This window comes from Rhamphochromis longiceps, linkage group LG13 (assembly GCF_057381845.1).
Source record: "Rhamphochromis longiceps isolate RC_006_pf linkage group LG13, R_longiceps_female_GT1.1, whole genome shotgun sequence".
NCBI classification, from domain to species: Eukaryota; Metazoa; Chordata; class Actinopteri; order Cichliformes; family Cichlidae; genus Rhamphochromis; species Rhamphochromis longiceps.
Genome location: NC_140569.1, coordinates 27,650,857 through 27,722,945, shown reverse-complemented (window position 1 = coordinate 27,722,945; position 72,089 = coordinate 27,650,857). Strand labels below are relative to the sequence as shown.

General features: G+C 39.6%; 1 protein-coding gene across 1 annotated transcript; it reads left to right on the top strand.

The window, feature by feature from the left end:
- Positions 1-42,712: 42,712 nt before the first annotated feature.
- LOC146656024 (gamma-aminobutyric acid receptor subunit pi) lies at positions 42,713-65,271 on the top strand. The gene is made up of 8 exons (XM_085427323.1): positions 42,713-42,989; positions 49,020-49,087; positions 52,703-52,920; positions 54,980-55,062; positions 62,670-62,807; positions 62,940-63,092; positions 64,504-64,694; positions 64,906-65,271. The coding sequence occupies exons 1-8, from the start codon at positions 42,713-42,715 to the stop codon at positions 65,269-65,271; spliced, it is 1,494 nt and encodes a 497-aa protein (XP_085283449.1).
- Positions 65,272-72,089: the final 6,818 nt, after the last annotated feature.

Genomic DNA, 72,089 nt, shown 5'->3' with positions numbered 1-72,089 from the left:
ATCTCAAAAGTTTAGTTCTGGGAAGGAAGTTTTATGAGTTTTTATAGTTAGATTTCAGTATTTCCACTCACCTCACATTTTATTAGGTACCCCTTGCTAGTGCTGGCTCGGACCCTCGTTAACCTTCAGTCACTAGTTGCTGGAGATTTGTTGGCTGCACATCCATGACATGACTCCCCCATCCCACCATGTCCCAAAGGTGCTCTATTGCATTGCATCTAGCAAATTTGGAGGTGATTTTAGGGCAGCGAACTCACTGTCATGTTCGAGAAACCAGTTTGAGATGATTTGAGCTTTGATATATGTGATACTCAGGTAGGCTGTGTCATATCAACAATGCTCAGCTGGACGTAAGGGCTTTAAAGTGTGCTAAGAAAATATCCCCCACACCATAACACCACCAGTAGCATATCAGAGCAGGCATTAGCAGCATTTTAGCTGTCCTTAGCTGACAGGAGTTGCACCTGGTGTGGTCTTCTGCTGCTTCAAAGTTTGATACAGTATGTTCTGCATTCAGAGAAGCTTTTCTGATTGTTGTTATTAAGTTACTTTTGCCTTCCTATGAACTTAAAGCAATCTGACCATTGTTCTGTGACCTCTGACATCAGCAAGGCTTTTTTGCTCATAAAACTGCCACACACGAGATATTTTCTCTTTTTCAGACCGTTCTCTGTACAACCTGGATCAGCATGTCTACTTGTTAAATGCACTGAGTTGATTCCATGTGATTAGTTGATCAGCTATTTGCATCAGTTGGATGGGTGTACATAATAAAGTAGTTGTTGAACGTATATTGAACAGCACTTTGTATTTTTTGAGTGTATAGCATGTTTTTGGTGAAGACCTCTATCATTAACGGTTGGATATCTCTCCACTTGTTCTGTTTATGGACTAAAGATGGTGTTACTCAGTCACTGGCTGGAAACCAAACTTAGCCTAACTGTTTATGAATACCTAATTGCTTATGCCCATGTATACGATTGGTGTACTACATTTTGGTTTCGTACTTATTCAAATATTCTTTTTCATTTTTTTTTAATGATGATCATACAAGTTTAAACCACACATTATTTATCACGTTTTTGTTCAACATCAACTTCCATTTTTAATGACTTCATCGTCTCTTCCCACTCTTCCTCATCATCCACACCTCTGTCATCACTGCTGTATTTCCAAGCCTGCACATTTCTCTCCATAGTGTGTGTTTAAGCAGCAATGTTGCTAGCTCAGCCTAATAATAATGCAGATTTAAGGACACAAGAGACCTCTACTGTATGATGAGAAGTAGAAGTCAAAACTTCTAAACCTGCAGATGAAAGGGGGGAGGAGAAGCTTCCACCTGGATAAAGTCCAAAGTCCCTAATGTTTCTCTGCGACATTGCCTTTCTGCATTTGAAATAGACAGAGGAGAAAATGAGACTGAGGGAATATCTTTAAGGAGGTCAGAAGTCCCTTTTTATGTAATGAAAGATGTTAGTTAAATTGTGGTAGGCACCTTAAATAACCTACAGTGACAACATCACTAAGACACTTTGATGAGAGATGAAACTGTTCCACCACACAGTGAAATGTTTTATCACTCTGCTCCATCACTCAGACATTAGCGATTCTTTTAGAGCTATTTTTGTTTTAATGTACTTGTGGAATCTGATTTTAAAAAGTGAGGCTCTGAAAAACATGGAGCTGGAGTCTGTGTGAGGACAGCACACTCTTTATTAGACTTTTGTTTCTAGAGTCGTAACGTAAGAGCTTGACGTGCCCAGCACATTGGATTCATGTTGGAGCAGTTTTACATACATTTGACTTTAAATGTTCTCTTTTTTGCACCTAATCTTATGTATCATCTTGAAAGCTGTTGTTGTAGAGATAAAGCAGAAGTCCTTGATCTCTAGGGTACTGCCTATTGGCAACTTAAGGTGCTCTTAAGCTGCCAAATTCATGAAGATTTTTGACCTTTTTGTATTTCTTAGCAAATATATGTATGGTTATTGCAGGTTGAGATGTATATCTGTCTGAACCTGTGATGAACTTTGCAGTTTGGGCATTTTGTCCTGCTTTTTTCAGCAGCGACTCATACTGAAATGAAAAATGTGCCTGGCTATAACCTTCTCTGCAGCTTCTGTGAACTTGTCTTCTAAAAACTTGGTTTGTTTTCTTCTGGTACATTGCTATTCCTGCATGAACCCCAACTTGCTCTGTCATATGAAATTGCAAAGCAGGTGCTGTACCCAGGTGCTTAAGCAGGTCTGAGATTTATAAAACACATGTGCTTAAGCTACAAATGGGATTCTTGGAAAATGCATAAGCATGTATTTTATTTTTAATGTGTCTTAATAAATAGCTAGAGGAGCAAGTGTGATTGTATATTGGAAATTATTACAAATTTCCTACAACCCTGGTTTCAAAAATGTTGGGACACTGTGCAAAATGTATATAAAACATTGACTTTTATTGATTTCTATGTGTAATTAGCATTGACAGGTGTAATGAATTGAGTTATTTGGATACATGTCAACACATAAAACAGCCAGTGACAAAAAAGGAGCATAAACACAGCATGACTTTTTAATTTTATAACCCTGTACGGTACACATACTCTCCATCATTTTTTAGGGGAATGAAATCAAGTTATTTTTTCAGAATTTTTATACTGGTTACTGCACTGTGTAAAATAAAATGGAGAATAAGGAAATATATATCCATGTAACTTAACATAGCCCACGACTTTATTTTTACTGTGTATATTGGTCTTTTTATAGGAAAAGAGTCTGAATCGTCATAGTAAAAAGGTACATGGCTACATTGTTTATTGTCTTTGGACTTAGCAACCCCCTTGATAACCAGTAACCAGTCAAGTTTTATAATAGTTACTTCAAATGCTTAGTGTCTTTGCCCCAGAAACGGTTTTCAAAGCTCATAAAGAGGTCACAATCCTGCTGTTCTTGACCAAAGTTAAACAAGACATTACAGCTTCCCTGTCAACAGCTTGTCCCACCAGAGCACTAAAGAAATACCGTGCTAATTAATGTTGTAGATGCAGTAATGAGTAGAAATGCCTGTCACCACACAGTTAAAGTTGTACATTCATGACCCTGACCTTAACCCTAACCCAGTCCACTGATGCAGTGAACAACCAGTAAAATGTATTTTATTAAATGAATTGTTGGTAAGTTTCCTCAATAATGTGAAGAGCACTGCAAGAATTAAAAAGTGGGATTTCCTATATAGAGCAGTGCGCTATGAAAAGTTTGACATGTGACAGTAAAAATCAGTCGTATCAGTTCTTCTCACTGTCTCCTACTAAAGCACAGAAGTGATTTTAATACGCTTGCTGCTGTGCTTAGCTTTTTGTATAGTTGTCATGCTCACTACATTTCAGAAAGCTTTTAGATCATCAAGTACACTTCAATACATCCTAAATCAACTTATTGAGCTTTCAGTCATTATAGTCCCAACCTAGAAACTGCCGTCTGCTGCGCTGCCTTCCTCTTTTTTGAAGAACTTTCTGTGGGTGTCTTGAAGTGTGATACACATACAATAAACACAATAAACACAAAGCCTGCTCACATCCTAATAATGGCACTGTACCAAAATTGGCTATTCACATAGAGAGTGCTTGCAGAACGGTCCACAGTGAATAAGAGTGAGTAATCAGTTTGCCGTTTAAAGATATCTGATAGGATAGATTACCTTGTTGGCGTAGATTTTTAATTCTCAACCAACACCATCACGTGCTTCACACACTTATAGTTAAGTTTTGTGAGCCAGCTTTCTTGTTTTGATGCACGTGTAGCATTTGCTCCATCCACAGTGAACAAGAAAGTGACGACTAGTTAGTGCAACATTATTTATACCAGTTAGTGACTCTTTTATACTCTTGCAACTTTGATATTTATTGCAATTTAGTGCAACAACGAGGTGAAGCAAAATGTAAAATTAGAAGAAGCAACACTGCCATGATTCACTAAATCACAGCTTTGAAGGATATAAATGTGAATAACTGGAGGAAGAGGAGAATTCGGTATAGACTAACAGCTTGGAGGCCACAAAGGTTGACATGCTATTGACTCATTCACTATGCCTGGAATAAGTACCTTGAAGAGCAACAAAGGAGAGAAAACCCTTGAATTAGATAAAGTGACTCAGTTCTGCCTGACTTGTCTTCTTTATTTGCTGCTGCCCTTTTCAAGTCGGCTCAAAATCAAATTGCAAACAGTCGGAGTCAGAGATGAAAGACAGGCATCACTTTGGGAAGCTGTTACCCATCATCCCACGTTAGGGTATCCTTTTTGTAGTGACTGAGTTAAGGCCGATGTCAGACCAGTCTGACGGACAAACAGGCTGAAGAATTGCCATAACTGATTTGAGATGTGGGGCCAGGTCTACCTAACTTAAGACATCAAGAACTCATTGTCTTGTCTCTTAAAATAACAGGTAGGGAGATCTTTAGTACTTAAAGTGGCAGCCCTGTATGTTCACAGTTCCACATCTGTATGTGTTTTGGTACGAGGTTTTGTACTGTGTTGTTGCTGTGAAATAAGACTACAAACAGCCTGTCTGACAGTGTTGTGTCATTTGTTTACATTTGCCCAAAGATAAAAAAGTTATCCCCAGACAGTGACAGATGAGTCCAAATACACCTGCTGAGAAAACCAAAACAAATCATTCTGCAGTCTTATCATTTTCTGTCTGACCCAATACTTCTCCTCACTGAGTAAGTGTGTGTGTAGAGCCACAGACAAAGTAAATCTCAGAAACATTTCATGATACACAAGTATAAACATTTGACATGACTGCTGTCGAAAATCTGACATTCATTTATTGTAATTCTTAAATCTGTTCTGGTAATAGGGAATGATCCTCATATTGTTAGATGATTAGAAATGATGTCATTACATTAAACCACAGTCATTTCTACAGCAAAAAAGCTATTTTGTAACATTTTTAAATCTTTTATATAATAATGTGATTATCCTTTTATTGTAAGCTGAAATATTCAAAACCTCCAAGGCACTCTCTTTTCATATATATTTAAAATGCCTTTATTCTCATGACATAACTATATTTAACCTATAAGTCCAACGTGTTCATCCGAAGCCTTCATCAGGGACAAGACAGGCGTCCATGAACATATTGAATTCTTTTCTATAGGTGTTTCACCAATAGAGGTAAATCCACCTTCAACTTCCACACAGGATGTGAGGGTTTTTTTTTTTGTTTTTTTTTTTACCAGTAAAGGGTCTTTATAAACAGGGGTGCACATAAGTGGTCATTCGCTGTCAAAATAAAAGACGCGTACCAGATAAGAAGTTGCAACGTTTGCGTACATATAGAGTGGGATTTTCACGGCATATTCTGCACCACAACTCTGTGCATTCATCATTTGTTTGAAGCCAGCTCACCTCCTGCAACCTCTTTTCCGAGAATACGCACTTCTTTTGCGGTTCGGACTCCTTCTGACATTTCTTTGAAGGTGGAGGAACACCAAGTAATTGCTTAAAGGAGCTTCTTCGACACCTTTAAGAGTTCTAAACAAATGTCTGTCCTCCTCCAGAAAAGCTTATGTACGCAAAAGTGTGTTGCAACTTCTTATCTGGTGCGTGTCTTTTATTTTGACAGCAAATGCGCACCTTATGTGCACCCCTGTTTATAAAGGTCATTTCTACTGTAGGCCCTTTACCTTACAAGGTCATCACCTGTTGTTGTTGTTTGGTTATTTAAAGAAATGAAATGTGAATGAATTGAATTAAAACGCCACCAGCAAGAGGACTCGTCCACAAACCTGGACAAATTCAGTCAAAATCAGACAAGAAAATGATTTCATTTACTGACCTATAATTTATAAATCCAAATTTCTTCCCTTTGGCTAAAGCTCTTTTGTATTTCTTTGTAGTCAGGGCTGGACTGGTAATCTGGCATTTTCAAGATGTAACGACGCACTTTGGGGCAATGAGCCGTCTTGAAGGGCTTCTGTACAAGCACTTACAGCGGCCCATTTTAATTACTGACACTGGATTACCCAAATCAGACCTCTTAACTCAACCGCCCGCACCTTTTGGAAAAAGTTTAGTGAGGAAGAAGTGGCTAAAAGGTGGAGCTGAAAAGCTGAGCGAAAACAATAAAAAACAAACTAATAATAGAATCCTCTCAAATTAGCTGACACGTTAACTGTCGGTGCTGCTGCACCAACAGTAGCACCAGCATCCAGAGGTGGGAAGTAAGTACAAATGCTTTGTTACTGTACTTAAGTAGAATTTTCAGCTATCTGTACTTTACTTATTTTTTATGTTTCTTCACGACATAACGTTTCAACAACATTTCTATCATCTCAACAAACATCAGCACACACACAAACCCATCGTGTGTAGTTACAGCTGCTGTGTTACTCAGGCAGAGAAACAAAAGAGAGGTAACTGCACTCAGAGATGGAGAAAGACAGGACAGGAAAGGAAGAAGAGAGGTTAAATTTAAAGGTAATGACTGCTCAGTGATACCTGATAAACTGCAGATTTAAATGTGTGATGTCATAATTTATATAAATACATTTTTGTGTCGTATTAATATAGCAGAAGGTCCAGTTACCTGTGCATAAAAATGGATGGTAGAATTGTCCTTCAGGGAGCTACTTTTTACTTTGAGTGCATTTCAGAGCCTGTACTTTTTCACTTTTACTTGAGTAAAGAAATTGATCAACACTTTTACTGGATTTTTTTTAACACACGTATCTGTACTTGTATCCTTTCCAAAGAGTACATCAAATGGAAGCGCTTCTTAAAACAACTTGAAGTGATCCTCTTTTGAAACAGTCCTATTTTTATAGAGTTCACTGCAAACAGGTTTCAAATAGGTATTCCTGGTTGGCTGAATAGCTTTCCAGGGTACAGTAAAGTACTCTAAGGTACAGGCTGAACTGCTGTCAGGTGAGTGGGTATAATTTTGTATTTCAGTCTTCTATTATGTGGAAATTACTCTCCCACTAAGTCCACAAACTCTAATGGGCAGTAACTTAGTTTGATTTGCAGTAATGTATATATTGTTTATTGCTGTGTAACAGTACACTGGTCCAAAACCGAGACACTCATATATCTACGTATTATTTTTCTTTTAGCATAAATAAAAACTGAAATGATTTGACTTTATTATTATTGAATGGTGTTTCATAACTACCACATATAGAAAAAAAATCATTACATTAAAATAATTGGTAAATTAAGATAATGTTTAACCTACTAATATATGGGAGAGAGAGAGAGATAGACCAGAACAGAATGTGATAATTTAGCCCTTAAGCCATGACACATGCATAACATATAACTATAAAATATGAAAACCAGCTCGATGGCTATCCCTCCCTGAGCCCTGTTTTACCAGAGATCTCTTACCTTGAAAAGAAGTTCTTCTTTCCTACCCTCCCTTCATAATGCTTGCTCATAGGGGATCATTAGGTTTTTTCTGTAATATTGTACTGCACTGGTGCTCTGTAAATAAATACAACCAAGACATCAAAAATATATCTGCAGACAGTAACAGACGAATCCAGCTACTCTACACCTGGTGACAAAACAAAAACAAGTGATTCTACTATTTAATCTTTTACTTTATGACCCTATTGTGTATATTTCTGTGTATTTATTGTTCATCTGCGATAGAACTTGGATAAATGGCAGTCTGTCAGAATCAGAAACCAAAAAACATTGAATGCTGAACGGGAATAGTAGGGGATAGGTGTAAAAAGCACCTTTACAGTTCTGGACTGGAAATAGGGGGAAAGTTAACAGAATTTTTCTGTCATTTTTTTGTTCTTTAATAGAAAAAATGTTTTAATCATAAATATACTTTGATTGGTATGCAATTATGTTTTTCAACAAATTGATGCATTCTCATGAACTTCGAGTTAATCCATTAAAAATACACAGGAGCAGCACCGGTTTGTCCCGTCATCTTGAATACAGATGGACTGCCATTCTGTGTGTGTGTGGCTAGAGATAGTCTGCATATGAAGTACACCTCATGTTACACATGAAAATGTGCATAAACATAATTACACACAATATTATTCTATTTTTTTCATATTTATATCCTGTTCATAGCCTGTACATAGCTTGTGCTCACAGCCTGTACATACTTATAGTTATAGCATATTCATAACATACTTCATACCGTGTACATATTACATACCGTAATCGACCCATTTCTGTAATATACTTACATATCTATATTATTGCTAATATATATTGTAATATATCTATATCACTAAAGCACTTCTGGATGGATGCAAACTGCATTTCGTTGCCCTGTACCTGTGACATGTGCAATGACAATAAAGTTGAATTCTATTCTATTCTATGCTATTACTCATTGTCAGCAAATTAGATATGTTTTCACACAGCTGACAATAAGCTGGTTAAACAACAACAGCTGGTTATAAGCTATTATTATGCCAGCTAATGGCTGAGAAGCAGCTTGAATATATTTTCACATCATATGAGACTTTATTCGATAAGAGTTCAACAATACTCGATCCACTTCCAAGAAGGTTTCACGAACAGCAGCTAACAGTTGCTAACAGCAACAAAAACAGCAGCTCTTACCAACAGAAAAGTTCACGGGTATCAGACAGAAGTGAGCTTCACTGACTCGTTGACTCGTATTGAACTTTCACAAAGTTTTACAGCTTCCTCCTGAATAAATAAATGTGAACAGATAAAAACGTTGGACAACGCGCTTTTAGTCATTTTAAAGCAAAAATCGAACTTGTTTTAATCATCACAATGACAATCAAATCTCAGTTTAATATTGCAAGATAGTTTAACTGCGTGCAAAGACAAGAAAGAAGATTTAAGTTCTAAAAATATATGTATGCCCACTTCAGAGCACATGCATTTTTACATCAACAGACCAGACTTATGTATGAGTCATAATGGAAAGAAGTGAGAGAGAATTTTAAACTTCACTGCATTTCTGTCAGCTTCAGTCGTGTCATCGAGAGCAGAGACAGGAAGTCGGCCATACTGTGTCTTCACCATTCTTTCTGCATTTATGACCAAAATGGCTGAATAAGTACACATGTCCTCAGTGTCACTATGTGCGCAGAGAATAGGAGAAACCTAGTCCTCAATAATGTATCTCTGGATTCCCAGTTTCATATATTCATGTAGTATTCCCTTACTGTGTATGCATTATACATGTTTCACTGTAAAGCCTGTTGGGATTGAGGCATTTCTTACCTGCTTTAGAACTGTGTACCCTCTGCTATGCAATCCCTTACCTAAAAATGTAATGTTACCATCAACAGGATTTACTGTAGTTCAAGCTTGGACCAAAGTAAAGACACTTTTAACACCATAGCCACAGAAGTTTGCTTTCAACTTTACATTAAATATTTCCTTAGACCAACTTGCCATCTATGGCACGTTGGGTCTCGGTTTTTTCTGGTCTCTGAAGGGTTTCTGTGCGCTTTTATCTTAAAAGAGAGAGAGAGGGAGTGCAGGAGGATATAAGAAATGAGAGGACATTGGAAATTGCTTTATTACTTTTCACCCAAGCTCAGTGCCAGACTTGGAGGTGAGGTGAAATCATTAACAGGAGGCCATTATGCTCCCAAGAGAATATCCCTAAGGCAGACCAGCACAGTTATTCACTACTGTGTGATTTAGAAATACATCAGGAAAGAGTGTCTTACATTTCAGTGTTTGAGGGAATCTATTAAAGGTAACCAAGTGGCACAGAGAAACCACCGTTACCTGGGTGATAAAAATCATGTGAGTAAAGAGAAAATATGTATTTTTGGAACCTCAGACTTTAAACACTTGGAACAGGAAAAAGGGGCCACACATGTGCCCCTCTGTGCTGCCTGCCAGCTGGAAAGCAAAGCTCCAGAAGTCACTGATCCTGCACAAGTCCTGCCCTGCATCCTCGTTGAAATGCATAAAACTGTTTGGTCTTCAAAGCACAGCACAATCTATATTTCCTGACTGCTATCATTACTTGCATCCCATTAAACGGCATGTTATTCTCCATTGTGTGCCCCTTTTCCAGATAAACTCCACTTGGCATCTTCACTCCTCCAGCAGCCATGGCTCTCTCTGTATCTGGAGGAACCGTGTTCACTGTACTCCTCATTAGCAGGTAAGAAAGGACAACCACTGGGATCTACAGCCGCAAAGTCATCAGCCATGTCAGATTCTAATTTCTAACAACACCAAAGCTTTGTAGTCAATGAGCTCAGGAGGAGATACTTAGTCGCATCATTTTTGTGTAAACCATCAATACTCAATAACAACTCTTCATGCATCAGGCAAAAAGCATTGAAACTCCATGCCTACACTGATGACACTACTGAGCAGAATCGATGAGGCAGCATCCAGCACCACATGGATGCAATTGGTGTTAAAATCCCTGCAGAGGTCGTATGGTGAGAATGATGGGATGCTTTGGTGCACATTTGTATGCTGTTGGGAACCAAAGCCTCTGCTCTTCTTGCAGTTTATTCTCAAACTATAGAGTGCACTATGCACATTCTAGATAAGACAAACCCTCTGGCTCATACTGAAAACAGCTATAAGATATGCTCTGTATAGTGCAGCACTTCTTTTCACAAAAAGCTATGGGATTTTTGTGTTGTGGCAGGTTCCTGCCACCTAAGGGCCTCATTTATTAAACACTTCTAAAATATACATTTATATTAAAAATATAAGTCTGCTCAAAAGTCATAAATGGTGCACACAAAATAAAATAAATCAGCTTTATACTATAAGAACACGAAGGCACTTTTCACTTTAGAAATCCCAGTATACCTGGAAGTGAAGTCCAGCTTTCTACATAACCTATCTAACCATAAAGAGCCAATGACAAGCCTATGTCATAGACTGTATATAAAAGATTGACTTGACTATGCTGAAATCACTGACTGGATTTGGATCGTTAGCATACTATGTTTATTTATTTGTGTATTTGTAAGAGTAGTCAAAGTGCTAAGTTATACGCTAATGCTAGTGTAAGCTAATGCTAGCAAACAAACTTCTTTTTAATAAGGTACTATGAGCTCTGCACATGCACATACAGATACCTGCTAATTCATTTCAAGTAACACACTAGAACAATAGTAGAATTTCACTCACCAAAATGATCCAACATCATCAGAACGCAGGTTGAGAGGTCCAGTTCAATAACTCAACAGAAGTGAGGCCTAGCAGACAGCTGCTGGCTACATGTCAGTCTCCACCCTGTTTTTATGAAGAGGGAAATTACCAACTGATACTAAAATAACTCTTCCAGGTTGTAAATATGTCGGTTTAGTGGTGTGCAGATCGGATTCTTCTGCCTGTCATAGTGGTACAAAATACGGCTGTATAAATGGCTCGCTCACTCGTGGAGTCATGTGTGGAGCTATTTCAGCTCCACAAACAGCCAAGACATGGTTTGCAAGGCCACAAATCTTGTGAAAAACAAACAAAAGTCAATTATAACACAGAATTTGGTGATGACTTGAGGAGGAGAGGGACAGGTACTGCTAGGGTGAGATTAGCATACACTATGGTGATGCACACTACTTTTTAGTATGATTTTCCAAACACATTAAGTTTTTCTACAAAGTATCGGTATCGGATCAGTATTGCTGATTCAAAGCTGAAATGTACTTGGTATTGGATGAGAAAAGAAATCAGTGGTATCACACATCACTAGTTTCTTAGTTTAAGTTTGGCCTTTTAAGATGGCATTTCCACAGTGGCTTCATTTTAAGCCTTGGTGGGTGCCGGCTGATATGCGCAGAAATGAGCTTATCAATGGTTCTTATAATCATTGCTTTTTCTGGCAGTATCTGCGCATTAATCATGCAGCGTTATGCACAGTTGGCATTGCAACATTTACACATTCACAGCAATGAGGCTGATTGATTCACAATTTGACCAAATGATCTCTATAGTTAATGGTAGCCTGCTGGAATCTGCAAGTAAAAGTCTTGAGAGACTCTCAGAATAAGAATAAGCCCGTTCGGTTTACATGAAAAGGAGGAACCTATATTCATCTATACACTTCGATATTGATACAGTCGATGTCAAAGAAAGAGTTTCTTGAATCCACTTCGCTCATCCTGCATTTCAACAGCTGGACTGTGGACCCCCTCTACTCTCCTCTCTGGGGGTTGTGAATGGGATGGTGAGACACCACTGGAAACTGGAAACTGTGCTACTGTTGGCTTAAGACAAAAAGAATAGGAAAGAGTGAAGACGTGTTAGGAGGCAGCGGGAGAAAAGGAAAAGCAGATGTGGAAATGAGAGTAGTGATTTTTAATGTAGTATAGTAGTAATATAACTGGTAAACGGAGAGAGGAGGCTGGTATTATGGCAAAAAGGAAAGTAGAAATAATGTGTGCAGGGGATGTGGAAAAGGAAGCAAGGCCAGGAGCACTCGAGGTGGATCGAAGCTGTTCTACCATGGTGTAGATAAAAAGAGAAATGGAGTAGGAGGGATCTTGCAGAAAGAGTATATAAACAGTGTTGTGGAGGTGGAGAGTGTCAGACAGGATCACGAGTTTGAAGCTGGAAATCGAAGGGGTGATGTTAAATGCTGGCAGTATGTATGCCCAACAGGTTGGATGTCAGTTAGAAGAGAAAGAGGAATTTTGGAGGAAGTTAGGTGAAGTGTAGAGAGTGTCCCCAGGGGGGAAAGAGTGGCAATTGGAGGTGATTTCAATGGACATGTAGGTGAAAGGAACAGAGGTGACGATGACTGAGCGGCAGTATGGCTTCATGCCAGAGAAAGAGCGCTACAGATGTGATCTTTTTTTTGAAAATGTTGATGGAGAAGTACAGGGGAGGTCAGGAGGAGCTTCAATGTATATGATAGGGTGCCAAAAGAGGATCTGTGATCATGTATATATGAGTCAGGAGTGGCTGAGAAGTATATGAGGTTGGCGTAGGACATGTATGATGACAGTGATGAGGTGTGCAGTACCAGTGACAGATGGCTTTAAGGTGGGGCTGGGATTACATCAGGGATCAGCTTTGAGCATCTTCTTGTTTGCAGTGGTGATGGACAGGCTGGCAGATGAGGTCTGGCAGGAGTCTCTAAGGACTAAGGTGTAAGCAGATGATGTGATCTGTAATGCAAGTAGGGAGCAGGTGGGAGAAAGCCTGGAGAGGTGGAGGTATGCAGTGGAAAGAATAATGAAAATCAGAATGCATGCGAGGCAGGTGGAAAAGGAAACGTAGAAGCAGAAATATTGAAGGTTAATGAGTTTAAATAACTGGGGTTAACCATCCAGAGCAATGTTGTTGGACATGAGAGGTGAAGAAAAGTGTGCAGGGTGGAGCGGGTGGAAACAAGTGTCAGGGGTGATTTGTGACAGAAGGATAGTGGCAAGAGTGAAATGGATTTAGATGAAGGATGGTAGTAAGTCCTGCTATGATGGTTTGTAGATAGTGGCACTGACAAAAACACAGGAGGCAGAACTGAAGGTGGCAGAGGTGAAGGGAGGAAGAAAGTGACAAGATGTTTTACCAGGAGTGACTAAAATGGACAGGATTAGAAATGAGTATATCAGAGGGGCAGCTCAGGTTGAGCAGCTTGGAGACAAAGTTGGAGCCCTGAGATGGTTTGGACATGTGCAGAGGAGGGATAGTGCATATATTGGACACAGGATGCTGAAGAGGAAGGCCTCAGAGATGATTCACTGATGTAAAGAGGATGCTAGGGATAAGGTGAGATGGAGCAAGGTGATCAGCTCTGAAGACCCTTAAAGGGAGCAGAAATTCAACAGGTGGGACAACCCTAAGTACAGTTGCAGTGGCTCAGTGTGGGGAAAAGAATCCCAACTCCAAAATTCCTAGCGTGAGCTCCAGTAGACTTTATAGTGTACAGGCTGTGATCAGCTGACCTGCTGCTCTTTGTGGATTTACAAAACTTAATGAACAACATGTCAACAATTTCACAAGCTGTCTTGGCTGGCTTCCATTTCCTACACTAGTAGTATACTGTATATTGTCTCATACTAGACCTACAGCTGGTATAAAGGTTGAATTCAGTGAATTAATCTATCCGTAAGTACTAAAGCCACTATGCACCAGTCCGACGCAGTGCTTTATTATATATTCGTCACAGTACAGCAATCTAATCTCTTTATTCCATCCAACTACTGTATATTTTCTTGGAACATTTAAATAACACAATTATTAAATAATTATTAAATAATATTAAATAACACACTGGAAATACAGCAGCTGGATCTTAGACTAACAACACACTGTGCGACAAACTGCACTCAAACAGTCTGTGTGTTTGTGTTTGCTGATAGAAACGCTACATTTGATATTACCTGATGGTTAAAAAAACTTCCTTTATGCTCACACCTCTTCTGTAGTGCTAGCTAAATGCTAAATGGCCTGTATTTGTATAGCGCTTTACTTAGTCCCTAAGGACCCCAAAGCGCTTTACATATTCAGTCATCCACACATTCACACACTGGTGATGGCAAGCTACATTGTAGCCACAGCCACCTTGGGGCATACTGACAGAGGCGAGGCTGCTGGACACTGGTGCCACCGGACCCTCTGACCACCACCAGTAGGGAACGGGTTAAGTGTCTTGCCCAAGGACACAACGACCAAGACTGTCGGAGCCGGGGCTCGAACCGGCAACCTTACGATTACAAGATGAACTGCCGACTCTTGAGCCACGATCGCCAAGTACTGAAGCAACAACTTACAGACACCTGCACTCGTTCCTGCTTACTTTAACCGCTGAGTACTATAAATGATACAGATGAGTCAGAAGTAATAAGCCTGTATTAAAAATGTGAGGGGTAGAAAGTGCAGATATTTATGGAGTAATATATGGAGTAAAAGTAAAAAGTTGTCAGAAAAATAAATACTCAAGTAAAGTCCAGATACCTGAAAATTCTACTTTAGTACAGTAACAAAGTGTTTTTACTCACTTTCAGATCAGGTTTTATTTATTTTTTACGTTAACATAGCTAAACAAAGACAGTGACCATGTAAAATTAATGTGGTATCATGGCCACTGTGAACATGTAAACATGTGAACCAAAGTACAGTCTCAACTTGGCTAACACTGAGTATACCAGAAGAAGGCAGCTGCTGTAGCCTGACCTCTAGTGCAGAGCTTTGATGTTGAAACACACTATAAAAAGAGTCAGCCATCACTGACACCCATCCGAAACAATGAGAACGAGCTTAGCAAGCAGCTTTGTCCTGCTTTGGCTTGTGTTTGTGTTTGCAGAGGTGTTTCAGTGGAACAATGTGCATCCCAAAATGAAACGATGGGCTGAAATTTCAGGCGTTTGATTTGTGTTTTGCAGCATTGTGTTTGCAAGGCATATATGTAGGCCAGTCGGCTCAGAGTACCAAAATGACGAACGATTCTTGTGTGTTAGTGTGGCTCTTGCTTTTAGAGGGAAAGTGCTGTGGGTCTGTTAGGTTGTTGCAGTTCCATCTCTTCTTTTTGATCATTTGGCAGACCTTTGCATTACTCGAGTGACAAATCCAACCTCTTTTTTTGTTTTTAACTGCATTCATCTTGTGCTTCAGAGGCAAAGTTGTGTGAGTAATTTAACGATGAATAAAATTAATTTTGTTAAGAAAAGTACAAAATAAATACATCAGATAATATAAATTTACTTGATTATTATTTATTATTAAAACAATCAAAGATGTTCGCATGTCAGCTTATCTGCTAGCAATGGGTGCTTATGGGTGGGATGGTATGCCGATCAACTGATTGTCTCGTTGTCGCAAAAACCTGATCCAACTTTCAGGATCTAAACAAGATCCAGTCCAAATTTTAGATTGATGTTTTCCTAGTATGGACAACATGGAAGCTCAGCGTCCCATCAGCAAATCCTTTTAGTGCTCAGCTCTCACGCTTTAATAGACAAAGCAAAACCTCTTAAGACCCACAACTGACGGCAAACCTTTATTACAGGTAACAAGCTGAAGCAGTTTGAGTCATGTAGGTCACACCGTCAGTTGGAATGATCTGTTTAGAGTCTGGAACATTTGGTGTTTTGCTTGTTGTTGAGGATGTGGTACACCACCAATGTAGCTGAGCCATAAGAGACATGCTTATTAATGCTTTACTGTCAGTCATGCCTCCTTTCATGTCCGTGTGGCACTTGGTGAAAATCCCGGCAGCACTGGAGCATCGTTTTTCTCCTGAAGTAAAAAGAACAAAAGGAGGAATTGAAGAGGAGAGACTGAAGATCACAGCTGATCACAGCTGAGTAGAAATAAATACAGTCATCTGTAGCTTTGTTTGGCAAATTTACTGACTGTTAGTTAACTGTTGCAATGCTGCAGACAGCACATACATATGTAGAAGATGATCAGCATGCTACGTATAACATAGCCACCCCAGTTGAGAACAATTGTTTTCTTTTAAATTGCAGTTATTAGAGGGCTTAAGTTAAGTTAAGCACAAGAAACAAAACATTATCTTTTTAAGTTAAGCTTCTGAAGTGGTTTACCCAACAGAATGCCAAGCTCTTTAACTGAAACGAGTTTTTAAATGCAGAAATCTAGATTTTGTTGTTATCAACAAATTTTTAAATTACCTGTTTTAAAAAACACCCTAGGAAAAACTGTAAAGCTAATCATGATGTTTTGATTAAGATGTCAAATTACAGTGATAGTTTTAGTGGTTGAGGTTGATTCATTTTTGTCTTCTCAGGCAAACCTGAGAGCTTAAAATGGTATGAGCACAATGGTATAAAACAAGTGTTCATTTCGTTATATAATGAATGAAAAAACTATAATTCTTAGTTTTAAACAGATTTTAAGACAGATTTCTGACTTCTTGTTTTGTTTATAAGTAAAATACATAAAATTGTTAACCACTGTAAATAACAATGGGCGAAGCGTGACGTGCATAGAATAGTCAGGTCAGCTATGACTGAGCAGTTGCTATTCATGTGGAAGGGTTTAGTCTAATAAGGACTGCAATCCACGGTAAAGCCAGTCCTTTATTCGATGAAGCAGCTTTAGATTAAAGGTTATATTTTTGATTTTGTAACCAGACGTAAATGTATTCCTCTGCAAGTCATTCAGCAACCCACATGTGCAAACACGAGCTCCAGCATCAAAGCGGCCAGGCTTGATTTCTCATTTAATCTGTTTCAATAGAGGCTTAATAATTTAAAGTAGCACCATAATACTGCATATAGGCACCAATGGTTTCTGTGCAATGGTTACAGAAAGGATGGCTAGAATTTTACTGAAACCTATTACAAGCAGATTAAAGGCTTACACTATGCTTTTCTTGATTTAACTGGAGAGACATGACTTACTCCTGTATAGAAATCCATTCTATGTCAGCTTTATTGATTATTACTTGAGAGATTAGTGTGTCCCTATGCTTGGATAATTACAGCACTGGACTGTCTCAAGGAAGACGCCACAAAAAGATACAGTGGTGAAGAAGTAATTGGCTTAAAGGAACATTGTATCATATATTTTGTTTTTCATTCACTGGAGAAACAAAGTATCATCCATTGAAAGGACTATATCATGTCTACTGTAAGAGGAGCTTTTGAGGTTGTGGATTAGAAGAAAAGAGAATTGCAAAGGTAGGACTTGAGATTATCTCAGATCCAGGGACTGGACCTCAACAAGTGGGAAGAGTGATCTGTAGCTGTGCTGCCTCTGACAAGTTGATGCTCGAGGCTGCTCACTGATGTCACTTCATTGATGTCAAGAGTTACCAAAATATAACACCACTGATGTTTCAGAGCTGATGCCACGGCCGATTAGAGCTTGACTGAAAGACAACAAACACATATGGGCAGACCTTAGCTTTTATACCAAGTGTCTTAAAACTACAAGCAGAATGCTTAAACCTGAGCTGTTTCCTTGTTTTGTAATCAAAGAATTGGTAAAAGCAGAATCTGTCTGCAATTAGTGCAAACATTTCTTGTCCACAAATAAAAGGTGGCAGGTTTTCAAATAATAGGCTCATTTGTTAAATGGTGAGATTGCATGGCTTTGAAATATGCTCACTGATGTGAATTCTTTGCTCTATTTCAACTATGTAAGTAAGGGTGTACTCACACTAGGTAATCTGTACCACGCCTGAGCACATTTGACCCCCAAGGGCCATTCGCTTTTACTAGTGCGATCTCAGCGTACCGTACAGTTAGGAAAAGCTTGTCTACTTGGACAGGCCAGCCCAGGCGTGGTGGTTCAGTTGTACTCGAGCGTAGTACACAGTGTGTGACAGATAACCATGCCCAAGCAAGGAGCTCATGCACTTCCTCGACAGCTGCCTACAAGAAAATCACTGTGTTAAGTAATTAACAAATCTATAAAGCATGTGAGAGGACAGCATGTTGCCGTTTCCAAAAGTGGCCCTATTTAAGCAACAAAATTCATAAAATGAACCCCATTGTGCCCTCCAGAGAGCTTTTCAGAAGTAAGTGTGTGTGTGTGTGTGTGTGTGTGTGTGTGTGTGTGTGTGTGTGTGTGTGTGTGTGCGTGACAGTGAGAGAGAGGAGTTGAAACCCTGAGACAAACTGAAGCATATTCAGGACTGGATCGTTAAGCACAGCGTTAGTGCAGGTCAGCAGGGAAGTGGAGAGGAGGGACAGTCATGGCAACTATTATTTTTGTGTGTGTGCATGTATATGTGTGTGTGTGTATGTGTGTGTGTGTGTGTGTGTGTTTGAGAGGGAGACAAAGAGGGGGAGAAACAGATTAACAAAGAAGGTGCTAACAGAGAATATACAGGGAATATTAAAAAAAACTCAGCTTCCTCTGAGTTAACTAATGAGGCTATTGAGTTCCACAAATATCACAAAATCCACTTTTCCTTTTCTTTTTTTAATAACAACAGCTGTTAGTAATTGTCTTGCCATGCAGAAGATGTTCTTTGAAATCCGTCATTTATCATTTTCTGCAGAAAAGCTGAACTTTAAACCAGTCTCTAAGTTTAACTATAGGTCCTCTATCTTAAACAAGATATTCTCTCTGTGCCATTTCCATTTTCAGAGTGCTTTGTCATAAGCTGTTTTCATATACTCACTACAACCCTTAACTCAGATATCAGCAGAGTGGCTGCATATGAGAATGCAACTATGTCAGGTGTTTCAGTCACACCTGACACTAAACTGACTTTAACCTACCTAGTACAAAGGGCTGATGTCCGTTTGGGCTCATGTGAGACCTGAGCAGGTAACTTTGTGGATGATTCACGTATCCTACCTTCTTCATGCTATATACCTCTCGCCTAAACCAGAGTATTTCCAGGGATGAGAACAGGACAGTTTCCTGTGCTACGTGTGACAAAGGGCAGCTTTAAAAACAACACCTGATCTTTATTGTTCCAACATTATTCCAGAGCTAATATGCGAAACGGCAGACACCATCAGTACTGTTTTCTACTTCCTTTCATACATTTTGCTAATTTTTGCTTTTTAAAAAAAAAAAAAAATTATCACTTCAGGCTCAAGAATACTGTTTAAACCCCTCAGCAGCACATATGTACTTGCCTGCACTGTAGCAGACATCGGGGAGTGATGTACAAAAATTAATGAAACCACCTCTACTATGACTAAGGATATGAAAAGCTGCTTTGTGCTTTTGGTTGTTTCTACCACTGGTGCTTTCTCCAAGAAACAAAAATGTTTTGATGAGCGATTTCAACTCTGCTCAGAATATTAATGCTACGCTGTGTGTTTTATTTTAGTTAATATATCCTCCTGGTAAAGCTCCAGATTCATTTAAAAGATGCAGTATGATGAAGTTTAATAAAATTGCTGTGGTGGTTCTCGTGCATATAGAAAATCCAAATCGCCAGAGAGGCTTTTAACTGTAAATCATTAAACTCCATACATTTAGTTAGATCACTTATACCTGCCAGAAGCAACGATCTCTTTGCACAAATGACCCCTATACAATGTTTAGTGGACATAATTGGTGGCAACGCACAACCACAACAATTTAAAACATTAAAATGTCAAAATAGATATACACTGAATAGCCAATGGCCACCAGGCACATCTGTTTAACTACTCATTAAGCTAAATATCTGATGAGCCAGGTACATGGCAGCAGCTCGGTGTATTTATGTGTGTGGACATGGTCAAGGTGACCTGCTGAAGTTCAACCTTAGCATTAAAATGGGGGAGATATGATTTAAGTGACTTTGAACATGGTATGGTTGTTGGTCCCAAACAGTCTGGTCTGAGTATTTCAGAAACTGCTGATCTGCTTAGATTTTCGTGCATAACCCTCTCCAGGCTTCATGGACAATGGCTCAAAAGTGAGAAAATATCCAGTGAGCTGCAACTTTCTGGGTGAAAATGATGCCACAGATCAGAGAACAATGGTCAGACTGCTTCATGCTAATAGAAAGGCTACAGTTAGAACAGGTTCACCAAAATTGGACATGAGAAGACTGGAAAAAAAACTTTACCTGGTCTGATTTCTGCTGCAACACTGGATGATCAGAATTTAGCATAAAGAACACAAAAGCATGAATCCAAACTGCCCTGTATCAGTGGCTCAGGTTTTTGATGGTTCATTTGTTTTGGCATATTTTGGGTTCCTTTGTACCAACTGAACATATTTGAAACACTGCAGATGCCTGAGTATTGTTGGTGACTATAACCATTCCCTTTTGGCCATCTTGTGATGACTGCTTCTAACGGGATAAAATATTGCATGTGTCTATAGGGAAAATAACATATTATCTAAAGTTTCTAAAAGTTGAAAAGTTACTGCATTTTCCAAGAGTCTATCGCATAAAAGAAGCATATTCCCTGCCTTGAGAGGGATAGTACTCTAGCTGATAGCTTATCCCATCGCACAACAGCTCGAAACTGAAGATCACAGAGGTTTTTTTTGGATCTCCCTCACCAACAAAATTTCTCCTCCTTTTTAAAAGCCTTTTGAAAATTGAATGCTTTTGTGGGTGTCTCATACAAAATAGGTTTATAGGTCTTATTTTCTGATGATCCTAGGATAACATTGAGAAGTAGCAATGTAATTGAATCATTTGAGGGCTCAGAAGGTTCAAAAGATTTTTCTGGGTTTTTACAAGCTGGCAGAAGAACACATTACTCATAAAATATAACAAAATAATCAATTATTCACCAGCAACACTAAAAAAAATCAAATAAATATTGAGTAAATATTAATGTAATAAATACTTTAAAAACCACCCTTTAAACTAGTGTTGCATATTTTGTGAAAGCTAAAATGCAGACACAGAGTACACTCAGTATTTACCACAGTGTTGCTGCCTCCATGTGAATTAGGAAGGCAAGAGATCGCCTGATGGTCAGATATAGTTGATTAACTGATCATCAGCAAATGTGAACACCAGTGAGAAAAACTGAACAAGTATGGCTTGTTTGGAATGGCCTCTTCTCTCTAAAAAGAACATGGCAGCACCACTTAGGTTTAGCCAGTTGCATCTGCACAAACTCTAAGACATCTGGAACAATTTCCTTTGGACAGATGAGACTGCAGTGGAGATGTTTGGCCATAATGCATAGCACCACATCTAACCATATAGAGCATAGCATTACAAACACCTAATACCAATTGTCAAACACGGTGGTGGAAGGGTGATGATTTCGGCTTGTTTTGCAGCAACAGGGCCTGGTCACTTTGCTGAGTCGACCATCAACTCCTTTGTATCCCAAAGTATTTTAGAGTTAAATGTGAGGCCATCTCTCCAACAGCTTGGGACAAAACTGGGTGATGCAGCAGGACAGTGATCCTAAGCACAGCAGCAAATCTACAACAGAACCACTTAAAATGAAAAATGACCCATACGAAGTTCAAACTTCAGTGCACTTGAAATGTTGGGGGCCCTAGAAGAGCTGTGCATAACAAATGCCAGCCAATATCAGTGAATGAATGAGTGGGCCAAAATTCCTGTGAGAGACTGATAATCATACAGAAAATAATTACTCTGATCTACTTCAAAGTTATTGTTGATTAAAGTGGGTCTACATGATACCGGTTGGGATTCACGTGCTGCTTTTGCATTCTGCCTTAGATTTTGTTAAGTAAATAATGACACAGGGCAATATGTCTTTAACGACTGTGAGAAAACACCCAGGAACTGTCAGCTATAGATAGGGACTTTACTTTTTTGGTTTTATGCTCCTGAGAAAGCAGTCCAAAATGAACAATAAAAAAAAAAAGAAAAAGATTTGAATGTGATGTTTAAAAATGAATTATAAAGTCAGTCTGCAGCTTCCACTGAATTTTTGCAGTATTAGTGGGGACTTTCTAGTTTTTCAGCATATTCTTATATCCTAATTTCACAAACAATTTTCATTAGCCGAAATATCTAAAACGAACTGTGTAATAACTGCCTAGCACTAATCACCGAACACACAAAGTTAGCATCGAACTACTGTACATAATAGAGCATTTAGCTGCTTAAGAGCCAGATATTTCCCTTGGGTGTTGGCAGAGGACGATATTAAAGCGAAAACAATCCTTTTGCCTTCAAAAAGTCTTTAGAAATGTGACCGCAAATGAATGCCACTCTTTGTTATTCACTGTAATTATTATTATTTAGCTTTGAAACAAATTGCAATTGGTTTATGCTCACAACAAAAATCAATTATAAATAAATCTTAAAATAATTTAGTGAGAGAAATACAGCGGCTATATTTTCTGAACTGCAGAGGGTGAGCTGCCCTTGATGGAAAAGAAACTGCTCCAGCGTGCGGTGGAATAGCCAGCACAGGGTTGAATATTCATTTTTTTCTGGGTGTTTTAATGAATGATCTGCAGGGTCTTTGAGTGCATTTAGAATCCTTAATATTGTTGCTGCTCTCTAGAAACTAACATAAATGGTATTGTTCAGTTTTTTATCAAAATTTGTTGAGCTTCTTTTTGTTTATTTGTTTATTTGTTTGTTTGTTTGTTTTTTACCAGCGTAGAGATCTTGACAGGGTCACTGTGATATTGATTTCTAGGATGCCTTTGCCTCCCTTCTTCCCCTAATAATTATATTGTTAGTGTTAATACTGTTAACATTTAGCATACAATGTATGTTTGAAGTCTGGCTCAACAGTGGTGCTATGGCTCTCTGCCCCATCCTGCATGAATCCTCAGCAAATCCCATACTAATTCATTTTATGGTTATAGTAAGTTGGAAATAAGTTGGTTCTCAGGCCAGGCAACAGACGCAATCTCTCCTCCCCAATAGGACATGCATGGAGCAACTTTCCCAGGAGGCACCTTGGAGGAATCGTATGTCCAAGCCATCTCAACTGGCCCCTTTCAATGTGGAAGAGTAAACTCATTTCTGCCGATTTTAACTGCACTCTCATTATTCAATCATTACCCAGAGTTTATGACCATAGCTGAGGTGGGTACAGACTGATCCGTAAACTGGCAGCTTTGCTTTTATGCTCTGCTCTTTTCACCACAGCAAGTTAGTACAGAATCTGCAGCATTGCTGACGCTGAGGTTGACTGAAAGTTTTGCTCCATGGCCTCCCCAAACTCCTCCTACACCCTACTTTTTTGCTGCAGCAACTACCAGAGCAACACTCCTGGCCTGGCAGTATCTGGTCATCTCTGGAGTCCTACAGGCTAACCAAGCCCAGTATAACTGTTCAGCACGATGGATCCCTTCACCTCGGATGTCCACTCAGTGTTTTGGGAATCATCACCATGACAGGCACCAACCACCTTGGAGCCACAGCTTGGTTCAGCTGCCTCAAGGATGGAGATGTGGAACATTGTCCATTCGAATTTGATGTCACCAGCCTCTATTGTATTCTTTCGAAGTTCTGCATGTTCTCACAGACGTTCAATTCAATTCAATTTTATTTATATAGCGCCAAATCACGACAAAAGTCACCTCAAGGTGCTTTATATTGTACAGTAGTGTTGAAATCTCCCAATTCTTTGAATCTTTGGGCTGAAGGAAGGACAATACTCGGTGTATAAATGCTCAATCAACAATCATTTATTTCCATACAATTCAACAATAAGAGCATTACAACGTCCGGACGGGAGAGATGCTACCAGAGGGTCAGGCACATGTCTCAAAATGGTGACGGGTTGCTCAGCTTTTTATAGTCTCTAGTGGCCCCCAGCTAGTCGTAAAAGCCAAAACATCACATTTTTTCTCTGTTACAGTGCCTAAGTTATGACCTCGGCAGTTGTTTCTCTGCTTTCTGTAAGGTGGGGGTGTGGAATGTGGTCTATCTATCCCTTTAGACAGGAAGAAACCTCCGGCAGAACCAGGCTCAGGGAGGGGCGGGGCCACCTGCTGCGACCGGTTGGGGTGAGAGAAGGAAGACAGGATAAAGACATGCTGTGGAAGAGAGACAGAGATTAATAACAAGTGTGATTCAATGGAGAGAGGTCTATTAAAACATAGTGAGTGAGAAAGGTGACTGGAAAGGAGAATCCCCGGCAGCCTACATCTATTGCAGCATAACTAAGGGAGGATTCAGGGTCACCTGGTCCAGCCCTAACTATATGCTTTAGCAAAAAGGAAAGTTTTAAGCCTAATCTTAAAAGTAGAGATAGCGTCTGTCTCCCGAATCCAAACTGGAAGCTGGTTCCACAGAAGAGGGGCCTGAAAACTGAAGGCTCTCCCTCTCTTTCTACTTTTAAATACCCTAGGAACAACAAGTAGTTCTGCAGAGCGAGAGCGAAGTGCTCTAATAGGGTGATATGGTACAAGGTCATTAAGATAAGATGGGGCCTGATTATTTAAGACCTTGTATGTGAGGAGCAGGATTTTGAATTCAATTCTGGACTTAACAGGACGCCAATGAAGGGAAGCCAAAACAGGAGAAATCTGCTCTCTCTTTCTAGTCCCTGTCAGGACTCTTGCTGCAGCATTTTGGATTAACTGAAGGCTTTTCAGCAAGTTTTTTGGACATCCTGATAATAATGAATTGCAGTAGTCCAGTCTGGAAGTAATAAATGCATGAACTAGTTTGGCCTCTGCCACACTTCCGGTGAGCCCTCACCATATGCTTGGGTGCAAAAAGCCTGTCCAGCATCCCCTGCCATACTTACACAACCCCTGTTCGCAGCTTGACTTTTAAGCAGCTTTTAATTTGAGAGTTAGCCATTGTGATGGGGGAGATTTAAATAGCTATGTGTGATAGAGCTTCAATTATTTTTCTTTTTGTCTTGATATGAGTAACGTTTTGCTCTGAAATACAATCAAAAACTTAATATACTAAATATACTTTTACTTGTGGTTTATTCTTTCATAGTTTTGATGCCCTACACACAAACAGAAACTCCTATTAGAGAATGATTGATTGATTGATCTGAACATACATTCTTACATTAGATTAATTATTTGCCCTTCTATGAGACTGGATAAAAATATGAACTAGACTTCTCTATCCCTAGTTTGTGCATTGTTAACTGTACAGTGATGTTACTGTTTTACTGCAAAACCACTAATAATATCTTATAAATTTGCATGACTCCCCCTGACTTATATAAGCTGACACTTTTGGTAGGAATTCATTAGCATGCTTATTACTCTCTTTCATCTGGTGTTAAAAAGAAAACACAACTAATTATACTGGTGATAGGATTTTTCAGGATGGTGTAATTTCCCACCTTTTTTCTTTTTTCTTTTTTAAACTCAGTAATGGCGTAACTCTGAAATGTCCAAGAAAATTTTCAGAGAATAATTAAAGACTACCCATGGAGGGAGAAAATGTATCTGTGATTAGTTCCCATAATGAAAATCCAACTCGCTGAATGCAGTCTTGGCAGGATGGTGCCTAAAATTTCTGTCAGCAACACATTTCAGTCCATTTGATCCAATTTAATTTAGCCTCTTAGCAGCAGCAAAGATTTCACATCATTACATTTCACATTCTGCTCGCAGTTCAGCCTTTTGGAAGAATGTCATTTGTCTTCATGGCTAGTAGTTTTAAAAACACCTTTATGAAATTGCGTTTAGTTCAATTCAAAGTTAGTTCAGCTGGCTTTTAAAACTTATAACAGTACATTGTGATGCAAAAAGTACTCTATTTGCACGTACTTTATGTTTCTTGATGTTGTTACCTGCTGATTTCTTAGAGAAACCTATTAATCTTTTTCTCAGTAGGGAAGCTAAAAAATATGTAGAAGCATATGAAACTCTTCCCTTCAACAGATGGTTAATAGATGAAATCAAAAAGACAAGACTGCATATTTGGTTTTCTAATGTAAGTTCAAAACAGACTTTAAAGTGCCTTCTCCCATCTAGTTGACATTTCAAACAGTATGTTCACAGAATGCTCTTCCAAATCGGTAAATACAGAAATCAGAAAGACTTGATACATCATATTTAATTTCGAACCTGCAATCATTTGACTCATCCTCAAGTCATAAGCATACCAAGTAAACACTAATCCTCTGTGTGCATATGCTGCACAATGGCTTCTTCCTGCCTACTATGAAGGGATAATAAAAGCACAGGTAAAGATGTTCCAGGTTTACTTTCTTTCATAGTAAACCTATCAAAACTATGTTCACATACATAAATACTTGCTAAGCTGTTGTGCAGAACTGGAAAGTATTTCCCTTGCTCTTTTTCCTTGCATACGTCAAGCAAGGCACCTGTCATTCAGAAGGTAGAGCAGGTTGTCAACTAACTGGAAGGTTCTTGGTCTGTATTGAGCAAGATGGTGAACCCTGAGTTGCTCTTGATACAGTGTAAGATAGAAAGCACTTAGATATACACAAATGTGCTTGTGTGAATGGGTGAAAAAGGCTTTTAGTATAAAGTTCTTTGAAAAGTGCTTTAGAACAACTAGTTCATTAACCAAGTTGTGAAAAACAGGAAGCTCAGCTTGGTTTCAGTCTGTTGTGCTGTCTCTTGGTTAGAAATCCAGAAATTTATATTCTTGTATTCTAACACAGTGACAATCCAAGAGGGAAAGAAAATGGTGTCAATCCCACAGTTTCATTGAGCAGACAAAGCACTTCTGGTGAGTCACTATGTTGCTAGTATGGTTCTGACCAATCAGAACATGAACACAGGACCTCTGAAGTTGTCTGTGTAGGTTCTTAATCATCCAAGTCATGGTAGTCTAAGGAGCTTGGAAAGAAAGCATCAGGACTTCTTTAAGTTTCTTGAAGAAATTTTATCACTCATCTGAGAAGCTTCTTCAATTCTAAAACCAAATGGTGGAGAGTCACTCTAGTTGGTGAGTGGATGTTAAATACCTGAGACTCCACCATTTCCTTTTGTCTTTTATGTTCTTCAAGCTGGTCTGCAGTAGGGCTGCCACGATTAGTCAACTAGTCCCAATTTCGTCAACTATCGAAATCATCGATGGCTAATTTAATAGTCGACGCGTTGTTTGAAGCTTTGTAAGATCCTGAAAGATGCAGCAATAAGTAGGATTTCGAATAGGATTTGAGAGTGTAATAATGGAGTGAAACAGAAGATGGCAGCAATGCATCTACAAGGACGCCAGCTGCCGTTAGACGCCAAAGAAAAAAAAGGAAGCAGTTTTCGGTATCGTAGCTGTGTCCAAATTCAGGGGGCGCATCTTTCAGAGGCCGCATTTATAGTCCGATTACCTGACAGTGACACGATGAAGGTTGTCCCAATTTGAAGACTGCTCCAAATGCATCCTTCATTTCCCAGAATTTGAAGAATTCAAATGGGTCAGGTGTATCCTTCCTGGCCCAACCTATCCCAGAATTCATAACAGAAAACTGATTAAACAGAAATTGGAATGTATGTGCTCAGTCTGCAACAACATTTGGGTAGGCGGTAGAGTGATCTATTGAATGCCGGGGCCTAAGGACTTCTTAAAGATAGTGACATTCTATAGCTTCATCTTAGAAGACAGTGTTAGTATTTGCATCAATCAGTATAAATACCACTATCTTGGATCGCCCCCACTGACATGACTGCTGTGGCTACCACATCCAATTCCACCAGTCAAACCTCCGACGGGCCCACTCCTGCTAAACAGGTGAAAATAGACTTAAGAGCGACAGGACTTGAATGTTGCATATAACTTACATGCATGACATATAAAACATTTTTTAAGAAGATACTTTTTCATTTGATTCAATTTCATATGATGGATTATGCAGAAAAATAGAATTGGGCTGAAAGGTCTATTGCTTTATAATGTATTCAGCTATGGTGTATCATGTTTTTAAAAAGTAACTAGGTAATAAAGTAACTAATTAATACTGAAAGTAAGTAATCAGCAAAGTAATTGGATTACGTTCTTGGAGAAGTAATCAGTAATTAGTAACTAATTACTATTTTCAAGTAACTTGACCAAAACTGGTTATTTCGCTATGCAGAAAATGTTCAGGTTGGACTTATGAACATGAGACTAACAGCAAAGCATCAGCGTTCCCTAAAGCTTGGTAGATTTGAGTCACATCAGGCTGTTTAATTACTCAAAAAATTCAAATGAAGACTGAAGTCCACTTCATTCAAATTTTTTAGTTTACTATTTAAATAGCCATGCAGGTAATTACCCCTTTAGGGAAAAACTTTGCTATCGGTAATAAAATATGGGTGATACATTCCTTCTAGGCCACAGCTTGTACGTTAGAAGTAGGAAAAAAAATCCACTGATTAAATACTGGATCATTTTTGACAGTGGTGGTGCTGTAAGCAATTAAATTCTGAATTTAAATATGTCAGAGGGCATTCAAAGGTGATATGGAAAAGTCTGACATGACACGTCTATTGTTGAAAATAAGAGCTTCTTTATATATATATATATATATATATATATATATATATATCTGGACAGAGATCTCCGATGTTATTCCCGGGATCTGCTGGAGCCACTCGCCTAGCTTGGGAGTCACCGCACCTAGTGCTCCGATTACCACGGGGACCACCGTTACCTTCACCCTCCACATCCTCTCGAGCTCTTCTCTGAGCCCTTGGTATTTCTCCAGCTTCTCGTGTTCCTTCTTCCTGATATTGCTGTCATTCGGAACCGCTACATCGATCACTACGGCCGTCTTCTTCTGTTTGTCTACCACCACTATGTCCGGTTGGTTAGCCACCACCATTTTGTCCGTCTGTATCTGGAAGTCCCACAGGATCTTAGCTCGGTCATTCTCCACCACCCTTGGGGGCATCTCCCATTTTGACCTCGGGACTTCTAGGTTATACTCGGCACAGATGTTCCTGTACACTATGCCGGCCACTTGGTTATGGCGTTCCATGTATGCCTTGCCTGCTAGCATCTTGCACCCTGCTGTTATGTGCTGGATTGTCTCTGGGGCATCTTTACACAGCCTGCACCTGGGGTCTTGCCTGGTGTGATAGACCCCAGCCTCTATGGATCTTGTACTCAGAGCTTGTTCTTGTGCTGCCATGATTAGTGCCTCTGTGCTGTCTTTCAGTCCAGCTTTGTCCAGCCACTGGTAGGATTTCTGGATATCAGCCACCTCCTCTATCTGCCGGTGGTACATACCGTGCAGGGGCCTGTCCTTCCATGATGGTTCCTCGTCTCCCTCCTCTTTCTTGGGTTTCTGCTGCCTGAGGTATTCACTGAGCACTCGGTCAGTTGGGGCCATCTTCCCAATGTATTCTTGGATGTTCCTTGTCTCATCCTGGACTGTGGTGCTGACACTCACCAGTCCCCGGCCCCCTTCCTTCCGCTTAGCGTACAGCCTCAGGGTGCTGGACTTGGGGTGAAACCCTCCATGCATGGTCAGGAGCTTTCTTGTCTTTATGTCAGTGGCTTCTATCTCCTCCTTTGGCCAGCCTATTACCCCAGCAGGGTACCTGATCACGGGCAGGGCGTATGTGTTGATGGCCCGGATCTTGTTCTTACCATTCAGCTGACTCCTCAGGACTTGCCTGACCCTCTGCAGGTACTTGGTGGTTGCAGCCTTTCTAGCGGCCTCTTCATGGTTCCCATTTGCCTGCGGGATCCCCAGGTACTTGTAACTGTCCTGGGAACAGCTAAGATACTGCGCAGGACCCTCAAGCTCCCAGGCCTCTGGTAGAGGACCCGAGCTTGAAGGATAAACCGCCCGCAGGGGCGTGCTGGGTGTTTTGTTATATATACACATATGTATGTATATATATATATATATATATATATATATATATATATATATATATATATATATATATATATATATATATATATATATATATATTAAATCCTGACTTTGAACATGTTAAAAAATGTTAGGACAGGACTATGTTTGCCACTGTGTTGCATCAGTATTTCTTTTAACAGCACTCTCATGAATATAGGAATTGAGGAGACCTTTAGCTGCAGTTTTGAAAGCATCTTTGCTTCAGAATTTTAGCTGTTTAATAGTTCAGGGTCTACCTTGTCATCTCTTGGTTTTATGATGTGCCAATTAGTGATTAATGACAAATTGGATTATACGCTTGCATGTTTAGTACAGGAATGAGTTTGTTACATTGAAAGCAGAAATATTCAAAAATATTTAGCTAATATAATAATTAATAAATAATAAAAATAATAAATAATAAAATAATTAGCTAAATATTTAGCTTTTTCTCCAGTTGCAATTTTTTTTGTGGTGTTCGAGAATCCACAGTCTATGAGAGATAGCTGTCAGATTTTCAGGCTGCAGTGTGAAGCAAATTTCTTCAGGTAAAATTTGAAATATTGACTGGTTAGAACACAGAACAGTTTTTCTACATCCTCTTAATTTAAGTTTTCATAACAGCTCAGCTGATCACTGTGCCAGACTATATCAGCATCATTTGACAAATCTTATATAGGGTGCTGCAATTTACCCAGCCCACAGCTGCACATCTGCAAGCTGCTTTCCAACCCACCTGCACCCAGACTCCTCTTTTTCCTTTTATTTTTGAGGTAATTACTGCTAAATCTGTTTTCACTAATGCCGGCTTTGTTCTGCCTGAGGTCTCTCTGCTCTGTGCCTTATGCTTTCACATATGTGTGTTGACGTCCCAGAACAGGCAGATGCTGCAAAGCATAAATGACAACAGATGGAATTAGTCATTTTTTGATGATCTTATTTAAATTATATTATGTACCAAAGATAATGCAGTCACCAAATTATTCAAATTAACACGTTAAAATATAAAATAAACAAATAAATTGAATTTCTTTTTTTTATTTTATATTTTGATGTAGTTCTTAAATTGTTCAATGAAACAGAGTGATAAAGTGATTTACAAGTCATTACATTGTTTTTTGTTGTCTTTTTTTGACAACTTATACAGCACCCCAGGTTTTCAAAAACCTGATTAATATAATTGAATGAGCAAAGGAATTATCTTTTGGAATTAAAAATGTGCTACACGTTGGATCCAAATGCTAGACACAAAGAAAGGATTGTTAAGAGGGGTTAAAATGGGATTTTGTAGGTGGTGGAACGTAGCAGTGCAGCAAAGGGCTGCAAAAAAATTACTTAGAGCTCTAGATGTCTGTGATTCATAATCTAACTTAACAGTGAGCCTGGAAACCATGCTCTGCACCAGTGCAGCACCATGCATTACTGTAAACTTAACAACAAAGATGCAAAGTAATCATTCTAACTAGACTGTTTTGGAATAGTTTTGGAAAACTATTTCTCTCCCTTCTCTTTTTCCATCTACGTGAGTTATTGCACAGTAACATTTTTTTTCGACCAGAAAATCCAGCTAGCTAGTTGCTGAAGTACCACAACTATATTGATTCCGCATGCAGAATCAAAAGAAAAATAAAAGGATACTTCAAGGGTAAAATTGGGAATGTGGGATGACAGCACCTGGAAGCAATACCAAGAAAAATTAACTTGCTTGATTATTTTTTCAATAGCAATCAGATTTAATTAATGCTGGAAGACAGTTTTGTATCGTTCTGGCACACCCTGGTCTTTAGTCATTGCAATTCATGATTAGGGGAGAGGCTGAAGGCAAAGTTGGAGAATCCAGTAGTAACAGAAATAAGGAGGGTTATAGAGGCTGGAGTTGGTGTGGGTGAGGAGTGAGGTAAAAAAAAAAAAACCTACTTCAGGCTGTGGAAGCTTAAAGTGGTTTGCAGGTGGGCATGGAAACACCACAGAGGCAGGTGAGGATCCTGGAGCATGAGAGAGAGGTTAGAAATAACTAACACTAGGACTGGAAAATCAATAGAAGCAATATATGCCTTGAGTTTGTTACCACTGTGGTTTAAGCTAAAATCTGGCAGAGAGTAGATGGAGGATCTGGGCACATATACCCCTCGCAGATGAGTGGGTAAGCTGAGCGGGTAAGCTGAGCAGCTCAGTGGGCTGATTATGGTGTACAAGATGGGCAGAGCTAGGACAAGACTAACGGGACCATAATCACACTGGGAAGAAGAAAACACAAGGATATACTAGGGCGTCTTCCAGGACAGGCTGTGGGATAAGGTCACATGATGACATGATGATGAGCAGATAGCAGAGCTGTGAAGAATATAAAGCCAAAAAACTGACCAAATGTATCATAGAAATGTTGTTTTTTCTTCCAGTAGTTAATACGAAACTTGTAAACTAGATTGTTTCATAGGTTTCCTGTTTTTAAGGTTTGAGGCTACAAAACTATTTAAGGCAGTAAAAAGAGTATACATACATAAGTCATGCACTTAAATAAAGTCACGTGTTTCTGATGTCACATTTTTTTCTGAGATTCATATGACTTCAGTAGGCTTATGAAGACAGTAAGTGTTCTGCATTCGGCACCAGGGAGTTCTTCTATGCTCCCATGTGGAGAGGCTTAGGGAGCTGCCTAGGATAGCATGAAAGACAGAAACAGCTGCTTTTATCCACACAAGGCTGCGACATGAACTCAGGAGGGCTTTTTTTTCTTCTTCGTGCCTCATTGCCTGCCTCTGCATCTCCAAGTCTGTAGTGGCTGAAGGGTCTGAGGAGGCCCAGAAAGTCCCTGATGAGCGAGGGAATAATCTCTGTATATGAAAGCAGCAGCTACTTTCCTCAAATCCCATTTCACAGTGCAAAAAAATGAATATTCTCTGCAAAAGAAGAAAAGACACTTAATGCAGCTCGACAGGCGTAGCATCCAGCGTGAGTCTAACATTGCGAGCACACCTTGAGGATTCGGATAATGCCACATGTTTTACCTGTTTCCCCCAGCAGCATGTCAGAAGACAATGGATGCCTCTTTTCACTCAGAGCCTACTGTCAGCTCTTTATGTAGAGAATTTGAACCAGTTTTTATGGTTTTCCGATTTAGTCTGGTGCTATGAATTAAGGCGCAAATGCCATTAGCTGTCATTTGAATATGAATATGTTTAATTCTCTGACCCTGAAGGTCAGTTGAGGACCTGCTTTTTCTATGTGCCGAAAGATTTGAAGCAATCCATCAGTGGCGACATTCTGCCATGTTTTTTCAAGCTTTTAATCACCAAGTGTGATGAAATGCTTTGTAGTATTGGCTTGATTAATAGTACGAGAAAAGAAACTACGTAGTAACATGACATTGAGTCTGTGGTACTGAATGACAAATGGATAAAGTCGTCCCATGAAAATGTATTAAAGAAATCATTTCAATGGAGCTGCATCCTCGCCTCGTCAAATCCCACTTAGCGCAGCCGATTTGTAGATAAATGAGGAATGAAGAATCCAATTGCTCCCTCTGCAAGTACAGAACACACATGTTGTTCTTCTTTGTGAGGCCTGAGCGATGTGGCACACCGATGGCCTTAGGGATTTCGGCAGCGGAGACGATGCCAACTGAGGGAGTCTGGGGAACAAGGAAGGGCATGAATCAATGAAATAAGAGTGAGACGCGTGTTTTTGAGTTGAGCATACTGCGGAGTGGGTGGGAGGATGGGAAAAAAAAGAATGAGAGGGGGGTCCACAGTGTATGTTACTCAGCTCTCTGCAGGGGTTATGTTCAACTGAATTAATCTGTTGTGAAATGTGCAAGTACTGCCTGGACTGATGCCTTGTGTGCCGCAGAGATGGGGAAGAAGAGAAAGAGGATAGGTGGGGAGAACTGTGGGGAGGCTCACTCATGAAACAGGATCTGAAAAGATGAAATCACCCACAGGGTGGAAGAGGCCCTCATTCCAAACCACCCTGCTATCCATGCATTACTGAATCCATACCACTGGCACACATTAATAAGAAAATATGTCATGGTGGTGGCAACAGGAACAAATCAGGAACCTACTAAAAATGAATTAACCAGCTATCTTGAGGACATTTTGGGTGGTATAGTATTAACACTAAGCAAGTCCAACGTTTACTGTAACGACTGCAAGTGGATAGGTAGGCGGGGTGGGCGTTCCCTGAAATTAATTGCCAATGCCAAGCTGCAGCAATCTGTAAGATACAGTAGTGGCTCTGTCATGATTTAGGGTAACATTTTAGCCACTGGTGTTGGTTATCTTGTAAAAATTGATGGAATTATGAACGCATAGAAGTAGTGTCACATTTTTAACCACGATACAATACTATCTGGACAATATGTGGTTGGAGGCAGGTGACGATATTCTGAAACACACTGACAGCGCAGTAAAAGCGTACCTGGACAGAAAAACACACACACACACACACACACACACTATCAGTCATGGATTGGCCTCCCCAGAGCCCGGGCCTCAACATTGTTGAGGTAGTGTGGGATCATCTTGACAGAGAGCAGATCAAAAGGAAGCCAACATTCAAAGAAGAGCATTGAATGTCCTTCAAGGAACTTTCAAAACTAAGAACTGAGGGTCTATGAGCTACAGATACAGGGAGGGTGAGGATTGTCAGTGCCACAATCCACGATGAAACATGAAGCATCCGTGAATACATCAGGAAGAGGCCCTCTGAGATAAGCTGCTCCAAGAATGCCTCAGGCGATGAAGATAGATGAGTGATGAGGAGCAGGAGACACTATTATGGACAACCAAGCCGGCATGGGATGTATCATTGACAAATAGAGGAATTGGCTGACACCAAGCAATCCTACTGGTAGGAAAGACCATTTTAAAGGACAGTAAAGAGGCTCTGAACATAACAGTGCAAAAACAGGCCCTATAAGCAACGGATCCATAAAGGCAGAAATCTACCACAGCTAACAGGACCGGAGACACATTGTAGCTGGATGTAACATGCAAGCTGGGAGCATGAACACTAATTTGTGCCCCATATGAACAACATGTCCCCAAGTTCTGATAGAAGACGCCCCCAAAGGTGGTTGAGAACAACAGGGCTAAAGGTTAGGTCTGAGTTCCAGACAGATAAGGAGCTGCTGGCCAACCAACCAGACATAGTGGTTGCAAAGAGCAGAAGACAGTAGTTGTGATAGATGTAATCTATGCAATCTATACAATCTCAGTGGATAGTAACATCAGGAAGAAGGTGCATGAGATAATAGAGAAGTATTAGGGACTGGAGCAGATGTGGAAGGTAAAGTCCAAAGTGGACTCAGTGGTAGTAGGAGCATTAGGAGCTATAACCTTGAAACTGGAATTGTGACTCCAGCAGACATAAAGCACAACAATCGGAGGTCTCTGCCCAGAAGAAACTCGCTGGCCTCTGGTGATGCACTGACTTGCTTAAGTCATAAAGATACAGTTAGGTCCATAAACATTGGGACAGCGACAGCTTTTTTCTAATTTTGTTCTCTACATTACCACAATTAATTTTAAATGACACAACTCACATGCAGATGAAGTGCAGACTTTCAGCTTAATTCAGGGGGTTGAACAAAATAATTGCATAAAACTAAGGAGCTAAAGCATTTTTAAACACAATGTCTTCATTTAAGGGGCTCAAAAGTAAGTGGATAAATTAAATAACGGAAATTAAAATGTTCATTTCTAATACTTGGTTGAAAACCCTTTTGCTGCTAATGACAGCCTGTTTTGAACTCATGGATATCACCAGATGCTGGGTTTCCTCCTTTTTAATGCTCTGCCAGGCCTTTGCTGCTTCTGTCCAAAGTTTAGTCTTCGGCAGCTGAAATGCTCAATTGGGTTAAGATCAGGTGTCTGGCTTGGCCGTTCAAAGATATTCCACTTCTTTGCTTTAGTAAACTCCTGGGTTGCTTTGGCTGTATGTTTTGGGCCATTGTGCATCTGTATTTTGAAACACCACCAGTATGTCTCTGAACACCTCAGAATTCATTCGGCTCCTTCTGTCCTGTGTCGCATCATTCGGCTAGAGGTTGAGCTTGGTTTCGTCTGTCCAAAGAATGTTGTTCAAGAGCCTTGCAGGCTTGTTTTTGATGTTTTTTAGTGAAGTCCAATCTAGCCTTTCTGTTCTTGAGGCTTATGGGTGGCTTGGACCTTGCAGTCAACACTCTATATTTACTGTCATTATGTCTTCTTGTAGACTTGGATATCGATACGCCCATCCTACTGGAGAGGGTTGTTTACTTGGTTACATGTTGTGAAGGGGTTTCTCTTCACCATGAAAACGATTCTGTGATTAATCCAACACTGTTGTCTTCCGTGGACGTCCAGGTCTTTGTGCATTGCTCAGTTCACCAGTGCTTTCTTTTTTCTTTGTCAGGATGTACCAAACTGTAGATTTTGCCACTCCTATTGGCAGTATTGTAGTAATTTCTCAAATGGTTTTTCACTGAATAATAATGTCACAATAATATCACTGAATAATCATAAAAACCCTTTTAATACTATATAAGCACAGTTTCCAGTTTTTACTTTTTCCCACAGAAATGCCATGAAAATGTCATGCTCACTTTGTCGTTACTTTCACTTGATATCTGACCGGCAGTTAGTTTAAGGAGGCGACACATTTTGAAAGCAATTTTCTGTTTGGAACTTGATTTTTTTTCTTTTTGAAACATTAGAAGGTCATATTGTGGTTGCAATATGTAGGTTAATTGTGTTCTTCATGGTGTGACTCAGTCAGATTTCTTAATGCTGTGAGAGGGAGATAGGCAGAGAGATGAGGAGGGGAATAAAGAAATACGACTGAGAGAATAAGCAAACCAAAGCTGCTCTCATTACTGAGAACAGCAGCAGATTTTGATCATGACAAACAAGGACGGACTGAACATTGCTTCCTCCTCTCGCTTTCCTTTCCACCAACTTCACAGAGGCAAGACATGATCATTTGTGACTGGCCAATTAGTACATTAGAAGGTGTTGTTTAGATTCATAGTGTCATGTGTCGGTGCTGATAATGTCGTCGCTAGGTGTGTCATGACAGATAAAGCCCTCAGAAATCAGCTGCTCACATGCAGTATTGATACTCATGTTGACATCCCTGAGTGAGCAGCTGAAGCGGTAACCTGCTTTTAGATACCACTGTCAGTGTCCATTACTTTTCCATAAAGCACTTCTCCGTCGAACAGTGTTCTTTGAAATTCTCCATTCTTTTCTTGCTCTAACATTTATTCACTATGCTGAGTAATTTAATACCTTTTTATGAAGGAGTTTGTATCAACTTTGAAATAGCACATTTCGACTAGTCGGGATTCAGTTTATCATGATATTGATAGGGCCAGATAGCACAAGAAAATTACTTTGAATCTGTGCATATTAGAAACCATGAGGTGTGTGGTGCTTACCCCCGCATACCCTGGACAATACAGAGATGATTACGCCAGGACATTGTAAGCCACTTACTTTCTTCTAATGTAGGACATAGCCAGAAAAAGGTTACATTGGATGTCCAAGCAATGGAGGTGCCTAAGTGAAGGCAGGATACAGGCCACTTGCTAGCTACACTTTTACTGATAGCAACTGAATATTGCTATTTTTACAGTGATGCAGCTCAGCTCAACTGGACATCACCTGGCCTTTGAAGTGGAGCAGTAGCAAGTTTAAGCTCACACTGCCTTAGATATTTACCCTCTTACATGCACCTCTACCAGTTAATGTCCTGAAAAGTGGGAAGAGCTGCGATACACATGTGGCTCCTAAAACTCAACCAACAAAACAAATGTAACCGCCCAAAAAAACAACAACTTGTGTGTGTGTTTTTTTTTCCAAAATGGCCAAAAGGGCCACCATAGAAAATGGCTATAGACAGAAAAACAGATCCACACGTGCAGCCACCTCAAATAAAACCTGAAAGTGTTTAGCTTGATGGAAGAAGCTCTGCTGGTACGTTCACCGTGACATATTAAGTGTTGGTGCTTCTGGGCTAATGTAGCAGCTCTACTTTTTTTTTTTACTTTGCCAGATCACCAAAGATGGGCTAATGGATGCACAACACTTATATGCAAAATATGTTGTTTTAAATTTATATCGCTGTATATACATATATATTAAAGCAAAGCTTAAAATTACTACTTAGTATGGCAGACCCTCCTCTTCTTAGTTCTGGGTATTCAACATGTCATCCTGTTATTCTTGATAGGCAGCCCGGTCGGCAGGTGTGTTTGGTCTGTCAGCATGCGTTCTGGGAAAATGTGCATTCCACACACTGTGCTTTCATCTTGGGAGAGAGAAACCCTACAGTACATAATGATGAGCGATGTTTGCTTGTTTGTTGGTGTGCGCACACATGCATCTGTGTGTGTGGTTGGTACTGCAACACACAGGCTCCTGTTTATATGATAATGCTGCCTTGTAGATAAAAACACAAAGATTATTTGTAACCATTACTGGCCTTGGTCATTCCTGAAGCATTCTAAAGATCTACCTTTGTTTTTTTTCCACTGTCAGGGCTCAGTGGATAGCGACTGTTTGGCAGGCTGGAGACCTCAGGTCTCATCCCCGCCTGCAGATGAAGGTTTTAGACAGCCAAAAGTTAGAGTCTGGGGATTTATAGAGATGGATGGAGTGAAAGGAGCTGAGAGCTCTTAGCACACGTTCTGGTCAAAGAAGCTGCGTTTCATTCTTAGACTGTAAAACCCTGACGAACATCAAAGCTGGATAGCTCTGTCACTATCAGTAAGTGCAGTGCTATGGGACTCAGTATAATATATAATATAAAGGACTAGAAGTCTTATATTTTTTGTGTTTGGTGCATTTTTTAAACAATACAATTTTAAAAGATTTTCTTTAACAAACACACACAGACACACTTGAGTAGATGAAAAGCCATTTGTAAAGATAACGAGGGACACACTGGGTGATACAGACTGATAATGCTGCATGCCAAAGGCAGAGTGCTGTCTCTACTGTCAGTGACGTGGCTTTCTCATGCAAGGATGTTTTAAGCTGAAACAACAGGGTACACGTCACAAGAGTGAGACATTATGCAGCATAGCAACAGTGTGCTGGGAGCGAGTTACCTCGCTGTCTAAGCTGATTTGACACAGTCAGGTGAAGCAAGTTCTAAGTTTTCTGGGGAAGACTTTTTCTTGGCTATACAACAGTTGTAGCAAACCATCTTGCTCTTAAGCCATAAGGTGGACTCTAGTAAAAAAACAAAAACAAACTATTCTCTCAAAGGGGAAAAGGGTGATGACAAACAGTTTCTTTAGATAAGGATCTGGACACAGAGACAGGACACACTGTCACAAAATAGTAAGTTACTCTATCTTTGTGAGACAGTGATGAGCTGTGCTGTTGGTCTACGACATTGGTCCAGATTAAATTATTCCTACAAACAATGAATGGATTAGACATATGTACGAAGGAGGATTAGGGCCACTGAAAAAAAAACGTGGGCACGTCTTTTTTTTTTTCTTCTTTTCCAGAATTCTGAGAAAAAAGTCAGAATTCTGACTTTTTCAACAGAATTATTTTTTCTCAGAATTCTGACTTTAATCTCAGAATTTTGAGAAAAAAGTCAGAATTCTGACTTTAATTTCAGAATTCTGATTTTTTTCATCAGAATAATTTTTTCTTAGATTTCTGAGATTAATTTCATCAGAATTATATTTTCTCAGAATTCTGACATTTTTCTCAGAATTCTGGAAAAGAAGAAGAAGAAAAAAAAAAGACGTGCCCACGTTTTTTTCCCCCAGTGGCCCTAATCCTCTTCCGTACATATGATTACACCCTGACTTTTATTTTTATATTTATTTGCAATTTGTGTAGTGGAATTCTTTGAGGTCAAGCAAGGCAAGCACTGATCGTTCCAGTGAAATCTAAAAATAAATGTCAATTTAAACCCAAGTGAAGCAATCTCTCCTTGTACACATCAATTAGCATTCTGTCCCATAATCTTCTTGCATTGCCTGTTTGAGCCTTCCTTTAAATTACTGCCATCTTGTCGCCATAGCCGGCTTTTGTCTATGGAAGCAGGCTTGATTCTGCTTGGCTACCATGTGGTGGCCACATGGTTGCCACCACATGCTATTGTATTTGTACATAGATACGGTCCTGCTAAAAATATTTCTTAATATTTTAATATTTTAATAATTCTTGCATTGAATAACTCAAAGTCAAGATTTGGATGATTTGCAGTTCAAAGTAACCCTTATTTATCTTATACTAGGTCTTGAGGAAGCACTTTAATTCAGCTTCTGTCTGAAACAAGCTATTTTAGCCTCTTTCACCCTTCCTTAAGTTAATATTCTCCTGATTGGTTGCCCCTTGCAAACAGAAGATCTTCCGCTCTCACAGCCAGAGCTGTGTGTCTGAGATAACCACATTAGGGCTATCAGCCCTCAATAATGTCAAAGACAGCCAAGAGGAGAAATAACAGATAGAAATTGAGTGGTTTCGAGCAGTCTGAGTCTGAGCTTTTGCCTCACTGGAATTACTTGTACATAGATTGTACATACTTGTACATAGACTGATTTTTTTTTTTTTTTTTACCATTTTAGTGGTTCACAGTATATACAACAGGGAAAACACAATTAACCTAAAGCTACCACTTATTGCATTTCTCATTCATTCACATAAAATATACCATATTACCTCAGATTCTGTCCTTCACTTAACATCAGCTACCAAAGGTAGCCGACTTGTTATAATTTCCTCCCTGTAATTAATTGTACCCTGTTAAAGATACTGGATTATGCTGTTTATACAAACTCAACCTCTTGCATTTCTCATAAATTAAAACCTTCAAGTTTTTTTCGTGGATACAAATCCTGCTTAATGCAACTTTTAGATGAAACATTGACCATATTTGTTGTGGAAAACAACAAACACGGTAAATGTTTTAAATGGCTGTTTTATTATTTGAACAATTGTTAAAGAGGTGGATTTGAGGTAGAAAAGAGATAACAGTTAATCACATTATTACTTGCACCTGGTTAATGTATGTAAACACATCATTTTAGCAGCAGGGGCTAATAACTTTAGAGACGAGGCACTACTGAACAGCCCTTCAGTTGTGGTTTTATGTAAAAGTTTTAACAAATATTTAATGGTTTTCCAGAAATTGGATACAGATAATTAAGCCCACAAGAGGATTAATCTCTCCACTGCCTCCATGACTTTTCATCATTATGGTTCAGAGTGTATGGAAGTATTGGATGAATTGCTTAAGGTCTGCATATTCCCCACAGGCTTTCATCTGGCCAAAATACCATTTTCAATTTAGCCTGACTGAATACATGCAAAAATGACACTGACATCAACTGCGGCTGGACTTTTGTGTTGAATGCAGATTTGGTGTGCTAGCATGAGCCGTGTTAAATTGCCCTTTGATAACAAGTTAAAACGATAATAAAGGCTTTTAACTCATGGTGCTGTCTCACAGACATCTCATTCTTTTATCGCATGAAATACAATGATTAAGTCTCCTTACACCTTACTTACAAGTAAACTAAGCTATAGTAGGTTTCATGTAGCGCTGCACTGCAAACAAGTTACACACATCTTGAGATGTTTTGATGATTTATATTCAAACCCTTTCACAAACCTTATCAGAGGAGGGCTACAAGGTGGTGTACAGTACACCTGGTGCTGGGAGTGTAGTGTCAAGATGGGCATCTGGTGTGAAATGTTTGTCAAATATGTCTAAGAATGAAATGTCCACACTGGATCAGCGGGAGCTGGGCTACTTTTGAAAGGTTCATGGATGCAGTAAAAGAGGATATGCGGAGTGCTGACAGAAGAGATGCAAGGGACAGGGCAGATGATCCGCTGTGGCGACCTCTAAAGTGAGCAACCAAAAGAAGATTAAACAAAGATTTAAACAAAGACACCACATAAACTGTGCCCAAAAGGGTTAGATATTGCTGGAAAAGCACACTTCTTTTTAGGGGTCTGAATAGTATGGGACCAGTTTCACTGCAAACACGGATCATTTTGATCCTAGTTCACTAAATTGTTTAGAGTAAGAATACCAAGGTATAAGGATTTATTTACACTGTATTTTTAATACAGTGCCTCATGAATGTGCTGATAGTGTAAGAAATGGAGCTCATTTTGCTTCACTATTGTATCGCTTCTTGTCACACGTTTGACTACCGGAGCGCACAAGTGACAGAGGGAACTCTGAAATGCTGCCAGGGCATGGAGATGAATGTTTTCTGCCTCTGCACATGGTCTGATCTGTCTTGCTTCAGTCCCTCTTACATCATTGCACGTGCCCTGGGGCTTTCTCTCTACAGAGCAGGCGTTCTGTATTTAGAGCCTGATTTATACACAAACACACATACCACTAGGGAAAGCGCAATGAGTGCCCCCCGCATCCCCCATCCCTGCTGCCACAATTGCCAGCAATATAATCATCTTCCCACACTTCACTGTGCGTTTAAGGATAGCATAAAAAAAGAAAGGGAAAAAAACAACAACCTATGAAAGCAAATAGTAATTTCAAATTCGTAGGTGGATGGAAAAGCAGATATGGCTGGTTTAACATTTTCTTGACCCATTCAATTTAAAGAATTTTTTGTTTGTTTATTCATTTCTTGCATTTTTTTTAAACTTCCAAATCTCCATTTAAATCTTCTTTCTTTTACTCCCTCTCTGCATGGCTGGTAAGACTTGCTGTGGAACTCAATCGATACCCTGCAGACTCTGTGAACGCCAAAGAAGAATCCATCTGGTAAATGCACAACGGGAAGAGAAACGAAAAATAACTCTTATTTCTGCTTTTTTTCCCTCTCCCCCCCCTCTGTCTGTCTTTGTTCTCAGGTTGTTAGAGAGCTCGTTGCTCAACGCAGAAGTGAAGGAAGGAGAGATTCTGCCTCCTACCATCCAGAGGCTGATGAAAGGATACAACAAGTACCTCAGGCCTTTCTTTGACAGTAAGGGAACTGCAGACACAGGCAGCCATGGAAATGACAGAACACCCAGGGGAAATCTGCGTTTGACAGAGAACGAGATGGGTTCATAATGCAATTTTGTGCTTGCGTGTCCCATCTCAGATAATATATGCTGACATACATACATTAAAATTTACGCCAGTTTAATTTAGCTTTGAAATTGGTGTACTCCATTACTTTCTGCGTACAGGCATGGAGGTTTAACCATGTTATGAAGCCCTGAACGCGCATACACAAGACTTACTTTAACACATACAATACATGGTCTTATTTAGATTCCAGTTTCCACCAGGTGACCAATTTGTTTGCAATAGAGGAACAAAGTCTGCCACAATGTGTGCTTTCAGAAGAAGAACAATGTTATGTCATTCCCCGCAAATCCCTCGCTACAGTTATTGTTCTGAGCTCCGGGAATCCATCACAATGTGATTATGGTTTGTTTACTCGCTGTTTGATCTGTAATAACACCTTGGACTTTACCAAGGCGAATGCTATTCAGCGTAATCACCAGTCCTCCCGCCTGGAAGCACAAGCTTGGCACACGGTAATGGTAAAAGCGCTAGCAAAGAGACATATTCACACACCCACACGCGCATATGCCTTTGCATTTCAGCAGGTCTGCACAATGCCGTCTGAGCGCTCATTTTTGGCGTTTGAAGTGGATTGCCTCCTTACTCAAAAACTAATAATCATCATTTCTAGCACATAAACACCCTTAAAGGAATAACTGAGCATTTTGGATAATCACTTTCTTGCCTGGATTTAAAGGAGAGCCACACTCTCACACTCTGTTCCTTTAATACTAAACTCCACAAGAAACACTTTTATACAGTAGATTTACATGCATCTCATTGGCACATACAGTATCTGCAGTATGACACCAGACTCATTTGTGTGTCTCTGAGGAAAAAAAATGACTGATAAGTAAAAGGGAAGGAGAATAGAAAGATGAAACACGGGAGAGCAGCAAAGTTACCCTGTCTTTGATGGTGAATCAGGAAGAATTAATTCCCTCAAGGAGGTTCACACTCGACAGACTGCAGCTGGTGGATAGAAGTGGGGGTCTTTAGCATTTTTAAATATGCTGTCCTCCAATAACCTTACATTATATAACACAATGTTTTATTATGCAACACTATATATATGCCTGTGTCCTCAAAATACCCTTTTATGTCATCACACTCAGACACAATCTAGAAAAAGGTCAGAGAGAGAAATTTTTTAGCCCCACTTTTGCGTTCCACAACAGTTCAATATAAAGCAGAGATGGTGTGACACGTTACTTATTTTTGAAGGCAGCTCTCAAGCAGTAGCAAGCTGCCGGTTCTGAGCGCAGCTGCTCCCGCCTTGCCTGGCTATGACGGATGAAGCTGTGGTCGATTATTTAGTTATCGTTTCAAGTTCAGCTGCTGTTGTCATATGATAGCTACTGCTTGAAGTTAGGGTGCTTCCAAGACAGATGTGCTGCTAGTACAGCATAAAAATTAAGGAATACAGACCATTTTAATACAATTCTTAGTCAGCACCAATACACACACAATAACTTACAATTGCAGAAAAAAGTTCATGATTTTATATATTTATCTATAACCCTAATCAGTTAAATGGTTTCAAGGGAAAAAAAGCTATCCAAAACATATGCGCATATGTATACAGGGAGTGCAGAATTATTAGGCAAGTTGTATTTTTGAGGAATAATTTTATTATTGAACAACAACTATGTTCTCAATGAACCCAAAAAACTCATTAATATCAAAGCTGAATGTTTTTGGAAGTAGTTTTTAGTTTTAGCTATTTTAGGGGGATATCTGTGTGTGCAGGTGACTATTACTGTGCATAATTATTAGGCAACTTAACAAAAAACAAATATATACCCATTTCAATTATTTATTTTTACCGGTGAAACCAATATAGCATCTCCACATTCACAAATATACATTTCTGACATTCAAAAACAAAACAAAAACAAATCAGCGACCAATATAGCCACCTTTCTTTGCAAGGACACTCAAAAGCCTGCCATCCATGGATTCTGTCAGTGTTTTGATCTGTTCACCATCAACATTGCGTGCAGCAGCAACCACAGCCTCCCAGACACTGTTCAGAGAGGTGTACTGTTTTCCCTCCTTGTAAATCTCACATTTGATGATGGACCACAGGTTCTCAATGGGGTTCAGATCAGGTGAACAAGGTGGCCATGTCATTAGTTTTTCTTCTTTTATACCCTTTCTTGCCAGCCACGCTGTGGAGTACTTGGACGCGTGTGATGGAGCATTGTCCTGCATGAAAATCATGTTTTTCTTGAAGGATGCAGACTTCTTCCTGTACCACTGCTTGAAGAAGGTGTCTTCGAGAAACTGGCAGTAGGACTGGGAGTTGAGCTTGACTCCATCCTCAACCCGAAAAGGCCCCACAAGCTCATCTTTGATGATACCAGCCCAAACCAGTACTCCACCTCCACCTTGCTGGCGTCTGAGTCGGACTGGAGCTCTCTGCCCTTTACCAATCCAGCCACGGGCCCATCCATCTGGCCCATCAAGACTCACTCTCATTTCATCAGTCCATAAAACCTTAGAAAAACCAGTCTTGAGATATTTCTTGGCCCAGTCTTGACGTTTCAGCTTGTGTGTCTTGTTCAGTGGCGGTCGTCTTTCAGCCTTTCTTACCTTGGCCATGTCTCTGAGTATTGCACACCTTGTGCTTTTGGGCACTCCAGTGATGTTGCAGCTCTGAAATATGGCCAAACTGGTGGCAAGTGGCATCTTGGCAGCTGCACGCTTGACTTTTTCTCAGTTCATGGGCAGTTATTTTGCGCCTTGGTTTTTCCACACGCTTCTTGCGACCCTGTTGACTATGTTGAATGAAACGCTTGATTGTTCGATGATCACGCTTCAGAAGCTTTGCAATTTTGAGACTGCTGCATCCCTCTGCAAGATATCTCACTGTTTTTGACTTTTCTGAGCCTGTCAAGTCCTTCTTTTGACCCATTTTGCCAAAGGAAAGGACGTTGCCTAATAATTATGCACACCTGATATAGGGTGTTGATGTCATTAGACCACACCCCTTCTCATCACAGAGATGCACATCACCTAATATGCTTAATTGGTAGTAGGCTTTCGAGCCTATACAGCTTGGAGTAAGACAACATGCATGAAGAAGATGATGTGGACAAAATACTCATTTGCCTAATAATTCTGCACTCCCTGTATATATATACATATACACACAGCCACTGCCACTTCGAATACACTTTGTTTTTGCTTTGCAGATCATTGTATTTGAAATTTTGAATGTTTTCCCTTTCCTGTGTTTGTTTTGTTGATATTTTAATAGTTTTAAATTAAAGAAAGGTTATAAGAAAAAATAACTGGCCGTAAGTTAAAAAGTGATTATTCCCCCCCCCCCCCGAGGACACTTTCACTAGCCAAACCCAGGTGTGATTACCTGTTGAATCAAGAAAACACTTAAATAGCACCTGTCTGACAAAGTGAAGCAGGCTAAAGGATCTGAACAAAACATGACAGAAACACAGCATGGCACGGTCTTAAGAAACTCAAGGACTGATGAGAAACAGTCCCTCACATCTATCAGTCTGGAAAGGATTACAAAGCCATTTCTAAAGCTTTGGGACTGGCTTTGGGAATCACGTTGAAAGCCATTCTCCACAAAAGGAGAAGACTTGGAACAGGTGAGAATCTTCGCTGGAGTGTGGGCCTCCAAAAAATGACTCCAGGAATCATTCAGATCTCATAAAAGAACCCTGGGTAGCATTTACAGAACTGCAGGCCTTACTTGTTTCAGTTATGGTAAGTGTTCATCATTCAGAAAAAAGAAAGTGACTCTGCAAAAATGACATCCATGGGAGAGTTCGAAGGCAAAACCACTGCTGACCAAAAATATCCCAACGGATTGGTTGGTCAAGATGTTTTTGGCAAATGTGGCAAAAACATCTCGACCACTCTCAAGACTTTTGGCAAAATATTCTCTTGACTGATGAGACAAAAGATGAACTTGTTAGAAAGCTTGAATCCTGTTACAGCTGTCGTAAAAGTAACTGTAAATGATAGAAACATCAATTCTGCTCTCTACCATAAAATCCCGACAGTAAATGTCCAGCCATCAGTCATGGCCTGAAGGTCAAGCCCATTTGGGCAGGATAATGATTTGAAACACACTAGCAAGTCTATCGTGAATGGCTCAAAAACTTCCAAAACAAAGTTTTTAGAGTGTCCTAGTCAGAGTCTAGCCTTAAATCCATGCTCAAAACCTCTCAAATGTGGTTAAAATTAAATAAGTCTGTGAAGAAGAGTGGGCCAAAATTCCTCTACAGTGACATGAAAGACTCATTGCCAGTTGATAGCAAATGCTTGGTTGCAGTCTTGCTGCCAATAGTGGCACAAGCAGTTACCAGGTTTAGGGGGCATTTAGTTTCTCACATAGGGCCAGATAGGCATGAATAGCATTATTCCCTTATTAAATGAAATCATCTTTTGAAATCTGCGTTTTGTATTTATTTTGGTCGTCTTTGTCAAATGTCTTAGGCTAAAAGTAAAAAAACATCATCAAATCAAATTCGACCTGATAAAATGTGAGCCTTTGATTTTATCTCACAAATAAACATTTCTGGTTAATATTGATCAGGCCTCTAACACATCACCTTAGAATAATTTTAAAGCAATACATTCAAGTTTGGGTTTCCTCACATGAATGGTTTGTGCCAGGCCTCTTGTCCAACTCCTGTTGGATTTAAGTGATTCTGGAGCTTCGAATCTTTGGTCTTCTTTAGCTGTATTTTGGTAGAACATCTTGTGTTCTGTGCACTATTTTCTTGTCGCATTACCCACACTCTCTTAAAACTGAGATCATTTGTTTCCTGACATAATTTGATCTGATTCAAAATGCTTTGCTTCATCAGTGATGGTAGCCTTCTTGCCCTTGAGGCAGCCAAACAGCCCTGAAAAAATTATCCTCCCATCCCCGTGTTTTAGAGATGAGATGCTGTAAGGGTTTGATGATTTAATACAGTGAAATCCATTACAACAAACAGTTGTAGAATGGTCTGCCCAAAAGCTGGCTGGATGTCTGCATGATGACAGCAAACTGCATACAGGTATCACTGGTCTTTTCGGAGATGGTTAGAGATGGTTTTCTAATATTTACAGTTTTTTTTTTTGTTTGCAACAGTATCCACAATTCTTTTTCTGAAGACCTGAGAAATCTATTTTGTTAATGCCATGATCAGTACCTTGAAACTTGATAACCTTGCAAGCTTTTGCCACACTACTGTACCTTTGTATGATAAAGTGTTGCTAAACTGCCTTGGTCATATAAAACAGGTGCCGTGGGACCCTCCTCCACCTGGATTCTGTGTGCCGTGTGCGTGAAAATTACAACTGGCACCAAAAACTCTACTTAACATTCTGCTGCAGTGAGGCTCCAGCATTGCCTTTAGATTTGCATCTCTTATGCCATGTTGCTGCTGTAACCCTTTAACATAAAACATAAGAACTTTTTAAATTGTCACATGAAAATAAGATAAGAAGCGTGGCCTTAAATGTGAATGTTTCACAGCCAAAATTGTGAGAACTAAAGCCCAACTGTGGCTACAGCCACACTCCCAGTGGCAGCTGTGTCATCCCAAGGCTGCACTCATAATGAGATCTTCAGTCTGTTTTGGCAGCGGTCAGTGAGAGAGGTGCTAAACTCGGTCCTCTGGTTTTCTTTCTAAATTACTTGTGTCTGTGTAGACACAGCTGAGTGGGCAGTGACACTCACAGCACTCATAACCAGCTGAGGTCAACCTGAATATATAATAAAGTGTCATGATACAGCTCAGCCTTTCTCCATGTGCCACAGAAAAAGTTATTTTCAAGCAAAACATAGACTTTAGTTTGTCTGTCAGTCTGCCAGATAGACTATTAACAAAGATTAATGTAGACTAAAAGTGAAGGGAGTAAGCAGTGTGTGAACATAGAGCAGTATGTTTTTGAATGGTTTCTTCTTTTTTTCTAGATGGTCCGGTAACAGTGGGTATGAGTTTGGACATTGCCAGCATTGACACCATTTCAGAGATCAACATGGTAAGAGTATCACACTACTTTCTGAAATTAAACAATGAAAACATGCACTACCAATCAAAGTTTCTTAATTAATGGTCTTTCCTTTAGTTTCACTACTTTCTACAATGTAGATAAATACTGAAGACATTAAATATATAGAGCAACATATATGGAATTATGTAGCAAAGAAAAAATTGAAAGAAAAGTCTAAATATGTCTTATATTTTAGATTCCTCAAAGTAGCCACCCTTTGCTTTGCTGGCAGCGCTGCAAACCCTTGGCCTTCTCTCAGTAAGCTTCATGATGTAGTCACCTGAAATGGTTTTCACTTCACAGGTGTGTCTTGTCAGGGTTCATTTGTGGAGTTTCTTGCCTTCTTAATGGGCAAGTCAGGTTGGCACAACTAACAGCCCTATTTGACAACTGAATTCTTCTTATGGCAAGAACCAATCAGCTAAGTAAAGAGAAACCACAGTCCATCATTGCTTTAAGAACTAAAGGTCAGTCAGTCCAGAAATTTGCTAAAACTTTGAACGTGTCCCCAAGTGACATATTCAGTCAAAGTCAAAACATCAAGCACTACAACAAAACTGGCTGACACGAAGACTGCCCCAGGAAAGGAAGACCAAGAGTGCTGGAAAATGGACTGGTTCTTATATAGCGCTTTTCTACTCTTCTGAGCACTCAAAGTGCTTTACACAACTTGTGCATTCACACAAGCACATTTTTCCTAGGTGCTTTCTAACTGACATTCACACTCCGATGGATGCATCAGAGAGCAATTTGGGGTTAATATCTTGCCCAAGGATATTTGGCATGCAGACTAGGGGAAGCCAGGAATCGAACCACCAACCTTCCAATCAGTAGATGACCTCCTCTACCACCTGAGCTACAGCCACCCCCAAGTCACCTCTGCTTCTGAGGATAAATTCATCCAAGTCACCAGCCTCAGAAATTGCATCTCAGATTAGAGCCATGCAGAGCTCCAGTAGCAGACACATCAACTGTTCAGAGGAGAATCAGGCCTTTATGGTCAAATAACTGCTAAGACACTACGACTAAGGAAAAGCAACAAGCAGAAGAGATTTGTTTGGGCCAAACAGTACTAGGAATGGATCAGACAAGTGAAAATCTGTGCTTTGGTCTGATGAGTCCAGGTTTTAGATCTTTGGTTCCACCCACAGAAAAGATGATTGGATGGTCTCTACAAGCATGATTACCACCGTGAAGCATGCAGGAGGAGGTGTGATGGTGTGGGGTGTTGACACTGTTGGGGATTTATTCAAAACTGAAGGCACAATGAACCAGCATGGCTCCCACAGCATCCTGCAGCGACATGCCATCCCATCCTGTTTGCGTTTAGTTGGACCATCATTAATTTTACAACAGGGCAATGACCTCAAACACATCTCCAGGCTGTGTAAGGGCTCTTTGACCACGAAGGAGAGTGATGGTGTGCTGCACCAGATGGCCTGGCCTCCACAGTCACCTGACCTAAACTCAGTCGAGATGGTTTGGGATGAGATGGATTGCAGGGTGAAGGCAAAAGGGTCAACAAGTGCTCAGCATCTCTGGGAACTCCTTCAAGACTGTTGGAAAACCATTTCAGGTGACGACCTCATGAAGCTTATCACAAGAATACCAAGAATGTGCAAAACAGTAATGAAAGCGAAGGGTGGCTATTTTGAAGAATCTAAAATCTAAAATATGTTTTCAGTTTCACACTTTTTTGTTTACTACATAATTCCATATGTGTTCATTTATAGTTTTATAGTTGCCTTCAGTGAGAATCTACAATGTAAATAGTCATGAAAATAAAGAAAAACCATTACCAAACTTTTGACTGGTAGTATCGATACATTTCATGGGTCCCTAACTAATAAACCACAAAGGTTAAAACTGATTAAATGCAACAAGAAACTGTGCAATGCAGGTCAGAACACATCATTTTTCCGAGTTTATTGATCAGTCTGTCTGTATTGTGAAATGTTTGAAAAAGCATCATACCTGTTAGCAGTTATGAAAAGTTTATTGCCTTTTTCCTCACTTCTTTTAACCTGATGTGTACACGTTTTTTTGGTATGACCACCTTTATTCTTCAAAGCTGTCTGAACTTTCAAGCTTTCTCAAAATTTCTACAAGTAGTCTTCTCCAATAGTTATCCAAGCTTCCTGAACTACATTCAAAGCTTTTCTTTGGATGTCAGCTGCCTTTTATTCTGTTCGTTGTTAAGATGATCCCACACCGCTTCAATAATGTTGAGGTCCAGGATCTCTGGAGGCCAGTCCATGACTGATAGCTTTCCACTGTGTATTTTCTATACAAATATACTGTGCTGCATTGGCCTTGAGTTTGGGATCATCGCACCGCTGAAAAATTAAGCTGTTGCCAATCAGATGCTTTCCAGATGGTATTACATGGTGGATCAAAATCTGATGGTATTTTTCTGCATTTACAATTCCAATAATTTGAAAAGATAGGGTTAAGTAGAGACCCACTCTTGTATCCCTCTTCTAAACTCCTCCATACATATTGATGAAACTTTGAATTTGTATTCATCACTCTATTAGACCTGTTGTCACTTATTTTCAGCTCAGTTCTTGTATAATTGGCATACCTCAGCTTTGTCTCTCATGTTATCCTCCCTAAGAATTGCTTCTTGATGCCACTATTCTGTTAAGATAATTTATTTCGCTTCAGCAAATAGTGTGGTGGAATAACTCTGAGGCCCTGTGTCAGGTCATTGCTGGACCTTTTTTTTTTTTTTACTGCTTCTTAAGGACACGGCTTTCAGTAAATGAAAAAAGAAGCCAAAACCCAGAAAACAACTTTGAAATACCTTTAGGAAGCCTAGTAAACTATTGCTTAAGACCACTTTAAAAAATTACCAGAAAGTCTAGCTCCTTGGAAGAAAAACTTAAAGAATTTTATGCACTTTATATTTTTGGATTGCATTTTGGAACTTGCATATCTGAGGACATGTAAGGTCAACAGACATAGATAATCATCCCCATGCTGGACCTTCAATGAAGCAACTTAAAATTAAAAGTAGGGAAGACAGAATTTAAAACATATTTTCAAGAGTTAATCCATGTTTAAAAGAAAAATCTTTATCAAAAAACTAAGCTACAAAAGTTTCAGTATACTGGAAGTGCATACTCGTTTTGCTCATATGAGATTGGACTTTCTTGACTAAGAGTGGTCGACCAGCCTTAATTAAATAGTGAGTGCAACAATGACTTTCCTTTGGGAATGGTTCATTCCTGCAATGCTTGCTTTGTGAGAAAATTCTGCTTACAGCTAGCATGCAACACATGAAAATGGTTACATTGTCTCACATGATGCAACAGTAAGACTTTGAAAAATAATGTCATGAAGAAAAAAATAAGTTCAGTGTGCTAAAAGAACAGAACAAACTTGAACAGAACTTGCTGATTTGAAGCAATGTTTTGAATTACTGCTGTTTGAGGCACAGAAGGGCTTTGGGCTATGTAAAAATTGCAAAAATTGTAAAAATACAACAACACTGAGCTCGGTTTGCAAAAACATGACTTGTCTGTCAGCACATTACTGACATGCTTTGTAAAAACAGTGTATCAGCTCTGCTAATGACCTGTTCGGGCCTCATTACTGCAGGACTACACGGCTACCATATTCCTCCGCCAGCGATGGACTGATGAGCGCTTGGTGTTTGAAGGCAACAAGAGCCTGAGCCTTGACGGGCGGCTAGTTGAGCTCCTCTGGGTCCCAGACACGTTTATTGTTGACTCCAAGAAATCCTTCCTCCATGACATCACTGTGGCGAACAGGCTGATCCGCATCTTCCCCAACGGGACTGTCCTTTACGCACTAAGGTGGGGTAACAAATAAAGATTGTGCGTTGATGGGCTTGTTCTGTTTATTGTTTTCTGCTTTGACAGACAATGAAAAGTAGTCCGGGGAATGGATAGGAACATTGGCTGAGGGAAGAAGCGTGGGTTGAATATGAGATAATGTGATTGCGAAGCAGGGAGTTTTGTCAATTCTATTACTTGTGTATTGGATTGTATGAGTATAGGACCATGTGATTTGGCAATACAAAGAGCTGTGGGCTATCAATGCAACATAAGTCCTGTTAGGATCTGGGAAACAGATATTGTACTGTGTGCAAGGCTTAAGATCTGATGGGATCTTGGCAGGCTTCTCAAATTTGTATTACCTTTGCACTCATAGATACTGAGTCAAGCAGGCAGCTTTTTTAAAACTGTGGTGAGAGGGATTTAAACAGCCTACTGTGTTACTGTCACATGCTGTAACCTCAACTCATCAACAGATTGAGGAGCTGTCCATGATCTGGATTTGACTTCATTGACTCAATTCTTTTGTTTTTTTTAATTATTCTTCGATATACAGTTTGTGCGGAAAGTATTCAGTGCTTAACTCCTTCCAGATTTGGTCATTTTACAGCCTTATTCCAAAATGGATTGAATGTATTTTTCACCTCACAATTCTACACACAATAATGTCAAAGTGGAAATAAATTCCTTCAAACTCATGCAAATTTATTAAAATAAATAAATAAAACATGTACATAAATATTCACAGCCTTTGCTCAGTACTCTGTTGACCTCTGACAACAATAGCCTCAAGTCTTTTTTTCAGTATGACACTACAAGCTTTGAACACTTACTTTTAGGCAGATTCATTCTTCTTTGCAGAACCTTGCAAACAGTGGATGGGGAGTTGGGGAGGTTGTTCAACAGGCGTTCAATTCTAGGCTCTGGCTGGGGCATTCGACAAGATTCACAGAGTGGTCCAGAAGCCATTCCTTTGTTATCTTGGCTGTGTGCTTACGGTCATTGTCCTGTTGGAAGATAAACCCTCATCCCAGTCCGAGGTCCGGAGTGCTCTAAAGCAAGTTGCCATCGAGGATATCTCCGTACATTGCTGCATTCATCTTTCCCTCAACCCTGACTAGTCTCTCAGTTCCTGATGCTGAAAAACATTTCTGCAGCATGATGCTTCCACCATCGTGCTTAAGTGTAGGGATGGTATTGGCTAGGTGATGATCGCTGCCTGGTTTCCTCCAGAAATGATGTTTGGCATTCAGGCCAAAGAGTTCAGTATTGGTTTCAGCAGACCAGAGCATTTTGTTTCTCATGGTCTGAGAGTCCTTCAGGTACCTTTTGCAGACTCCAGGCTGGATTGTGCTCTGAAATGCACTGTCAACCATAGGACCTTATATGGACAGGTGTGTGCCTTTCCAAATCATGTGCAGTCAACTAAATCGACCACTGGTGGGGTATGTGGGTGTTATGTTATAGTAACCTGAGTTAGGTAGTCTCTCTTCACAGTCCATCCGTATATAGTACAGTATTTTAAACGTGAACATGAGTTGTGTTTCTTTTTAAAAAAACAAACAAACACGTGTCATCCTTAAGTACAGCGAAATTCAATTTCTTGACTTATTGTTGGGAATAAATAAGAGTTTCTCCAGTCTTCATGGACCTTTGCTTTCAATACAAAGAAGTGCTTACCGTCTACGCTTCAGTGTGGCAGAAAAATGTGGAGGAGGATGGTGCTTCACAGTCAGAGAACACGACTAGTGAGAGTAAAACAAGCCAGAAAAGATAGTCAGGAGAGAAATGACCACCTTGGGGAATTGGAGCTGTGAAAAATGACAGAGTGAAGTGAGAAATATGAGGTGCTGGAGGAAAGGGACAGCTGTGGTAAATGTTTCAGTGCTGTGCCTGGAGGGAATACATGAGAAAGCACTGAGATGATTGTAGCCAAAGGTTAAGCAATTAAAGGAAAAGCTAATTTGAAAAGGATACTGTATGCCACTTTCATGCTTTCAAAGTCTCCAGGAATAACAAATATCATTTGCCGTTGGTAACCTTTTTCATGGACTTAAATAACATTTCTGTTGTCTAGGATTACCACCACTGTGGCTTGCAACATGGACCTGACCAAGTATCCCATGGACAAGCAGACCTGCACGCTACAACTGGAGAGCTGTAAGGCCACTTTATATTTAAAGAAAATCTGATCTTTGCTACCTGAAGCTGTGGCAGAGTTGTTGGTGGGTGGGCATAATTTCAAGTAAATCCGATCAAAACAAAGGATGAAATGGATCACTTTCATGTTCTGCATTGGTTGTGTGTGTGTTTGTAAAATTGCACGAATGTCACACATCATACATAAACTGGATTTACTTCAGTCTTGATGAAATGTTTCATAAAGGACATAACTGCTGCTGTGGAAAAAAAAGAAAAATACAGCTAGTGCCTCGGGTTACAACTGAACCACCTATAAAAACACTGCACAATGAAAGTCAAGAAAATGAAAATTTTAAAAAAATGCAACGAGAGGAAAAACAGCCAGTGGTTGAGGTAGGGAGGATGCTATGGTCTGCAACAATGATTGCCTGAAGGTGCTTTTTATTTGTACGGTAAAAACTCTGCAATATTAGAGCGAAAACCATAACAATGAGATTATCCCTTATGAGCAAGCACTTGTTGAAAGTAGGGAGAAGAAACTCCCTATTAACAAGAAGAAACCCCCAAAGGGTTAGAGCAGTGGTTCTTAACCTTGTTGGAGGTACCGAACCCCACCAGTTTCATATGTGCAGTCACTGAATCCCTCTTTAGTGAAAAATAAAATGTGATTTTTTTTTTTCTTTATGCTTTATCCACCATCAGGCCGGGGTCTTTCTGTGTGGAGTTTGCATGTTCTCCCCGTGTCTGCGTGGGTTCCCTCCGGGTACTCCGGCTTCCTCCCACCGTCCAAAGACATACAGTTTGTGGGGATAGGTTAATTGGATAATCCAAATTGCCACTAGGTGTGAATGTGAGTATGAATGGTTGTCTGTCCTTGTGTGTTAGCCCTGCGACAGACTGGCGACCTGTCCATGGTGTACCCCGCCTCTCGCCCTATGACAGCTGGGATTGGCTCCAGCACCCCCCGCGACCCTGAAAAGGATAAGCGGTAGCGAATGGATGGATGGATGGATGGATTTTTTTTTTCCAAATCCAAGACATAGATATGTTTTTTACTGGTGCACAAAATGAGCCGCGCATGTCAAGGCGGAGGCTCTGCCGAACCCCTGAGACTGACTCACCGAACCCCTAGGGTTCGATCGAACCCAGGTTAAGAACCACTGGGTTAGAGGATTAGAACTGTCCAAACTAGTCTTATTGTTACGATGTCAGATACAGTACTCCCGTAAATGCCGCTGCTTTTTTCATGGTGCTCTTTCGTAAAGATACACCAAAATAAATTACTAAGTTTTTGTGCAAATTCAACACGGAAGATCTGTAATCACTCATTTTGCTGCTTTCTTGGATATTCGGCTGCTAATCTGTTCTTTACATCACTACCACTCAAAACACTCAAACTCAAAACTGACATCATTACACTAGTCCAGTTTCTTTGAGCCAGTCAGCCTCTACTCCATGTGGTTTAAATTTCACTGCTTTACCATCATTCTCCCTTTCAGACTCGTTCATGCACCTCAGGTCCATCTAAGCCTTCATCTTCATCTTGACCATCACCAATGTCTAGACCCTGAGGGATACAACCTTAAATTTTGTCACTGCTGGGATCCCATTCTGGCATGATGGCATCGTCGGAGTCTAATCATGTTTTGCTTTAGGCACCTAAGTGCTTGGTTATATTAGGAAAAGGCTTGTGGCTTGGGTTGATATACAGCCATATTTCAACAACATCAGTTGCACTTTGTGGGCTAGGGTTTGGTCAAATGTACCATAAGAGAATGGTAAGAAAAATAGTAATAATAGGTGACATGAAAATAAAAATAACCCTCACCCAGCTGTTGTTTAAGACCTACTTTTGGCTACTCATTGGCAGAATTGTACACCAGATGCCTTTCCTTATTGGTATAGTGACTTAGACAAGTAAAACCTTTCTGGTTCAACCCAGAGAGGAGAGGCATACAGTATAATCCAAGCCAGTGGTAACATTGCTGTAAGTGCATGAAGTCTATTACAGCTAACAACATTACAAATACTTTACTTGTGGTTGAAACATACTAAAGTTAGCAGAAGCATTGTAATGAGCAAAAATGGCAGACTGGGGCAGCTGTGCATTCTTTGTTTGAAAAGATAGCAATGGAAAAATATGTTCCATGGTGACATCAGTAATGTAAGAAAAGCCTGGACAGCTAAGACAGTATTTCATAGAGGAGCACTGTTTTAATAGGGGTCCATGTCCACATAAAGCACTTTTTGCTCTGGAAATGCCTGTCACCTCATTTTTATAGCACTTCTCTTAAGCTCTCATTGTTGCTAGGTTACAAAATCCTTCTTTCTAAAAGTTTTCTTTTTCCACCATGAATTACTCTGTTGATATTGTAATTCGTGCCCTCCTTTTCAGCACTGTCAACGCTCAGCTTGATATGATTTGTATAGAAAATCTATGCCATCTTTGCACACAGACCCTAACGTACTTTGGCAAAAAAAAAAGAGCTAAAAGAAAGCAAAAATTACAAAAACATGGCATGACAACAGTTTGGTAGACAGATCCACATACTATCAGGGTTTCTCATTTAATTCATTTTTTGCACATTGTATTGTGCTATGAACTAAATGTTAAATGGAAAAATCATTTTCTGCATTTGTCTACCCTTAATAATGAAAAAGTAAAAACATCCCATTTCTTTACAGCATTTCCAATTCAGAATCTCAGGGCGGGGCTGGATACAGTCCCAACTATGGTTAGCTCTTAATCAGTGTTCCCTCTAATTTTTCATGTGTCTGAGCAAACACACAAACTCCCTGAGCGGTCCCTTGGACCACTGTGAGCAACAGCAGACGTGTGCACTGTGGTCACGCTAGCATCGACTCCATCCAAGTCACATGGTTTATTAAAATAATCAAATTAAAGCATTTACATTTATGTTAGACTACTTTTAATTAAGTGCTTTAGCCCACTTACAATGAAAATTAATAAATAAATCTTGTTCATGACCTGTGTGGTATGTTAACACTATTGGAAGTAAAAACAACTTGAACTCCAATTTTGAAAACACAACTTTCTTTCTTTTCTTTTTTTTTAAATAAAGCTCTGACTTGTATTATGAGTATGAGTCTGTGGTCTGGGAGAGAGTCTGTAACTCTCTGTCTGCAAAATACAGTATATGATGACCAATGTTGGGCAATTAATTATATAGTTACTTCTTCAAAAAAAGTTTTTTGCAGCTGTTTACCTAAAAATGCTGCCAAGGCGGTTTTTTAATAAACATTTCAAACTATTTACAGAACAATCAGCTGTTCTGCATCAAATCTGATGCCACACAAATTATTTGTGCCACTCCAAAACATAATTTCTGTCCACTATGAGATAAAGGAGAACAACAGCCTGCAGGCCTGACAACAGGAGATGTATCACTGCTGTAACATTCAGCAGTCGCCTCATTGTTCTGACACACACAACCAAACTATTGACTACACTACACACTAACTACACAAGATTTGAGCTAAACATCTCTTGCATCTCAAAACACTGCAGTCACTCCTGAAACTCCCCCCCCTTCCTAAACAATAAATGCCATGTTGGCATATCATTTTTCGACCAATAGGAAAGGGTGGAGGTTTTTGTGTTGTCATTGCTCACAGGCTTTCGAGCGTTTTCCTTATAAAACGCAGTTTTTACCGTTTCTTCCCGCAGTAAATATAAACAACGACAGTATTCAGGAAGAAAACCAAACGTTGCATATATTTTTTTATCATAACTCTGGTTTTACTTGGCCTATGAACACAATTTAAAAACTGGTATAAAGTCCACACTTTTTCCCTCAATTGTTCCGTCTGTCCTGCTCACATCTCCAATGGTTGTACACGTTGTCACTAACATGGCTTCACTCCACATCAGCCACGCCGCTTTGCTAACTAAAACACCGGTAAGGACACTGCCATAGCCTGTCAACGATGTTGATTAGCGGCGTATATACGAATGTGAATCGCATCATTGGCTGGAGCACCCAGTCACCGGTCACTTACTGACTCACAATGCAGAATGAATTGTTAACGTATTTATTTTAATTGCAATTCAGGTTAGGTTAGATTTTTTGTGCGCAGACACCGTGCCTGCAGTGCGCGATTGCGCGCGCCCGCAGCTTAGTGGCAGGGTACACCTGCCCTTTATCACAGTCTATCACAGAGCTAAAACGCACAGACAATCATTCACACATATCATCAATTCAGAATCACCAGTTACTGGGGATTTTTTTCCCAGACAACATTTAAAATATAAAACATAAAAATAAAAACAGGTGATGGTGCTGAAGATGTTAAATTATATCACTGGGAGTGACCAGAATAGACGAGATAAGAAATAATATATATGAGGGACAGTCCAGGCTGAGTGGTTTGGGAACAAAATTAGAGAGGCAAGACTGAGATAGTTTGTAAATGTGCAAAGGAGGAATAGTGGATATATTTGAGAAAGGATGTTGAAGATGGAGCTGTCAGGCAGGACTAAAATAGGAAGACCACAGAGAGATTCATGGATGCAGTGAAGGAGGACACACAGAGGGTTGATGTGACAGAGGTACCTAAATCATCAGCTCTCCTCCACCGTGCTCCACAGCTGGTATCAGGTGTTTGTGCTGATATATTGCATTTGGAAAGACAATACCAAAGTGAAGGCGCTTGATCGTAATGCACACCGACACATTTGTAGAAAACAAAAGGATATGGTTGTGATGTTGATGTGATGTTGCAAAGCATGCGCTGTCAAGTTCTTTTTATCGAGAAGACGCTTTCTGCTGCCAACCCTTCCTAACAAGCCAGACTTGTTCGGTCTTTTTCTAATTATGCTGTCATGAACTTTAACATTTAACATGCCCATTGAGGCTTGTTAGTCTGGGCTATATTTGCTGATATGTCCGCTCCTGGGAAGATTGAAAGCTGTCCTGAATGTTTTCCACATGTGGATACATTTTCCCAGTGTAGAATGATGGACTTTAATTTTTTTGGAAATGGCCTTGTGGCCATTCCCAGACTGATGGGCAGCATGAATTGCTTTTTAAGATCACTGCAGATATCGTTCCTCCTTGGCATTGCATAACCCACAACTGACTGCTTCAGACCAGTGAACTGACAAAACTTTTACTATTATAGATGTGGTGTTACTTGCTGAAGATCAGTTTGATCATGAACACCTGGCTGCTACTTTCCCTCTTAATTCTTGTGGAAACAGTACAGCTGTACTTAATTTTTCATGCCCTGCTTCTGCACTTGAACTTAGCTTTTGTTAAATCATGACTCGGTGTAATATGTCGGGCTTTGTACTTCGTCTGAGGTTGCTAAGGACCAGATTTGTATTTATTATGGCCTGATACATAAAAAGCTGACAGGGGGTATACTTTCTTTTTCACCACGATCACATGTCCATTCAGGAGAATTATTAAAGCAAACAGAATGAATCCAACAATAGCTGGCGTGCCACAGCAAAATTCATATAAATTCAAAGGGGCTTTTAATGCACAGTTTCAAGTTTATTCCTAAAATGTCAAACTGTTCAGTTAGACTTTGAATAATCTTAAAGCCACAGTCATTATACTGCAGGGTCAGTTAGGGTCCCTCGAACCAAAACCATCTAATCCTACAAATCCTTTAAATGTACCCTAATAACTGTGGAATGAAAACCTCTGCCACAACACTGCAAAAATTCCTCGCTTTTTAAAAAGTGTACATTTTTCGTGACACGTTGCTGAAAATGGGAGACCATTTTTCCTAATTATGACACATTTTCATTGCCTTGTGCAGTAAATGGTTGGAAGAAAAAGCCTTCCTCACACCTCTCCACTATTTCCACCTGCTCATCTACTGTCTTTGCTTCCCAGCTTGCTTTTGCTCCATGCTATTAAATGACGGCAGCTGGGCTAAGCTAAGTCAGATCCCTGCCAGAAGCCCACCAGGACCTCAGTGCCAAATAAAACATTTAGCTGGAGCTCCAGTGCCACTTGACAGCAGGCATAAAGGCATCTGGAGGTTAACGTTAGGTAACTGAGAGGATGATGGATCCTTCCTTCACCGCTTTAATAATTCCAGGCTAAATATCTGCATCTGTTTCCTTCTGTCTCTCTCTGTGTCTGTATGCCCCCCCCCCCCTCCCCCTTTGCCATTTCGCTCTCATCGTGCTTCTCTATCTCTGCTGCTTTCTCTCCATCTCTCTCGCTCTCTCTCTCCCCTCCTGTCCTCCTCTCCTTCAATCTCTATTTCCCGCTTGCTTGGTCTCTGTGTCTCTTTATGAAGATGTATATTCAAGGATTTATTTCTTTTAATGCTGTGCCAAAAGTTGATCCTCTGCACAGGAGGAGGCTTTAAAGAGAGCGTCGTCGTGGGAGGGTGAGGGGCATTTAAATTAAGATTGCGGTAAATATTTTCCGCATTCTGACAGCAAAAAGAGTCAAAAGAAAGTGACGGCCTTTTGTAATCATGGCTGTAAGTCAAATTTTTGTGGGGACGCTTTCAAAAAAATACAACACTCTTGGCTGCTTGCTACAGGGCACTGAATGTAACTCTTTCCATGCTATTGCACAGCTTGCCACTGACCATCTGTGTCTCTTAATTTGTACAGTAACGATAGGGCTTTAGGTCAGAAGAATAATGAATTCCTCTACCAAGAGAATTACAATGAAATATAAAAAGGTGAATTTATTGGACCTTTCAGGTTCAAAGTCACCACTGCCCTTCATTAGGAAAGCTATGCTTCTAGTATTGTGGCTCTGGTCAATAATACATGACTCCATATGGGTTTAAACAGAGAGAATTAATGAGCGTTTCATGCAAGGCAGATTACTGAGGTGCACACCAGCTTCTGCCAACAGCGTGTCTTCACGCTTTTGTTATTCTCTTGCTCCCTCTGCAGATAAATGAGAAAAATACACCTAAGAAGTTAAGCCTTATTAATCACACTTTATCCTTATTTTTTTCTTTTTTACACGAGAAACACTAGTTATTACTAACTGATACGATTACACATTGTTACATTGCTCTGTCAAAGGCGCAACCACACTTAACCGTGGCATCTTTGATCATATTAATTTTGCATGTCTTCTTTTTCCAAGCTTTATTTGGGTTATCTAGGCTCTCTAGGGCCCAGTGCAATATGCATGATTAGTCTGTTATGGTAAGAGGCAAGAGTTAAGCTCTTCAGCAGGACCCTCCCCTCCACACACACACACACACACACACACACACACACACACACACACACACACACACACACACACACACACACACACACACACACACACACACACACTCATTTCAGCATAAGTGGCATCAGAGCTCATCAACCAGTTATTGCACAAATCATTAAACCGCTAACTGTTCCAGAGAAAAAAATTGTTTGTGTGTGTTTTTTACAACACTGATATTTAAAAAATTAAATTTCAATTCTGCCTAATTTATTATGATAATATCATAATAAATTGTGTAGCTGTTCTTGTTATATGCTTTTTGCTTGCAGACTCTCCCACTGCTTCCATGCACACAATCATTAAAGTTACAGATAAATTTCACTGATCAAATTAATTATTTTATCCTGTATAGTAATTAGAGCAGCTTTCTTCATTGTCATCTTTTCTTCTCTTTAGGGGGTTACAACATAAATGATGTTATGTTCTACTGGACCAGAGGAAATGAGTCTGTCAGTGGTTTAGACAGTCTCCAGCTGGCTCAGTATACAGTAGAAGACCACTACACATCTGTCTCAGAGGCCATCTATGAAACTGGTAACAATGATAACCAAAACCATTGTTTAATTCTTTAAAAAGCAGTGTTTTGTTACTAAAGACTATTGTGCATTACATCAATACATGTAAATGTACTAAATTTTAGTGTATTTATTGTCTTTCTTCTTACAGGCAATTATCCCAGGCTTGTCTTCCACTTTGAGCTGAAGAGGAGCATTCTGTACTTCATCCTGGAGACCTATGTCCCCTCTAGCCTGCTGGTGGTCCTCTCATGGGTTTCATTTTGGATTTCCTTGTCTTCTGTTCCAGCACGTATTTGCATAGGTATGGGATAATCCATTTTTCTGTTCATTCAATCATCAGAATCAGATTTAGAACATTTCTTTTTGAGCAAATGTCATATATTTTTGCACTGCAACTTAAGCGTTATTATTGCTGCTGTGTCCTGCTCTCTGTCAGTCATCATAGTAAACCTAAAGTGACTGAGATGCAATCAAAGTGTAGACTTTCATCTTTAGTTAAGAAGTTAAATGCACCATCTGCAATTTCTGATGGGCTCAGATGTAACCGGACAAATTAAAATGCTTATTTTTAACACTGTGTTGAGTATTGTTTTGTAATGGTTGCCAACTGATGGACCTCACCAGAGGATTCACAAAGGGATTTCTCCTTTGTGATAGTTTTGACTTTTGGAATTTTCAGCTTTTACTCAGTGAAGCTGAGATCAGGGACTTACTGGTAGGTAGTGTTGATTTTCAGTTTGTGATTTTAGATGATCATTTCTTGAAGTTGTATCTAGTGGAAACATCTAAGCATGTAAATTTTCACAGTAAGTGAACCTGGACTGGTTTAGTCTCACCCGGACCTTACTCCCCCCCCCCAAGCCTTGCCTCCACCTGTAAAATGACTCTGTGAGCGTAGCTCCGTAATCCTCCACCTTAGGGTGCCTGCTCTGGAACCTGGTGTCGGGTTCCCTGGCTGCTCCCCCATCTGGCTAAAGAGACTTTTTCCTTTTGGACTCTGCTGCCGCACTCGTAGTGTGACTCTTGTTTTATGTTTTCATGTCTTGTGACTATTGCTGAGATAGTTCTAGCCTAGTTAGTGCTTCGTAGTTCTGCTTTTGTTCATAGTGTCCAAATATTCTAGTATTGTATCTAGTAACACTGAAGTTTTTGCCTGCCATAGAGTGAGTTCATTCAGTTTCTTAGCCCCCTGAGTTTGTACCTCCGAGCCTCCATGTGGTGTCTGAGTCCTCTTCCCTGTATTGGCCGCCCAGTCGTGACAATCATTTGCTGTTACATTCATTGCACACTAAGGTCAGCAGTGAGATTACAAGGTGCAACTCAGTGCAGGGTTCGACTTGGATAATACTTATGGATTGTGTTGTCCATTCAAATATCCCGCCTCGTTTCATTTTCTTTACAAAGTATGTCAGCATATTGCCAGGAAACACGAAAACCATCACCTGAGTTTCCATTGGTAAAACTGGTGCTATGAAGAGCAAAAGCTGGATTATTTTTGTATTTTTATTTTTTTGTTGAAATGCATTGGGTTATCAACATTTAGCTTTTTATTGGCATTTCTGCATTTACAACCAATAACTCCCGTTCAAAGCTGACCTTGGCCTGAGGCTAAGTTAAAAAAAAAAAACAAAAAAAAAAACGTGGTTTTCTTTTTAGGTCTTTAGTGGTTCATCAAAGAATCCTACTTGACCACTGTCTGTGTTCTGTGCCAGGAGTGACCACAGTACTGACCATGACAACTCTGATGATGGGAGCCCGGACATCACTACCCAATGCCAACTGCTTCATCAAGGCCATCGATGTGTATTTGGGGATCTGCTTCAGCTTTATCTTCGGAGCACTTATTGAGTACGCTGTGGCCCACTTCTGCACCCTCACTCACGCTGATGCACACATGCTCATGGTGAGATACTCCTGGATGTACTTACATTAACTGTTGATTGTTGTGGTCATTACTGTTGTCACAGTCATTGTGTTCATCATGGTGGTCGCTGTCATTGTCATCGTCATCATCATGTCACCATGAGCATTTTGGGGTAAGTTGGATTTCTCGGATGTAAACGCATTGTGTTTTTGTTTTAATTCAAACCTAATCTTTCTTCTCTATCTTGCAGTACGGCCACCGAATGTACGACTTTGATGATGAAATGAACGGCATCGTCACCACCATCTCCACTCACTCCAACAGGGCCAAGAGGCGCAAGGAGCCCGCTGCAACTTCTCCTTCAGTTCCCGCCTCAACAGAACTCGCTGTCAGGCCCTCTAGCCCCTCGGGCAGTGAGCCCAAGCCTGAGGCGGCACCTCCAGAGCACACCAACTGGTGCCTCACTGTTCTGGCCACCCTCCGCAAGATTCTGCGCGCCATACACTGTTGTCATGTGGAGAACCCCCACCATATAGACAACTACTCCAGAGTCACCTTTCCACTGTCTTTTGTCATTGTTAACCTACTCTACTGGACATATTATCTGTACTTTTAGCATTTGTTTAAGTGCTGCATATGTCCAGGAGAGTTTAAGATGGAGAGTGTTAGTAGACAATAAGTGTACCTTACTGTACATACGTACAGTAAGTGTAATTCAGGTGTGTTTTGGGTTGAATGTGTAAAACTTCTACATTTGGACTCATGAGCGAGGTCGCATTGTCATATGGGATTGTTCTGGTGGAAAAAGGGAATGCTCATAATTGCAGCTCCATTTTAAATATTAATAAGTACTCAAACTATGACATTGCTTAAAATTTGATGGAATTGGTTTTGATAAAAATTGGCCTACCTGACTATGACATGGTGATATTTTATAAATTCTGTCACGCTTTAATATTTATTTTAGGATGGAGCTGTAATTGAAGGCTTTATGACAGAATTCACCTGTGCTATTGAGTGTGAACAAATTCACATTCCACTTTGAGTCTCTTTTATGATGGATTGATCATTGATATTTTACAACTCCTGTTTCTGCCTGCAGGCACAACATTTAGAGTGAAATAGCAAAAGTAACAGATGGCAGAAGAGGGCTGAAAACGACAGGCAAGGGAGGTGGAAAAATCACTACAATGGAGCATGTGTTGAGAAATATAAACCTCCAAAGGACGAGCTTTCTACTCATTGTTGAAAGCTCTCATTCTTCTGTGTCCTTGTGTGAGTTATTTTTAATTCACTGCAGTACTGTTTCTCCCAGCCTGCATATGACCCTTTTTTCATTTCTATAAATGTAGTGGCCTTGGATACCTTCAGTTGTATTCTGGAAATCTGGCTATCGTGAACAGTTTAATGGCACTTGTCACGGTATGAATCTGTTCTGCTATTTCATAAAGGGAAGCACACCTGCACACTCCAAGATATGGAAGTCCAAAGGGATCCATGTTAAATAAATAAATATCAAATTACAAATGAAAATTCATGTTAATAAATAGAGTGAGATTTTATATATATATGTGCTCGGCCTTTAGATGTAGAAATACTCTTTACTTTTGTTAAATCCCAGCCTAGAGTATGCTAGCCAGCCAACCAGCTAGATTAGCTTCTCAGTCTTCTCAGTCCAGATTGTTATTTTCTTTTTCATCAAATTGCTAGATTTTAGAGCGCTGACTAATCTTGTGAGTTCAAAAATAAAATGGGCTTTTAAACATATAACTGCCAGCTAGCAAGACTGTTGTAGGAACATAATTTCTATAGTCATGTGAAAAAAAGAAAAAAAAGAAACGTTCACAGGAGTCTTTACACAAAAGTGTTCTAGAGATAAATTCAAGGCCACCTGGAAGCTAAAGCTTGGCTGGAATTGGGTCATTGAACAGGACAATGATCACAAGATCACCAGCAAGTCTCCAGCAGAATGGCTGGAAAAGAAAAGAACCAAGGTGTTTTGACTGCACAACATTCAAACTTGACTGAAATGCAGTAGTGGCACCTTAAGAGAGCTGTAACGGAACTAAATCAATATTGTACAGAAGAGTGGGTCAAAATTTCTCTGTAAGAGGCTGAAAAAAGTTCATACTGAAAATTATTATTTAATTTTTCACATGAATAATATGTTGTCTTCTTCCACAGCAGTTTTAGTAAGAAAAAGTATTAATATCTAATGAAAAACTTAACATGAAATAAAGCGTCATTGAAAATGGCATCCTGTAAATCACGTTGTAGAACAAAACATTTCTTATAAATTATAGTAGCTTAATTTTAATAGTGTCTGAAATAATCTCATTAGATCATCTGTATACTTCAGTTTATTTGTATTATTATTTATTTATATTGGAGCTTTTGGGTTTCCATACTAACTGGCAGGCATAATGGAAAACACAGGTGTAAATATAAAGGACAGCAGACATATACCAATACAGACAGGTACTATGTTACAGTGATAAATATATGCAGTATTTCTCTCTCTATGGGTTGGCTAGTAGTGTTTTCACTGTGGTTTTTCAATGGATCGGACAGTTAAAGTGTTAAAATTTTTAAGATGGATTTAAATATGAAATGGATAAAATATTTAAATAGGATGTTGTCATCTGAAAGTTATCTAAATGGAAAATACATAGAAATGTTTGAGGTACTGTTGGGTCAGAAGTTTATATACACTCAACGTTGGCATGGATGTCAAGGTAAGTTTGGGGTTTTAATCATTTGTTTGAACTGCTCTTTTTCCAGGGTGGAATGATTGTGTATATGATACATCTTTAATAACTTTAAAAAGCAAGACTTTTGTGCAGTAGCGTAAACCACAAATTTTCAATGGGGCTGAGATCAGAGTTTTTGGGAAGCTCATTCCAGATGTTCAGTGTTAGCCTGCTTTGTCCCATCCAAAACCTGTTTTGATGTGTGTTTGGGATCATTGTATTTCTGTTGTACATCCAGTTGTATCCAAGTTATAATCATCTCCTCCTTTCTTTTTTGTTCTATCCACTTTATGGAATGTATTAAGACCCTTGGCAGCACAACAGCCCAAGAGCATGATGCTAGCACCACCGTGCTTGGCTAGTAGTATAGTGTTCTTAGCTTTAAAAGTCTCACATTTTTTTATTGTGGCTAAATAGCTCATTTTTTGTCTCACTAGACCATAAAACCTTTCTCTAGAAAGCATTTGTATGTGGGCAGCTGGAAAATTGGATGTGAGCTTTTGAGGCAGAGGCGTTTTTTTTTTTTTTCAGATAGCACCCTCTTAGTCCATGGTGATATCAAACTCACTTTACTGTCGATAGTAACGCTGGTGTCCCAGCGTTTCCAGTTCATTGCAAGCTTCTTTCTTAGTGGTTTATTAGTTGTTCCTAAACATCCTAACTAATTTACTCTCATTTAAAGGTGAAACTTTGGGCCTTCTTTCTGACCTTGGCAAATTAGTGAAACATTTGAACCTCCACTGATATAAAGTTGATTGACCTGACAATCTTGGAATCTGCAGTTTATAGAAATGGTGCCAAGAGACCTTCTTGACCAACTTGTGTGAATCTACAATTCTCTTTCTCAGATCTTCTCTGAGTTTCTTGGACTTCCCCATTTTCATGAGTACTGGTCAATTGAATGAGGGCTGTCAAAAAAAAAAACTTTTTGTCAATGATGATCACGAACGAGAAGTTAATAGGCCTTGGCCATGTCAAGTTAAAAGACATCGGAGAACCTTGAGCGGCACTTTGAATATTTGAATGCATGCTTTATATTTGAGCCTTTATGTATAGGTTTGAGGCTGTGCAGATTTGCAAATATCTAAAGAAATTCAAACACCCAATTCTTGTTTTTTTTTCTTTACAATCATTAAAGATGTTGTACAATCATCCCACCTTGGAAAAGACAAGTTTAAAGAAAACCTTAAAAACACAAAATGACCCTCATGAACATTATGAGTGCATGTAAACGACTGTACTCAACTGTGGAACTCTTCAGTTTTGTAAACTGTTAACTCTCAACTGTTTCAGTTGAGATGATACAGCACATTCTCTGTCAGCGTTGTGAACCAAAGAACCAAAGACTTCAATTTAATTCAACCATTCCTCTTCGTTTCCCTTTAGTTCCCAAGAGATTTTTCAAGTTATGTCATGTTTGTTATTCATTGAAGAACTCTGAAATAGCATGAAGTTCATATTTCAGATAGAAAACAGGATTCAGTTGAATATCAGAGGTGCATGTTTATTTATTGCTCAGTACTCAGTATTGCTATGACATAATCTCACTCATTTAATATGAAAACTGGTACAAGTTTCACCATGATACAAGTCTCAGAGGTTCCATTTCTAAGAACTACTTCTCAGTGTGCAGTGACGAGCTAAATTGTTCATATTTGAATGTGCTTCATTTTAGCTTCTACTTCTCCTTTTAACCATTTTTGAATATACCATCAACTACCAAACATTTTGATTGATCTTTGTCTGATTATAATACAAAAGTAGGATATTTTTTTGTTTATGCTCTTCCTGCATGATTGTCAATCGTATCTTTTGTTTTTTGTTGGGGTTTTTCCGTTGCTTGATTTGTTTTGGTTCAACATGATAGAGAGGAATCATCACTAAAGAGTAAGAAAAGACTGTTTCATGAACAAGATGTATATTTTCATTTGATTTGGGCTCTCATCTGAGTTTAAAGTAAGAATCTGCTCAAACTTCTGTTTTCTTTTTCACTTTTTTTCAAAACTTTGAAAGAAATGAATGATCTGTGACTGTGTTCTCTGGACGCACTGATCTGGGGGAAAGGTTAACGTGATAAAACATAGACTGCCGGGTTTTATATAATATGGCACCACAGTCATAGTTCTGATAGTAATCTTCTCAGTGAAAAGTACAAGAAATGAATGCCAATATGGAGCCAAAGAACCACAAAAGCAACCACTGAAGCATCTTGTCAGTGTGGACGCACAGAGTCGTAAGGTTGTCCTAAGGTATGGCTCCACAGCTGCAACTACAATGTAAATGCCTGTTTGCTCTAAATGGACAGCATTGTTGACGGTGAAGGTGCAAACAAGATCGTTTGGACATGTTTGGAGCAACAGTTGGACTGCCCCCCCCCCCCCCCCCCCCCCCTTTCTGTCCTTTTGTGGGACCTGTCAATCTTCCAGGAGACACTGGCTATTATAACAGCCTCACAGTTCTTGGGACATCTTCATGTACAATCTATTTATACACTATAGTACCATGTTAATATAGACTTCAGTTTCCTTATTGTAAATAAATAGTAACACTATGCATGTTTAGTCTGTGTATGAATATGAATGATAGCAATAAAAAAAAGAGGTTTAACGTGTTCATTGTTGACACTCTTTATACAGCTATAGTATAGTAACTATAGTAACTATAGTGTTGTGTATGACTATGGCATCATCAACCAACACAGCAGTCTGAAAGTCGCATCATTTTCCAGAATCAAAATTACAAATGCAGAATCAGAGACCAGCTAGCCTTCAGACATGCAAATGTGTTTGTGTTGCAGATGTTTGGAATGCCCTCCAGCTCCCTTAGCTCTGACTCAGCAGAATACCGAGTGAGGTCGTCTCTCTCTCTCTCTCTCTCACACACACAAACACACATTTCTTTAAAGGGGCGAATTCAGTAGGTTGCTTTTCTTTAAAGACATACCAAGCCACTTTGCTGTTTGGTGCTTCCAATTGGAAATTAACTGAATTTTTAAAACATTTTCATCATCTAGAGTAGAGAATTTGGGCAAACTATTAAATAAGTCTTCAACCAACTTTTTTAAAAAAAGTCCAGATGCTTTTCTTTCCAAGCTCCTTATACTATTAAATAAATTATTTTTTATTAAAAGGGTGAAGAAAAAAAGTATTTCTGCAGCAGAGTCCAGCTTTGGAGGACTGAGTGTATATGTTTGTGTTCTTTGTAAATCTAAAGACTTTTTCATACATGCATTACGCTGCACTGCTTGTACCACAACAAATCTATTAGAAGTTAGAACTACAGTTGATGTAGATGTACACAGTTACTCACAAAAAATAAACATAAATGAGATCTAAACAGGGTCGAACCGGGCAAAAGTCTTTCATATACTGTTACAGTAATATTAAAATGAAAATTGGTGGATATTTTAAATATTTAACTTTATTTTCCTCAGGGCATGAATGATAGCTCTGATCCAATCAAAGCCAATCAAAGCTGACATGGCTTTGCAGTTGCACTTCAGCACTCAAGACTCATGGTTGCCAGCTTGACTCTGTTAGGCATTTTCTGCAGCTTCAGGTTCTCCTCCACCATTTATATATCATGGGTTTCCACAGTGACACAGACTACATATCTTCAGCAGGAAGTTCTCTAGAACATTTACAAGAAAAAAAGTCACGTCTTGGCTTTGACATATCCAGCAAAACATTATCACAACCTTTTAGCATGTACTGAGAATACTGAAAGATGTCAGAACAAGTGTGCTCCAAGCAGCATTCAGTCAACTAGCACCAACTAACAACACGAAGCATGCGGTCATATAACTACATGCAGCACCATAATGCATTCACAAGAGCTGGTAAACAGCATGTTATAGTGAAGATGTGGAAACAGTAACTGGCTCTTATGATCCACTGTTTGATTCTCAGGAGACTGAGATGTTGTTTGAGCGTGAGCTAGCTAAAATAGTACAAGTCTATCAGTTTAATTGCATTTATGTAGTGACTAATCACAACAGCAGTCACCTCATGGTCTACAGAGAAACCCCAACAATCAAACAACCACCTTTGAGCAAGCACTTGGAGACAGTGGGAAGGACAAACTCCCTTTAAACAGGAAGAATCCTCCAGCAGAACCAGGGTGGAGCAGCCTAACCAACCAATTAGGTTGATGACAGCAACATAAAAAACAAACAAACAGAGCACACAAAGAAATACTAGAAACAAGGATTTTACAACCCTTACTCATCAAAGGGTTTTTCTATATTGCTCCTTTTATAGGCAAAAAGAAGCGCATAGTGGTCGATCAAAAATAATGTTTAAATTAAAGGTTTTCTGATGAGAGTTCAGTTCCAGGTATTTGTTTTAATGCATCATACAAAAGGTAAAATTAAGTTCATTTTATAAGTTAAGATCCATATCAGAGCTGAATAAGGATGCAAAGCGGGGGCTTATTTTGTGATCAACAAGTTATCAAAGTTATGTTAAAGTGAAGTGATCCACCCACTGTTACATCCAATTTCAAAACAGCGTTGGGTGTAACAGTTCCATAGTAAAGTATTTTTGTCATCACATTATATTTTTCACTTTTCTACAGTAGATTGTATTTTAATACTGTGGATGAAGTAATTACATTACAGTTACAATTATGTTGTTACTTGTGTTAAACCAGTTTCTCAACTGGACAACAATCTCTGTAAAAATAA

Coding starts and splice junctions, on each gene's coding strand:
- LOC146656024 (XM_085427323.1), top strand. CDS start 42,713: ATGGCTGGTAAGACTTGCTGTGGAACTCAATCGATACCCTGCAGACTC. Junction 52,921..54,979: donor ACTGTCCTTTACGCACTAAG/GTGGGGTAACAA, acceptor TCTGTTGTCTAG/GATTACCACCACTGTGGCTT. Junction 64,695..64,905: donor CTGATGCACACATGCTCATG/GTGAGATACTCC, acceptor TCTATCTTGCAG/TACGGCCACCGAATGTACGA.